The sequence below is a fragment of the Netta rufina genome, assembly GCF_964035555.1.
Source record: "Netta rufina genome assembly, chromosome: 5".
Lineage (NCBI taxonomy): Eukaryota > Metazoa > Chordata > Aves > Anseriformes > Anatidae > Netta > Netta rufina.
In genome coordinates this window covers 5179155-5249627 of record NC_140128.1, presented here as the reverse complement: position 1 = coordinate 5249627, position 70473 = coordinate 5179155, and the positions used below count along the sequence as shown (strand labels likewise).

At 41.3% G+C, this 70473-nt stretch overlaps 2 protein-coding genes across 3 annotated transcripts; both read left to right on the top strand.

The window, feature by feature from the left end:
• Positions 1 to 14824: 14824 nt before the first annotated feature.
• On the top strand, positions 14825 to 60604 carry PIK3C2A (phosphatidylinositol-4-phosphate 3-kinase catalytic subunit type 2 alpha). 2 transcript variants are annotated; one of them, XM_084288310.1, is made up of 33 exons: positions 14825 to 14935; positions 25576 to 26741; positions 31644 to 31744; positions 33042 to 33199; positions 34450 to 34570; positions 35217 to 35328; positions 35586 to 35665; positions 35780 to 35843; positions 38235 to 38378; positions 40466 to 40508; positions 40595 to 40808; positions 40910 to 41032; positions 42680 to 42847; positions 45051 to 45159; positions 45912 to 46054; positions 46672 to 46860; positions 47268 to 47361; positions 47627 to 47721; positions 48044 to 48224; positions 48841 to 48945; positions 49891 to 49983; positions 50158 to 50287; positions 51791 to 51927; positions 52037 to 52206; positions 52969 to 53125; positions 53536 to 53645; positions 54372 to 54579; positions 56130 to 56254; positions 56683 to 56800; positions 56897 to 56978; positions 57369 to 57478; positions 57720 to 57845; positions 58364 to 60604. In XM_084288310.1, exons 2-33 carry the CDS (start codon positions 25641 to 25643, stop codon positions 58544 to 58546), a joined length of 5094 nt encoding a protein of 1697 aa, XP_084144436.1. In that variant the 5' UTR covers positions 14825 to 14935; positions 25576 to 25640; the 3' UTR covers positions 58547 to 60604. The 2 variants fall into 2 exon arrangements, with proteins under 2 accessions (XP_084144436.1, XP_084144437.1); XM_084288311.1 differs by lacking the exon at positions 14825 to 14935 and adding an exon at positions 17308 to 17437.
• Positions 60605 to 60703: 99 nt separating this feature from the next.
• RPS13 (ribosomal protein S13) lies at positions 60704 to 64148 on the top strand. Its single transcript, XM_084287718.1, has 6 exons — positions 60704 to 60787; positions 60902 to 60950; positions 62028 to 62106; positions 62841 to 63010; positions 63269 to 63369; positions 64070 to 64148. Exons 1-6 carry the CDS (start codon positions 60765 to 60767, stop codon positions 64101 to 64103), a joined length of 456 nt encoding a protein of 151 aa, XP_084143844.1. The 5' UTR covers positions 60704 to 60764; the 3' UTR covers positions 64104 to 64148.
• The last annotated feature ends 6325 nt before the right edge of the window (positions 64149 to 70473 follow it).

The following is a 70473-nucleotide window of genomic DNA, read 5'->3' as shown; positions in this document are numbered from 1 at the left end:
GCCCATGCGTTTTCTTCCTGTGATAAACGTGTGCCTCGAATCTTTCCCAAGTTTGAACAAGTGCAGTTCATGTTCTCAGTGATTAATACTACCCAGGTTTATTTATATGTCTGCGCAGTTGGAAAGTCTGTGTCTAAATGTAGTTATTGGCTTAATTAGTCGATCAGTTTTGGCCATATCCTGGCTTTCTGGATGCTTGCTCCATTCCAGTTATATATTTTGTTGGGTGTTGGCCCCTGCTGTAACGAGGCTAGACTTTCTCTCAACAAAATCACTTCCTTACATTCAAGCTGTGGTAGGAGTTTCTGACTAATGTGGGTGTAGAGGACTTATGGATTTACGGAGGCGTTCAGCAGGATTCCTAGGTGAAAATTCAGTGACCTTCAGGCTGTTAGTGGGACCTCACGGCTCTAAAAGGGTGCAATTACCGGGCTGTGGGGTTTTGTTTGTAATTGCTCATTCTGTCTTCTCGTTTGGGAGAAATATTTGCCTCAAAGTGTGCCAGATCTTCTGTTTTTAACAGATATGTAAGTTGTCTTACCCTAGTAGTTGGTATATAGGTCTGATTTATTAATCCCTGTACAACTGAGGTGAATTTACTGGTGTAAGATACCTCTTTCTGCTGCAGAACTGCAGCAGCATGATATATTAATTTTGGCTACTACAAACCTCTAGAACCTAAAAACATCTAGAGCAAAAGGCTTTGGATAGAGCTAGCTCAAAAGTTGATAAAAGTTGCCCAAAAGTTGTTAAAAGTTGCCCAAAAGCCCACATCATGGCAGCTGTTCTGCACAAAGCTTGAGATCTCAGCTCTCAGTAGGAAAAAAAGCAGAAAGCTTTTGAGGTTCTAGAAACAACAAGATCTTTCTTTCTTTTTTCTTCTTGCAGGTCCCGTGTTGTTGGAAATCCTGCTGCTTGGAGTGGAGAAGACGTCCATCATAGGTTTGACTATTTCAGGGTAGTTTTCACGTTCGGTTTGACAAGGTGACAGGTACTTCAGCTTAGCTGTGCTGCTGCTTTTTCTTCACACACCGTGGCTGTTTCATTTCAGGCTGGAACCTGCTTTAACTCAGGGGTGGAGGGGTTTAACTGTAGGGTGTATCCTTGGTTTTCTGGGGCTGCCCCAATGCCCCCTCACACATCTGGCAGCACAACCACAGCCGTGGGCTGGGACGTGTGCCTGTCTTGTGACTGGGAGTGCCTGCAGTTTGGTCTCTTGGTGGGTCTGCTTCTGGTCATGTCCTGTGATTAACTGGAACAAAAAAACAGGTGGATTGTTTTGGTTAGCTATTAGATACCTCTTCAACCTGTTCTGGTGGTAGTTATAATTACATTACATATAACAAGAATGTATTTATTGCCTTGTTTGAGGAAAAATTCATTACGCTAGTTAATTTAGAGAGGTAGAAATGAAATTTATCTCCTCACACTGACCAAAATGAAATACAATTATAGAATAAAGAAGAGTTATCCTTATTACTGCTATTTATTTTGCAGTAATAGGAACTCTGGGACCTCTTTCTATTACGTGCTGAACAGTTCAGACACAGAACAACAAACCTCTGTCTGTGCAAGTTGTAAGTCCAAAGCTGTCCTGTCATCTTCTGCCTGGCCTTTCTTGGGCATGTATCTAGTTGGCCTTCTGCTGAAGATTTTGCTGAATGATGCGTTCATTGTTAGACTGATTATCTAAGGTTAAAAAGGTTTCTGTGTATTCTCAGGGAAAAGAAAAATGAAATACTGTGAATTTAGGGTTGAAAGGTGTGAGGATAAAGAAGTGCTTTCATAATATAAAATTTAATTTACTGATTATAATAAGATGGCTCCTCTAGAATAAAAATAATAATTTTTGACCTGATCAAAGAGGATTCTGTTGCAGTTGGATGTGTTTTATGGAGGTAAACATGCTTAACCAGATGCAGCTTTTAAATTCAACAACTCTTAAATCTAGCAGCCAAATAGCTTAATCTGAAAACAGGAATATATAGGTTACAGTGCAGCAAAACATTCAAGCATTTGTTTAGATCTAGGACTGCTTTTTTTTTAAATATATCTTTGTTTCTCTGAAACTTAAAATATATTTTTCAAAACAAGCAAGCCAGTGACTCAGAGCTTACAGTTAGAAATAGGGGGAGGAAGCCTTCTTGGGTAATTTTAGTTTTACATTGACAAAAACGGTTTTCTCTATGTAGAGGAAGCTTTACATGCATGTTTAACAAAATCTGGCAAAAATGCAGGGTATTCTAGAAACAAAGAAGGGAATGTGGTCAGAGAAACAGGTGCAATCTTGCCGCCTAAATATTTATAGCTGAGGCAAGAGCTATAATGTGTTCTCGAGGAAAGGACAGAGAGAGTTGAGGAAGATAGCTTAGTTTCAAGAAAAAGTTTCACTCTTTAAGGTGGAGGGAAAATCAAATGAATACTGGTACAGCGCATGAGGATAACTTGAGATTGCATCAACATGGGAATGTTGCAAAAAGATGAGGAATGATAGCTTGTTTAAGAAGGAGGTAAGACCTCTTAGCTTGTAAAAGCTCAAATGGGGGAGGCTTGGAAAGAACATAAATTGTAAGAGAAACAAGAAGTAAATGGCAGGGTACTGTGGTTGCAGGAACACGTGTGCTGCTTACACCACTTTATGGGGTTCTCATTTCCATCAAGGGATAGACTAAAAAGTAGAAGAAAGGGTTTGTGGTAAAGCATGCATCTCATAACAGTTTCATGTTGAGCAAGAAGTACTATGGTAACAGTCTCATTAAATGTCTCATTAAAAGAAAATCTACTTCTTTATTCATGATACAGTCTTTATTTTATTTCCCAGGTAAATCAGCATTTTATTATGTATTTTTCAAGTCACCTGAGGTTTATATATTGCCTTTCTAGTCATAATGAATATGAGTAACACCTGAAAATCAGGAAAAAGCTGGCATTATTCCAGATATTTATAAGATTGTGGCAGTCATTTAAAAAAAAAAAAAAAAAAAAAAAAAACTGTTATTTAAAATTGTATCTACTTTTTTTTCCTGTCGTAATTACATGCTTTTAATTATTGTTGTTATTGCAGGAAACATCAGGGCTAAATAGAGGGCTTTATGCTCGTGGTGTTTAGGTTTCTTGTTGTATTTACGTATTTTTAATAAACTTGAGCTTAAGGGAGTGCAGTCAGTTGTAGTGTTTCCCAGGAACTTTTATCAGGCTGCTCTGCTTCAATGTTATCATAGGCGATCCCAAAAAGGGTAGAAAATGATGTGAGAAAGCTTGCCAGTGAAAGGGAATTACTTGGTTATAAAATTGGAGGCTGACCTTTACTTCCAGAGCAGCAGAGGCTATCATGATACTCAGCTGGGTGAAAAGCAGCAAATAATGCATCAATAATGTAAATGATTTGCCTTGAGGAAAAGGCAGTCTTAATGGTTCATCCCAAACAGCAGGCTTCAGACCCTCTCTGCTATTCCTCCAGTTGTGGACGCGTAAAAAAAGAAAGTTCTGTGAAAATATCAATGCTCGGCGGTGGCCAAAATAGGAAGTAGCAGAACGGATGGAACTGCTAGGAAAATGAGAGCACAAAATGCCACGAGGATTGGTATGGTGCTGTGTAAAGCCCTTGTGTACCTGCATCTCAGAAAGGCCACCAGATAAACAGTGGGCTGGCAGGTTCAGCAGCGTGTGCTGAGCACGGCTGTCTGTGTTTTGCTGGCTTGGCGTGTTCCAAGCTGGCTCTTCTAGGAAATTATCCAACCTTACGGGCTGGGTTGCAAGTCAGAGTTAAAATATAAGCTTAACTGCTCTGTGGGGAGAGATGTGGTAGGATCTGATGGGTCCCAGAGTAAAGTTCAGCACACGCTTGTCACTTTCCTGTGTGTTGTGCAAAGTACAGGTCTGCTCCTACGGGTGAAAAGCGCTGTTACCTTGCACCATGAGTTGTACAAGCCAAAGGTCTTCGTTTCCTTTTAGGCTTTTCAATTAGCGGTGCTTAGTTCCCGATGAATTTAGTTACAGGCAAAATAATTAGTGCTATTAGCAAAACTTAGTGCTGAAAATACAAAAGGCATAGCTGATGAGTTACCAGCTCTGGTAAGAAAATCTCAAGAGGAGGGGGGGGGCACTTGTCAGTGCAAGGAGGTGCAGCTGTGTCAGGAGGTGTGTGAGTACACGAGAGTGTGTGTGACAGCAGGACTACGTGTGCGTGAGCAAACAGCCACGTGGGAGGTGTGTGTGAGGGTAGAGTCGTCAGTATGAGTGCGTACTTGTGAGTGTAAGCATGCACGGGTGTGAGCCAACACGCAGGTGGGTGTGTATTTTAATCATATTTATCAGGAAGTTGAAGATTTAAGTGAGAATTTATGACCTTTTCCTTTTTGTGCTTTGCAGCCGTGCTCGTGGAGAAGTAGCTGTCACTCCCCTGCATCCCCTGTGCATCCACAGTCTGTTTTTTCCCCTGCTACCATTCCACGGGGAGTGTGTGGAGACTGAGCCTTCTCATGAAACCATCACAAGAACATTTCTGGTTTGGAGACTGTTTCCCTGATCTTTCTCGACATTCCACGGTGTGAAGCAATCCCCCTTTTGTCCATGCTGCTTCTGGTTACTCTGGAGTGAAACATGCATATTTGTCAGCACTGCTCTACGGATGTCCACAGTATTTACAGGTTTGGAAGTCAGAAATAAAACAAAGGGATACATTGGTGTGCTCGTCAAAACAATCAGACGGGAGGTGTGTGTTTCCTCACACTGGAAAAAAGGAATGGCATTTAGCAAAAAGCCTTACTGGTGTCTTTGTTGGACCCCTATATTATCCTGTTCCTGAAAAACTTGCTGAGGAAATGTGAATGTTACAGTAAGGGGAGGATATGGCTTGTTCCATCCTGCATTGGTTTGGACCCTGGCCATCAGGAAACGTTTTGTCTACATCAGAGATGAAACACTTACTCTTTAGTAGCAGCATGAGCAAGAGGTGCAAATACTCTGGAGCAAGGGCACTTTATGACAGAACAGGAAACCATCCCAACTCTTCCTTTCTTTGAAGCTTTAAAAGGGGATTTCTGCAAGAGGTGTCAGAGGGAACTTGCACGTTTTGTATTGACCTGTATAAACCCCAGCTAAACATACAATAGTTTAGAAGTAGTTTCATGCTTTCTGTCACAGGTTGCACTTTATCAACCACAGTTCTTTATTCTTTGTCTTTTTTAATACCACACTGCAAATATCTTTCCGTACCTCAAAAGCAAAGAAATGTCACAAAAATCAGACTGGGTAAGAACATCTGAAAGAGCGTTGCCTGTAATTTGCTTGTCTCTGCCAAGGTGGGTGTTTAGAAAATGAAAATGCAGACTTGTACCTACTGCAGAGGAATAGACCTAAATCATAATTCAAGACTGTTCTAACGAAGTGAGCTGTCCTGGAGCAGGCCAGTTGCATAGCTTGAGCTTTATTTCAAAAGACAATCTGTACAGCCACGTGCTTTGATATCTAGCTGTTAATTTCATTGGATATCAGCTTTGGATGGGAAGTTGTAGTTGACCTAAATGGTCTGTTTCTTGAGATGCAAGAAATGTTGGGAGCAAGCACCATGCTGGAAACGAAAACCAGAAGCTTTCATTCTGAAATGGTTGGTACAGCTTGAAAGTGCAAAAACTGCACCGTGACCCACTGCCTTTGTGCTTCCTAGACTCGCTTAGCTGCAAGCTGCTTACCTTTCTGGTGTTTATGCTGGAATAAGAGGTACCTAATGCCACGTACCTCTGTGGGACTTGCTGCAGCTGCTGGAAATGTTTACAGAAAGGTGCAGGTGGGAGGGTTTGTCAGACAGGCTGACCTGTCTGACAAAAATAGATCAGGACAGCAACACTTCTGGGCTTTATTTCACTTTCTCTTGTTTCTCCTGACCTAACTTTCCCAGCATTGCCCTTCCGAATTCAAATGTTCCCCCAACAAAAATGTAAAACGCAACGTAGGAGATGTAAGAGCTTCTGTCAGCGTGTCTGAACGCTCTCCGCAGTTCTTCCTCGTCTCACGAAGCCGCGGTTAGATAATGCCCATTTGGCAGGCTGGTGAGCAGAAGCCAAGGCAAACTGGTTTGCCTAAGCAAACCCTGCCTGTTGTAACAGTGTTATCAAACTCTTTCGGCAAGCCTGCTGCTGCAAGGGTACAGCTTCATCTAGGAAATGGTTCAGGTTCAGTTGTCTCATTAGCAGAGGATGACAAGCCTTAAACAGCAACAATTCCTTTTCTTCTGTTCTTCTCTAGCTTGTCTGAGCCTTTCCTCAAAACTTCTCGTGCAAAGGGACATGTGCAGCCCCTGCCAGTCCCCCCCCGAGAGACATCCTTCCCCCGGCTACAGCAAAGGGCGTGGGTTCCATATATTGAGTGAAATTGCTGTTTTCCATGCATCAAAATGTTTTGACTTCTGTGTCGCTACGGGTTAGTAGTAACTGCCATCAGATTATTTAATTGTTTGAGGGTTTGCAAAGCCAGTAGAGATACCGGCGCCAGATTTGTGCAAATCCTCTTTCACAGCAATAGCCTAAAGCTTTTATTCCTAGTGCTTAATGATTACAGAGCAGCGTACAGCTTAAGCATGGGTTTCATAAAATAAAAAAGCTTTCAATATAAGCTCCACCTCTGTCGTTGCATCTGTCTGCCTTTTGCCATTAGGCAGGCACGGGGTTTGTCTGGCAAGCCCTCTATTTGCAAAGGTGCAAGCCATGCTCTAGCAGTGCTCTCAGGTTTCCATGTGTGGGCCATTCTGCGTGCACTTCGTTGAGAGCATGAGACAGCATTCGTTCTCTATTAATGAATTAAATGGTTCCCAATGAGTTGCAGAGTTTGCATTGTTACAAAAGTGCAGTTTGGCCCTTAATGACTTGGCCCAGGTCACTGGCTGCAATGTGAAGTGGTGAAATAACTGCATGCTTGTGTAAGGAGGGGGAAAAAAAGGAAAAGAAATACCACGGTGGAAAAATAGGTTTGGTGATTATGCTCAGAAAGGATACTGCCTTCTTAAAAGTAGGACATTTGAAATGAGATTCAAAGGTGATGAGGATTTCTGAAGTCATTTAGGGCTCAAGGGGAGTTTCTGGAAGAGCTGGTGGGGAGTTGGATGCCCGTGCTCTGGTCTCAGCCACATGCTGCCTACCGTGTGGTGTGCTTGTCAGAGGCTGGCTGAACTCTAGGGTTTGCTGCAAATCGCCTGTATGGAGGTGTGGGGTGAAGCCTTGTCAAACTGCATTACGATACGTGCTGTTACAGAAACAGCTTCAGCTTTTTGCTTTACGGTTCTTTACTTTTTTCCTATGAATCCAAGGTGATAGTAACTTCTGAGACCGCATGTAACTGACTCCAGACTTTCAGGGAATGTTTTAGTTATCTGTGAGATCAACCCTGTTAATTTTGGTGCAAAGAGAAAGTGAGGAAAGCTTAATTTCCATTAAAATCAGATTAAAGAAGAATTCTTTAAATGCTTTCGGCAAAAGCCCTCTGCAGCTGTCAGGCTACATTGCCATTTTCCTTTGAAAGCTGTGTGGTGACTGCAGAGTTTATGAATCTGGTATTTAAAATTCTTTTCTAAGTTATACAGTTGAGACCAGGATTAGGTCTGACTATTCCAAAATCTGCAATTTGTGATAGCAATAATTTTAGGAAAGGGAAAAAAAATAATCTTGGCCTTTTAGTGAAAGCTGTGAGAACTTACTGAATACATACTCAAAGGCATCCAAATAATTCTCTAAAAGCCTTGGAAGATGATAGCTGTTGTTTCCTGTATTTGGGGGGGAGGTGAAAAAAGTCCACTTCTGTCTTTTGAAGAAGCTATTAAAGTCTCTTAATCAAAGACAGAGATCAGTGATGATCAGTGCTGCATGTTCTTTGCTGCTTTAGGAAGTGTGGTAGTCAGGAACTACATTTATAATACTTCATTGCATGGCTGGCCATTTTATAAGACTAGAGTATTAACCTTTATGCAGGTTTTGAATTTCAGGATATATTTTTTAAAGAAAAAAAAATACTTTTCTCACTTGCACCTTGCAGAATTTAAAAGGCTTTTAATATCAGATAGGAGATAGGCATTTTACTTCAAAATCTAATGACCAAGTTAGGGTCAGATTTGTTTCTAATTATGTGAGACTAGGAAGGACAGGATGACCTTGGTACCAGAGTACAAACAAATACATAGCTGGAGGAGCTACTTTTTCATTAGTTTGGGATTTAAATAAGTAGTTTCCCACAGGTCAAAGATTCAGCTAGGTACCTCTGGGGGTTGCCAAAACGTTGCAGGTGGAATCATCCATCGATTTTAGTTGAACAAAGCAAAGATAATTTTGTTCTTAGGCTCTGCTTTAAATGAAAGCAGAGAAAAATAACAAATACAAAAATATTATATACAAAATTAAGATCAGGCTTAATGCTACTGTGATGTGATTCCTGACTTGGGTGAGGAATTTCTGCTCTTCCCAAGGGCTATGCACTATGCTAATGGAAGTAGTATTTATATATTTTTTTTTCCCTGAAATGTTTGGGATTTAGTTAAAATACGTAGCAAAAATTTTTTCCACTTTATAGTGGAAAACTTTTTTTTTTTTTTTTTCCACTTTCCAAGCTTTAGAAAGCTTTAAGGAGTCACTAGACCAGTCCGTACTTTCACCACACACAAGCATAAACTTAAATACTTGCTGCACTGTGTCACAGGTAGTGTGTCACCGGCAGAATTAGCCTTTGACACTCCACTGAAGTGCCAGGCTTTCACCCGTATGGTCTTCTGTATCTTTCAGCTACTCTACAGTGAGTTTCTCAAGCAAAGGCCTACTATTTCTTAATGTTACATTTATAGTTAGAAAAAAAGTAATTTTCTTAATGTTGATACTACGTGTGCAAATGCTTCAACACTGCTTGAGCGATGCTTTTAATTAGGGTGAGTGCTGTAATTCGTTATCACCTGATGTGTCACTGCTTCATCGCAGAGGAATGACTGTGGATCCTGAGAAGCTTTGCTGACCAGGCGATTCCTCTGGCACCTTGGAAGGTAAGTGGTGTTCATGATATATTCTGCATACACATGCTTGGGAGCATAAACCTGGCTCTGACAGAACTGCAGGTAGATTTGGTAGGATTCCTCTGGTGGGCGAGGAGTACCCGTGAAGACAGTGTTTGTAATGAGGCCAGAACTGCGTGGTGTACTCCTCCTTCAAGTTTCCCAGGAGGTGTGTGTGTGAACACGCTACTTCTCTCCTCCCACACACGCAGGAACTCTGTCTCCAGTTGTTCAGGTGCATTGCAACGTGTATTAATGACGTTAGCTTCTTCTTGTTGGGTGCTGACTGCTGCTGTCTTACCTGAAAAGTCTTCCACTGACCTCGGAGATCACTTTTATTAAAACGATATTCAGTTTTGTCCTCCAGATGTAAAACAATAAAGTAAATAATAAAATAATAAAGTAAATAATAAAATAATAAAGTAAATAATAAAATAATAAAGTAAATTGTGAAATAACAAAGTAAATAAGAAATGCAAGCAGTAAGTCCCTTCGAATAACGTGCCAGTACTCTGCTCTTACATAACTGTCGTTCCTAAGCCTGAGATCTTCATTTACCAACTAAAGCATCTTGGCAAGGATTTCAAGCATTTTAAATCAATTCTGCTGCTTCCAGAGCATCCATTAGTTAAAATCTTGAATTTGAATCGTTGACCCTTAACCAGTTTTTCTAATGTCCTCCAGGAAACACATTGTGTGCTTAACTTCCCTTCTGGAAACTACCAAAAAAAATTGTGTACCAGAATACAAGGATTAAGGGCCAAGCCATGATAGAAGTAGACTTGCACAGGGGCATGAAAACTGCCTCACTGAATGCATTTGGTTTGAGCATTGCTTCTCAGCATCGTGTACTGCGTGATTATGAACAAACGTATGACATAAGAAATTGTTCCTTTTTCTTCAGGGTGGAATATCTCCATCGATTTGCAACGCTTGGAGACCTGAGAAGTCACGTTACTGGTGAACCCGGGGTCACTACGAGACTACAGGAAGCCTCAGGCGGTTAGCTCATGCTGGAAAGGAATATCAGATTGTGCTGGCAAGGGCTGGGATTGTCCACAGGGCTGCAGGGTTTGGGGCAGCTGGGAGAAGTCCCTGTAGCCTTTTTCTCAACAACCTGATAAAGATCGCTGTGGAAGCCTCATACTGTATAGGATTGCTATGACTGTTTCTGGTTTTGTTTTCTTTTAATCCTTCAATAAAGGGCAATTCCGGTGAGCAGTCAATATGAAGATTTATCATCCTCTGTCTTTAGATGTCTGATTAAGCATGACTTGCTGTGATTGGGATTTCAAGCACCTAATTTGCCAGAAGTCTTCCCAATTACCTCAATTACCTTTACCCGAGGAATGATTGCTATTTCCAGGTACGCATCCTGTTGTCCACAGTTTCTCCCTCGGGTTTTTCTGGCATCGTTCTTACATTAATTGCCCTTACCAATGCATACTGTAGGCTATAAACTATCCCGTGGTGCCTCCCGAACATGTTGCAGCACTGACACACCTTCTGCTTGTGTTTTCTAACTTTTCCACTTCCACTCCATTTGAGTGGAAGCTTCTTTTTATTTAAAGCCTTCAAATGACAAAAATCGTGCATGTCTTAAGTTGAGCACAGTCATTCCTATCCAAAACCATTTCATACGATTTCCTCTCTACGCAAGCAATCTATAAAAAGTTATACGGAAAAGAAAAATTATCACAATATTTACAGTAAAACCAGTAGTAAAATATATTCAATTGTTTATGTTCTTAGGTTTCCTGGTCCAACAGCTCTTCTAGACATAATTTGCTTGAAGAAAATTGGGGTAAATATAAGAAGTTTTTTTATGAATTTCAAATGTGTGCCCTGTCATGCTATGCCATAGAGATGTTATTTAAATTGTGCAGGGAATACCTAATTCTCTGTGCCAAGATCTGTAATAGTGTTTTGGCTTTTAGTGCCTAAATTCTCGCTTACTGAAACAGGACCTGGGTCCTAAGAAATTAACCGAAGAGAAGATTTTACTTGCACTTGTACCTACTAGTGTTTTTTCTTTGTTTGTTGTTGGTTTTGGTTGTTGGCTTTTTTTTTTTTTTCCTCTTTTGGTTTGCAAAGGGGAACTTTCTTATGTTTGAGCTTAAATGTAACTCATACGTAGCTGAAACTATTGTGTAGATTTTAAGAGCTATATATAAACCTCACCCAGTGAAAACACATGATCTATTGCATAACAGTGAAACAATAAAAACAACCATGGCCCATTCATCTTTTTCATTCATTACCAACACTGCTATCCCATTTTTTCCTGAAAGAACTTCACAATGAATTATTAATAACAACATACTACTGAATAAACATCTGTAGATGTAAGCAGTAGGTATTTAAGCTTGAATAAACGGAGCAAGCAAAATGAGTATTAATAACAACATTCAAAATTAACAAGAAAAGGCATTGTGAGACTAATGGAGGAAGTTGTAGTGAAAATTCAACTCGGCATGTTTTTGAGGAAATAAGACTTTTGTTTTGGAGTCAAAAAGAACCTGTCTCCCTCTGGTGGTTTTAGGGGGAAAAAAAATGTGTAAAACAAAACAAAACAAAACGAAGAAAACAACAAAGATAAAACTAGCTAAAACTTTGATGCAAATTACCAAAACAACTTAAAACTGTTGCTTTTAAGTAAGTAATAGTCACCTCGAGAACATTAGATCTGTCTTGGTTACTGAAGACTGGTAGATTTGTGTAGCAGTCATTCTCTTAAACCTAATGGATTCTAAGTATATTTTAAAATTATAATTTAAGATTAATTTCAACTGTTCAGCTCCTAAGTCAAACATCACTGAATGCTATAGCATTCAGTGCTGAGCCCCAAGCACAGCTTGCCAGCTATAACAACTGCACGGGGCTTCCTTGAATTGCACAAGCCCTGTGATGTTGAGGCTGGCAGCTTTGGGATGGGTGCTGGGCACCAGCCCCAAATGCATCTGTGGGGTCCCACACTGCTCCAGCAGGCAGCAAGGAGCCCTGATGGAGTGAATTTCACGTTGCAGTCCCCACCCTGATGAACAAATGTTTGGGAATTTCCTCGGAATACATCTTTGGGGATTTCCTGCACAAAGTAAGCACCATATTCTGGTACTTGTCACCGTGTTTGCAAAGAGGTTTTTGTCCTTGGCGTAATGTGCTCCATCTTCCTATTTTCAGAGGAAACATATTTGTCCTGCTAAAATCCCCATGCTCTTACTAGCAATGTCTCATTCACAAAAAGGATGCTCTAACAATAGGCATCAAGTTTATTGCTTCCAATTAGTACAGGGCGAGTGGCAATTCCAGTAGTTAAATTAAGGCATTCATCTGTTAAATTTGGAAGGCTTACATAAAATGTGTTTCAGGCTGAGAGGAAAACTAAGGCATTTTTTCTTCTAAAAGGTTTTATTTTTATTTTTAACTTCCAGATCTTACCTTCACCAAAACACTTTTTTGTTGTTGCTTTTGGTTGGGTATAGCTGTGCTTTTAATCTGGGTCTACATCAAGCTTTCTTGTACCCTAAGTATTGTTTTAAAAGGCATCTGCCAGCTGCAGTTTATCAGATTGCCAGTTAATCCCAGTATTAGTATGGTTATTTACACAGGGTGATTTGTTTTTCTGCATGTGTTACGTTGGAATTATTTTGTGAAGTTTGAGTCTTAGCGGTACTGAGCACAGCACTTTGTCCAAACATTTAAACAAATTCTCTCATGTTTCTTCTGCCTCTAATTTACAATTTAAATGTCAGTAAAAACACGACTCCATAAAATTATATGGATTTCTCAGAGCTCATCCATCTGCAATACACTTTTTTTTTTTTTTTTTTTTTTTTTTTCCCCACGAGATGTATTTCTACAAGGTGTTTCCTGAGAACTCCTGGGGCAGCTGCGATGCTTGGTGGCTGTCCCAGCCACCACAGAGAGTAAGGAGGCGGCGAGGCTGCTGAGACACGCACCTCGCGCGCTGCTCTGACAGCAACACGTCAGTGACTTCCTGTGTAAGTCATACTTGGGAGCTGGCGTCATGCTTTCATGCGGTAATGTGTAACTTGTAATTACCCGTTCGTAAGGCAGTCTGCAGGCTATGTCATTGTTCCCTGTATTGACTCCGCTGGAGTCAGCGCCATTCTGCTCCGAAGCTGGGCTTTGATGCCGAGCAGTTCTCTCTCGAAGCAGAACCATTTTGGCTCCCCATTAGTAAAGGCTTGTTGGCATTGGGTATAGAGATGCTGTTTCCAAAAGCTGGGTGGTACTGCTTCTAGACCATACCTGATAATTGGTGTACGCTTAATGCAAATGTCACTGAGAAACTATGAAAGCAGAGGCAAGAATATTGTGTTGCAGTTGCTCTTCAGTGCAAGGGGTGAAAGCTAAGGAAGGAATAGCATATTCAGTTTGAATTTAGTGTGATAAAAGGAAACTGGCGCCTATTTAACATGAAGTATCTTAAGAATATTTTGCAAGAATGACATCACTAAAAAGGGTGGGCTTAAATTATTAAAATCCATGCTAAATAGCAGGAAAAATTCCTGGCAAGAAGGAAATAATTTCTAAGGGAAAGTCCCAGAAGGTTCTAGTTATCATGGGACTTGTAGGCAAGCATGAAAATGGCCTTCTACGATTGTGCATTAATCAGCAGAACGAACCAAATCATCCTTCCTTTCTCAGCTTCTGGTTCACATTTGATCCACTTGTGCTGTCACACATTGACCAATATTATGGTGGTAGTTGGTCAACCAAATAGTCATGGTCTCGTTGGAATTCGGGGGGATGATAGCTGCCTTTTATTCAAGCCAAGCAGATTAACACGCCTTTGTTTAGTGATGGGTGAAATATAGAAAAATGGTTGTCCCACAGGACTAAACCCCGTGGCCAGTGACTAGGAGGTGAAATCCAGGGCGGTTTCCTTTTTGGAGTAGCAAAGCAGCAAACACACCACAGGTTCTGCTGGCCCATCAGTAAGAAAGGCACTCATGCCCTAAAAAGTGACCTTCTAAATGTCATTTATTAGAGCCAACACTACACGGAAAGGGCGGATCGTATAATCTCACCTCCCTTTCGAAGGTGGAAAACCTCATTTGTGCAGCAGAATGAGCCCATGTGCAGCGTGCTGTGCAGACCCTCCTCATAGGAAAGGGTTTCCCATGTCAGTCTTTATAGGATTTTCCTACAAGAAAGCAACTTTTCAAGGACAGACCGCTGCCTAGCACGAAATCTGCACCTTGGGAGCCAAGCAGATGTCTCCTGTTGGTGGTTTGGTGTTCGCAAAGCGGGATTTTGTGCTCATGGATAGCAAATAGCGGTCTGCTATTAGAAAGCGTCGGTTTCTTTTCTCAAGAACCGACAGCCTGACACTTCCTCGATGGCTTAAATGGCAGTAAGAACTTCGTTAATCTGCCTAATTAAAGATTCACGGTATGATGCTCCTACAGGAACATCCTTTGAGTTAACACTTTCAAGTGCTGGCCTCACGAGGGCTTTGCTGGTGCCCGGTCAGGATTTCCCCTACAGCAGACGCTTGGATTTGGAAGCGACAGGGTTTAACTATAATCGCGTGGAAAATGGCAGTCGGGGACGTGCTTGTGACTCGGCCTCATCAATTCCTTTTCGGCTGCGCCTTCTGCTTTAGGCGCTGTTTGGGCACCGTCTGGGGCTCGTCCCCACAGGGGACGAAATGGCGGGGGGGGTGAAGGGAGGGAGGGAGGGAGGGAGGCGGCCCGGATGTGAGCGCATGGCGGGCGGGAGGGAAGGAGGGAGGAGCGGGGAATGGGGAGGGCCGCAGGGGAGGCAGGCAGGGAGCCGAGCAGGGAGGGAAGGAGCGGAGGAAGGAGCGGAGGGCGGCTGCGAGCCCGGCGGCGGGCGGCAGGAAGCGGAATGGCCGCGGCCGCGGGGCGGCGGCGCTGCGAGGTAGGCGCCGAGTGTGGGGACGGGGCGCAGGGCGCAGGGCGCCGCTCCGGGACGGGGCCCCGCGGGGGTCGCGGCTCCCACAGCCTCGGCCTCCGGGAACCCTCTGGGAACCCTCCGGGGAGCCTCCGGGAAGCCTCCGGGGAAGCCTCCCGGGGAGGTGAAGGCAACGCCGCGGTGCCTCGGGGGGCTGCCGGGGGGAGCCCCCCGCCTTCAGCCGAAAAGCCGAGGGAGACTCGGGCAAATCTGCTGAGAATATGTGGAAGGTGGGAGGGAGCTGTGGAGAGGGTAAAGCCACGGGGAGAAGGGGAATAAAGCCTTCGGAGGCAAGTGGCCTTGTGTTGGGAAGTCCATAAAGTAACCACAGCCTGTGCCTCTGCGGTGCTGCGCGCCCCTCGGTGAGCTTTCACCTGAAGGTGGCTGTTGGTCTAAAAAAATACACCTCCAAGGTCTCAAAAAGACTCGAAAACTTTCCTTCTTCCTGCTTGTTTATGTAAGTAAACTCCTCCTGCTTGAGCACGGTTGTAGTAATCCTGCTTTGAAGACTTGAAGTTCCTCTTTCCTTGGGGAGCATTGCGTGAGGCCAGCCAGGCTCCTCAGGACAGATGCAGGAGGACACGTTGGTGACGCCGATGCTCTTATTTGTCCCTGCTGTGTAGCTGGAGAGACTTGAATCAGAACTTTGCTGACAAACGTGAAAATGCTGAGATGGTGTTTTCTTGTTGCTGGTTTGTTTTGTTGTGTTAGGTTTTGGTATTGGACCAAACCAGGCTAGAATAGGGCTAGCTAGAAAAAAATAATCCCATGGAGAGCTTGAATTTGAGCAGAGCAGGGTTGCACGTTGTGTGTTTTAGAAGTCTTGATCAGTGTGAAGGGCATCCTGTGGAAGCTTTAAGAAAGGAAAATGAAATAGCATTGATTGGTAGGGCACTGTGAGGATAACATGAGTAAAATTCGTAACGTAGCATGTGTTTGGAGGTCAGCCTTGATGACGTTCAGATAGAGCTCTTCCACTTTTATTTTAAAGCATTGCATCTTAGTGTCTGCAGTTCGTGTAGAAATAACCGCGGGGTGGGTTTGTTTATTTTTTAGAGTAATGCAACAAATTGAAAAATGAATGAGAGCGGTACAAACATAAATCGCTTGGCTTCACAGCAACATAACTGTAAAAATGTTCCTGTGATGGGGATGTGACGTGTAGTTACTTACCAGAAGCAGAGTTCAGTTTTTATCGGCCATGGTCAATAACAGCAGTCATCTCACGGAGCATTCATCCAGCCCTTTGTGCATGGGGAGGCTGCTGGGGTGTCGGTTTCTGCAGAAGAATGCAGAAGCTGTTTCCAGACCGGGCAAGTAAGTGAAGGAGGAAATGTTTCTAAGCATGCCAGTAATGGTGAACCTCATTTATTCTATAAGTGATTTCGAATAAAATGCTTTCCTCAAAGCTCACATTTTTTTATTTTTTTTTTTTAAAGTTATGAGAAGTGCTGCTTTGATCTCTACTTTTCAGTAGAAATGCAGTCTGCAGTTGTTTAGAGTAAATTCAGTTTGTTCCAAGCCGTGGTCACTCAGGAATGCTTTCATTCAGAAATTGAAGTAGAGAGAGAGATGCCTGCGCATATTGTGTACCTCCTAGTTTTTAGGTGCTTGGTGTTAAAATCCTGACGCCCCTTTTGTTGATCCATTTAAAAAAAATTAAAAATGGGACACTCAGGTGGCGTTGAGACTGTCGCTTGTTCTGATCTACAGGTTGGTTAGCACAGGATAACCTGGAAGAAACAACTTTGTCTGCACAGAGGTTGCAGCTGGTAGGTCTCAGTGCTGCTGGTGATGTTAGGAGTTGTCAAAGATGCATCAAGAACAGGTTGGTGATAGCTGATCTGCTCTCCTGCTCAGGTTGATGACAGTGTTGAGTTACGAGGTAGGTGGTCCGAGCCCGACGTGCAGTTGGACAAATTCGTGGAGGAAGAACCCATCACGGTTGTTAAATATTAGACAAGTTAACTGAGGAATTCCTTCAGGAGAGTATTAGTGGAGACTGGAGGAGGATTTTGAGGAAACGTCATTGCTTGCTTGTCCTGGTTTAACTTTTTTTTCACCTATGCCCTTCTGAAACCACCCAGAGACAAGTTAAGGGCGAGGTGAACCTGTGGCCTGACCCAGTATAGCCGTCCTGTTACTTTTCTACTAGTGCACTTTAGTGGATTTTGTTTATTTCTTAAAAAGCTCTTTGCTTCAAATAACCTCATAAGCATTTTAATATGTAAAGCTAAGAGGTCCGTGTAAACAGTGCATTTGTTTTGTCAGTAATTAACAAGTGTTTAATACTTCCATGCATACCAGGTTGGTGACTGAGAAGCATCTGCTGGTTGTAACTGAAACCGTGCAAGTTTCCTGCCCAAGGGGAGACTTGTCTGCTGGAGCAAGTGGTAGAAATAATTCGGCTACTGCAGCAGAATTGCATTGGTTAGGCCAGCAGGTTGGTGCTCACACGGTGATGCAGAGGTAAGCCTAGGACAGAGCTGCGGTGACACGGGTTTCTCTCCATCTTTTGTTAATGGTTTTGGTATGTTAAAGGAATATCCTGTGCGCTGATGCAGAGCCAGCGAACAGAATAACAGGATAGGAACTTTGCAGGGGAGTTTTCGCCCTAAATAATAGCTACTGAACTTCGCATGGTGAACTTCCTGCATTTTGCTGCATTTTTGGATGTTTTGTGAAATTAGGAGGATATTTGGAGGGCTTACTTCAGGCATATAAATTAAGAAACTTTTTTTTTTTTTTTTTTAACTCTGTGTTGTAAAGCCGTACGTGGCTCTGTGGTGTTTGGGCATCTTTTTTCAAGTAATTGGATGGCACAAACATTTCTTTCCTCTTTTACCCTGTCCTTCCCACCCCTAGAGACTTTGTGTATTTTTGACGGAAGAGGATATTTGGCTTCTTCACATCGCTGCTACGAGGGTTAGTGGAAGTGCTTCTACAGGTGGATGCTGGGGATGGTTTGTCGTGCCCCACTGTGGGCAGGCCTGTGCTTTATGAATTTTTTATGAATTTAATTATGAATTAAACTTTGTGCTGTTGCTGTCTGGGTAGAGCCTGAGCACTCTTCTCATAACTGACCCTATTTGGAGCAGGAGGTTGAGGTAGGGACCATCTGAGGCCAACTGCAATCTGAATTGTTCTCTGCTGCTTTGAAAGTGCTGCTTTGAAGCAAAATTGCTTTGCAAATCGTGGATTACTGGGTGAATTATTCAGGTGGGGAATCCAAGTATTTGGGGCACTGGCATTGCTTAAAAGGAAGCCGTACCTTAAACCAGCAGCTCGTGCTGACTCTGTGTGGAGTATTTTGCATCATGGGTGGGTTTTCAGGTGTGCTTTGAAAAGAGAGACTGGGAAAAGCGTGTGAAAAATATGGGTGAACTGCAGAAAAAAAGTGCAACTTGGTTGAAAAGCAGAAGAGTCAGTAAGAAGTTTTTAAAAACAAACTTCTGAAAGAAGCAGAGGGAGTGGGTCTGAAAGCATTATTCTGCAAGGAGCAGCATTGCAACAGAACCAAAATTCTTAGCCTTTGTCAAACAATGCTGGTAATAGGCTTGGCTGTGAGGGATGGAAAAAATCTTGGCCAAGTGCATCGGAGTGAAATCGCCTGGGATGCCATCGGTTTCGTTACTGCTTTTTCTGGTATCTGCATTCAGCAAATGCTGCGCAGCAGGAGCGGGATTGCAGGTGTGGTGGTAGGGAGCTGGGAACGAAACAGGGCAAAATACGGAGGTGTAGGAGGTGGTTCTACAGCCAGTGAAAGCAACGTCATGTTTCTTGTTGATGTGTGCCTTCAGCTGGCTGGCTTTAAGGGCATCTCGAGGTGATTTGAGTATTTATAAAGATTCTTCTGGTGATAAATCTTCCACGTCCCGTATCATGAGCTCACGCTGCTGCTGTCTCTAGCCGCAGCACCCACTGTTGGCTGTGTTGGGTGGCACGTTTTTATGCACCTTATGCACAATAATTTAATTCTCTTTAAGGCCTGTAACTCTTTAACAGACAGATGAAATGGTTCTTGGGTTCAGGACTTGAAGGGAGGAGTGTGACAGCACAGACATTTACGGGAAGCTGGCAGATGTGCTGGGCCCAATCTGCAGGTACCTGCTGGTGGAGTGGGTTGCAGGGGCTGAGGGTGCAGGCCAGTGGTTTGAGAAGGGGAAGAAAAACTTTGTTTGGGCAGCAGGAAACCCATGCAGGTAGCTACAGCTGCCTGAAATTTGCTGAAATTTGGCTGGACCACTGTGCTGGACTCTTTCTTGGAGCGCTGTCTGGGAAAGTTGATCCAAGATCAAGATTCTGCATTTAGAAAGTTTGCCTTATCGAGAGCCTTTGCACGGCGGTGTGGATGAAAATAGTTTGAAGTTGTGGAGTTCCTAAGTGTTCCTATAAACACTGAAGCAGCTGAGGCTGGGGTTTTTGGGAAACTTGTTGCCAGTACCGAAAGTCCTTGGAGTATTCCTGGAAGTTTCTGGTTCTGGTATTAGAAACACCCTATTCTTATCCAGCTCTCAAAATCAGAAGCTTTGTGATGAAATTGTACTTCCTGGATGTAAATGAGTTTTTAAAATCTCAGCTAAGAGGCGCAGTTGTTGGTCTCAGCACAGCTGGTGAGGTGTTTAGAGGCTCTCCTGGACGACTTGAGTGAAATAGGAAAGTGCTGGGTCAGAGTTTGCACCCAATTAAAATTGTACCTTTATTTAAACTACTGGAAGTGGCTTCAAAAATTCTATAGATACGATCGGAACTGAGATGGATTTGACCTTTCAGTTAGCTGTTGATCTCATCCATGAGGAGGTATCTTCTCATTTGGCTACGAGTGTGTTAAAGAAGCTGTTGAGTGTCAATGGAGAGGTAGCAGGATAGAAGAGCAGCTGAAACACGAACCTTTCGCTGCTTGTGCACACGTTATTGAACAGCTCGCAATCTAAATCTAAAAGTATTTAAAAAGAAAAAAAGGACTTACTGTCTGAAAGGATTGTTGTAGAACTTGCGTGGCTGTCAGCAAATTCTTTACAATTTGTTTGCCATAATTTATTTGCATTTCTTAGCAGGTGTAGCTGCAGTCCATTAAGTTCTTCCAAACTGAAACAGAAAAGGTAAATGAGTGGATTGATGCTGGAAGTATTTTATGACAGCTGCTGTTATATATATATATATATATATAATTTATTTATTTATTCTGCAAGAAGATGGGTCTGATTATGTCCTTATTGCTTAGGTTATTTGACCTTTCTAACAAGCAACTTGTTCCCGTACTGTGTGGAGAGTGATGATGTAAAAGGAAGGAGTGTAAGCTCAGGACAGGAGTGATAAACCACGTAATAGCAACGTTGTGCTCGGTGCACAGTCCATCACGCAGCTGAAGCATCTGTTTATTTCCTAATTTACCAGGTACCTGGGAATAATTATTTTATTAGATGCATGGAGGGGTAAACAGTCATACCCCAGCTTAACGCATATTCCAGAATTAAAGTATCTGCTTCGTTGGTTGCTGCGTGAATGTGAATTAAAACAAAGCCTTTGTTCTCTCAAGCATTGCCGGGATGATTTCTCTGCTTCTTCTGTCTCTTCTGTTTTCACTTCATGCGTGGTGATGACATTGTCAGGATCTCTTCTCTGCTAACGTTTTGTCCTAGTTCCTTCCCAGCCTCTTTCTGCCCCCCTCCGAAATGCACACACTGCCTTGGCAAGCCTGTAAGTAACCCATCTGACTGACTCGACGAAGTATGGGTGCAGTTTTCTATCTTAGTAGCAAGCTGAATGCACCTGGCAGGGAGGCTTTTGAATGATCAAGTTCCTGTGTGTTTTTTTTTTTTCTTGCTAAGGAGTTTTCCTGCTGTGGCAAATGCCTGGCTATGAATTCCTTTCCAGCTGACTAGTACTTTCCGTAGTATGTTACTCCTGTCTTATTTTGCAGAAGTTTTTCCTGCTGTCCCACAAAACTGCTACTGTCTCTGGTATGCAGGCAAGATAGGTTAATTTTTAAGTTAGCTGTTATTCAGGATTAGGCAAATGCCTTACATTTATTTATTTATTTATTTTTTTAACAGGGAGTTACTGTGAAAATTGGGCTTGTTTGGAGGAAGCTCTGCCTACAATATGTGAAGGCTTTACTTTATAAGGAGTTTAGGAAATGGTCTGGCATGTTATCATTGCTTCTGTATTTAGTGCTGGAACTCCAGGGAGTTTTGGAACTGATTTGTGATGGCTATAAAGTGTCTCTTAAGGGTGAATTGCAAGTAGTATGAACTCTGTGCTTGTTTAGCACTAGAACAAATTACAAATAGCTTGCTAAAAACAAACAAACAAAGCTTGATTGGCTTTCATTTGCTTTTTTTTTGGTTTTGAGGAGAAAATCGTTGTGCAACTCAGCTGAAGTAGAAGAGAATGGCAATGTGGTCACGAGCAGATGGTGAGATTACCTCTGCTACAGGTGCTGGGATTTGTCTCTAATGAAGTGGTCCTTGCTTATTAAGGTAGGAAACTGAGTTAGACTTTCTGAGTCTCTCTCCTGGTGAAGTTGTGACATCCTCTATGTCATTCTCATCATTTTTCTTACCAAAAAATCTTTAAATTCCTCATTAGAAAGACCTGCTTCCTGGTTCATTTTTGTACGTGTGCTGGAGCGGTCCGCAGGTAAATGTTTTCTGTTTTTATGTAAGCCTCTGCAAGTGAGAATCTGCTCTAAAATTAATTTTCATCCCGTTCAGAGGCTTTGATATGAAGGAGATTGTCAGACGCCTGCTGCTTCTTGGCTCTTGTTTATGAAGGCTGCTGTACCCTTGATAAGCACCGTGCTGTTAAATAAGTTTGCATGGCAATAAACGGGTACATGGCTGAGCAAACGGACATTGCACTCTGAACACATGCACTCAAAACTGCGCCCGAGGAATTGTTGCTTTTAGGGAAGCTCAGCCTGACGCGAGCCAGAGAAAGGCCTGTGGATTTCTGCTTTCCTGCAGCTGGTGGAAAACTTCCAGCAAATACTGCTCCGAGGTGCCCTGTCTCGCTGCAAGAGAGGGATTTGCCTTCAGTCGGGAAGCCGTAAGAAGTCATAAATCAGCTGTTGAGGTTTTTAGACCTCCTTGTAAAGAGATGTTGGAGCAGGCAGTGTTGATCAGTGACCACTAGGGCCAGGCAGGCGTGGTGATGTTACACAAAGTACGGATGCATGTGTTCTGCTGCAAATTTTGGGAAAAGCAAGGCGTGGAGGGGATTGTTTTATTGCTTTCAACCTTCCACTGTAATCCCTCCAGGCGTTCCTAGGTTTTTGGTTTTGTTTTGGGAAGCGTTTGACCCGTTCCTTAAGGATTTTGAAAGAGCATTGTGCCTTTGAAGGTGAGAACCTCTTTTTGCTGAGAACCTCTTCTCTTACTGTGGCTCAAAATAGAGCGTGCAGTAGTTGAGCTGAGAACAATCTTGACTCTAAGGATTACTTCCAGGTTTTTCACTGCCTCCCAGTTGTTGCAAGCTCCCATGACTTCTCCCAGCGTGGCTCAGGGAGCCCTTTCCCACCTCTGGGATTTGAACCGAAACCTTCGGAGTGTCTGGGGAGGTCCTGCTGGTGGTGCGGGTGAAATTTGCCCTTCTCCTTTTAAGTGTTGGAGAAGTTTACATTTTGCTTTCCGTCTGCCTTTGAATTTACATGGCTGCAAATCCAGAAGTTCAAAGCGAAGCTCATCTTTTTATGGGAAAACGTTAACCAAGACGCCGTGTCATTAGCATTAAAAGTAGGCTTGCCTTTATTTTAATGATCCTCAAGTCTAGGGAGCTTTTCTTCTGATCTTTTATCAGGTGGTGAATTCACTGTTTAAAACCGGTGTGCAGGATCAGGTCTTGCTAAAACTCTTGCAGTGTTATCAGATGCTTTTAATTTTGAAGTGTTTGAAAGCTGCAGTCTGCTTATCAGGTGGGACAGAGATTTACACACTGGTCTGATTTAGAATTGTCCTGAGGACAAGGCTCGAATAAAGCGATCAAACTCGAGGCTGTACGTGGTGGCAGAGTCTGCCTTGAAAAAATAAAAGCCCGATTCAGATTTCCAGATAACAAGCGATGGTCCTCATCTTCAGATCAGCACTCCAGGTTTCTCCCGGTGCAAGCGTGCAACCGAACCGAGAGAAATGCAGCACCGCCGAGTGAGCTTGGAAAAGAAATGAGCAGCTACGGAGGGAGTGGGGTTCCCTGGGTGCAGGGCGGGTGTGCTGCAGTCGCTGTGCACCGTGTTTCCCAGCGCCGAGGAATGCGTGTCCGTCTGCAGGCCCGGCGCGCTCAAACACTGCCTTGTTGTGAGGGGGAGACGGCCTGGCGAGGAGGGAGATCAAAGCTGTCGAGTTCAGCAGAAAAAGAAGGTTTCCTCCTTCGTCAGGAGCCAAAGCTACTGTTCCTGGGTTTATATATAGCTGCTGTGAAGGCCGTATGGTCTCGGTGGTTTTTTTCTCCTTCAGAAAAACGACTTGCTGGTGCTGCTGTAGTTATCAGGCAGCACCAGAACGTGCTGATAATGTGCTGCCGAGTCGCTGCCCAAATAGTTCCCAGTAGTCCTACTGGCTGCAGAAACTGCGCTTCGTGCTCCTGCTTCTTGCAAAAGCCAGGTAGGAACAATTGGGGAAACTTCCTGAATTGGGAGGCGCAGGGTGGTCCTGCGTCTGGAAGTTGAGCAGAGTGGCTTTAACCCTCCACGAATTTCTTTCTGATGGCAGTCGTCGTGGCTTTGATGAACGTCAGGCTGTGCAGCCTCACGTCCCATAAGGGAATGGAGCTGCTGCCTGCTTCTGCGGTGGGCTTTGTCTGTGTTGGAAATCATTATTTCATGGAGTGGGCACACGAGTAGGCTCTTCGAGACTCTCTTCCCCAGGAGTTCAGTTGTGTAGCTCTCAGTTTTTACCTTTGCTGGCCTGTCACTGTTTCGGTGATTAGCATCTGTCTGAAATACACCCAAGAAAGCAGGAACTTGTCAGCACAGATGTTTATTTGACATATGCTGTACACGTTGGTCTTAACCATTTGTTCTGTTTGAGCCTTTCAGTGCTCAGCACCAAAATATTCCTCATTTCTAGGGGACATCGCAGTGCTTGACCTAGGAGCGTGTTGTAGGCATTACAAATCCAAATGTCTCTCTTGTGTTCGTCGCCTTTTTGGTACAGTTTATCTCTAGAGGGTGGTTAGAAATGGTTTTTGAGGGGTTTGGCCTGAATCAGGCGTCACTGAAATGCATGTAAGGCCTTTTGTGAAGGGGTCTGGCCTTCAGAGCACAAGCCACTGCAGTCAAGTAGATGAAACAAAAGCTTGGCCAGAGGCCTCAAGAATTTAAAGAATCTGTTAGAAATCTGCGAAGAATCTTGCTGTCTGTGCGGCGGGTCGGCAGCAGTGCAGCGTTGTGGTTGAAGCACGTATCTCTGGCCCGATTCAAGGAGAACAAACTTCTGATGGGTATGAACAGCAAGGGAGTACAAAGGCAGCTTTTATCTGTGTTTTCTGCAAATAATTTATTTGTCTTTTACTCTGTTTGATTTGCATGTTGCCCGCCTTAAAGCCGCGCTGATTTACATTGAGAGGGCACATCTAGTTCAGCGAAACTGTGTTTTACTGAGGATTGCTGCTTGTGTCAGCCTCCCAGCAGAAACTCATTATTCGTGATTTCTGTCTCGCTGCTTGATGTGCCTACGAGCTGTTGCTGGAAGACAGCTTACCTCGTGGAGGCAACGCTAAGCCCGCTGTGTGTGACAGCTGTAGGATGCAGCAGAAACAAGAAGGCAAGCGAACAAACTTCTTGTGATGATCTGTTGTAAGGTTGTTTTAATGCAGAGGCATAGATATTGTGGTGCATAGGGGGAGTAGTATCGTGGTACCAAGCACCAGGTTGGGCCTGGAGGAGTGTTAGATGGCGTTTTCTTGGAGCTGGCCTTGAGCAAAAGCACCCTTCCAGAGTTTCTTCCCTTATGTAAGTGAATGACTCTTCCTTCAAGGGGCCATTAAAGCAATTACTTAATGAGCAGCTGCACTTAAATAATTTATCTTGCTTGTCCAAGGAATAGCACTTCATAAGTGCTGTTTGCTGGTTGAGGGGGTAAAGTAGAACTCAGTTTTCCAAACGAAGTAAGGTCATCGAGCATCGTAACCACGAGCATTGTATTCGTGGTACAGTGACCAGTTTGCCAATTCTGTTGTTGTGGTACACTGAAATAAACTGGAAGTCCTCCAGATTGTGCTTTGTCACTACTAGCATCTCATCAACTCCTATTTTTTCCGGGATTGAAGCTGGCTAAGGGAACGGAATTGCTTCAAATCTGAAGTCTCTTAGGTACCTGAATACGTCTTTTCCTTGTCTGATGTTTAGTGGTGCGGAAAGAAACTAAGTAATTCTCTACCTACTGGGAAGAGCTAGTAAGAAAAACAGATGCGTCCTTCAAAATGCTAAGGCTGTGAGCTTAATTGTGTGGCCTCTCTTAACTTGGATCAAAAAATCTGTTCTCTTTCAAGATTTTCTGCTCTAGGTTTCTGAATTACATGTGCAACCTTGTAATTTGGTGGTGTATGGCTTAGTAGTTCTCTGCATATGATTTCTTGCATGGTTTTCTCATGTTTCATTTCCTTTACAGAGCTGCTGAATCTATTCCGAAGCCAAGGGTAGCCAAGCAGTACGAGGGAAGTGTTGCTTCTTTCGATGGACATCTGCTCTCGCGGTATGGCCCAGATATCCAGCAGCAATGGATTTAAGCAGCGCTCGTCACCTTCTTTGGCAACTGCAAGGTCAAAAGATGTGGACAAAGAGGAGGCGTTGCAGATGGAAGCTGAGGCATTAGCTAAGATGCAGAAGGAAAGAGGTAACAAGCAAACTTTTCATTCGGTAAGCAGCACCAGGCAAACAGCACAGACACACAACAAGCAGGACCACGATCTCATGGTGTTTCCAGAGTCTGATGCCAAGAGAATGGAAGATAAACTCAGTACCATCGACATAGAGAAGCTCACTCATGCAGAGCTAGAGAAACTGCTGCTGGATGACAGTTTTGAAGCTAGTAAAGCCCCCACGTTACCAGTAACTCCTATTTTGAGCCCATCGCTGTCTTCACAATTTTATCTTGGGCCTGCTGCTCAGCGAGGACAGTGGACGCCTGGGATACCAGCACCTGTGACATGCACTTTACCTCCTATTTACCCCTCAGCTTCTTACACAAAACAGACTGGTGTGTTTCAGAACGGATTCCATCCAAGTATGTCCTCCTATCACTCTAGAGAACCTCTTTATCTTGGTCTTCCAAGGCAGTCACAATACATTTCATATCCATTGGCAGCTACTACACCTTTCCATCCGCAAGGAAGCCTACCTATATATCCTCCAGTACTTACACCAGAAATGGCAAAAGTGTTTGACAAAATTGCAAGCACCTCGGAGTTTCTGAAAAATGGGAAGTCAAGCACGGACTTAGAAATGACTGCTATAAAGTCTGCAGTTTCCGACCTCCCAGCCTCGGAAAGCTGCAGGGACATCAGTAAATTTGACTGGTTAGATTTGGATCCCCTAAGTAAACCAAAAGTGGACAGTGTGGAGACTTTATATAAGGCAGAGGATGATGGAGAGATGGCTTCAAGTTTGACAGCTGAAGATCCGTGGGACGCTGTGTTGTTGGAAGAAAAGTTGTTAGTAACGTGTCATCTGGAAAGAAAAATTAATGGGAAATCTGCTGGAGCAACAGTTACAAGGAGCCAGTCCTTAAACATGCGAACGACTCAGCTTGCAAAGTTACAGGGCCAAACATCACAGGTGAGCGAATCAGTGTTTTTAGGTAGTGGTATGGTGTTAAATATTAATCACAGTACTTGAAGACACCTTAAGTTCTGTTGTTAAGTATTACTGGGCTTGTGTGTCCAAATAATGTGATGTTACTGACATATGCATACGGATACTCAGAAAATTGAACGTTCCTACTGAACTAAATCCAAAAATAACTGGGATTGTGTGTAATCTTTCCAAATTTACCAGGGAAACTGCTGGTATTCAGCACACTACAGAAAAGAAATAGCCCGTAGAGCAAAGAAGTATTTAAATTACATAAATTCTTAAATTCACGAGTGAATCAGGCAAGGCTACAAAATAAAGACAGTGAGCTATATGTTGAGAGCTTTCATCTTGAGCAGGGTTTATCTTCATGTTTGAGTAGCAGGTTTTCCACCTTATATTTGAAGCTGTGGGTTTTTTGTTTGTTTGTTTTGTTTTGTTTTGTTTTTTGCTGTTGTTAGCTTTGACTATACCGCCTTTGTTTTAAAACAGTTCTCTGCTCTCCCACTATGACCTGCAATCTTTCGCAGGACCGGTGTAATTCTCTTTTGTAGGCGTAAATCTTTCCTTTCGTGCAGGAATGCTGGAGAGATGGTAACCAAGCCTTTTGGATGTGCTGTTGTTGAAGGTGGGATGCCTGATGGGGGCTGTCGGGTCACAAACCCTGTAGCTCTGTGCTGGAAGAGGGAAGGCCTTCTTGGCGTCAGGTTGTTTGCCTTAAGCAGGGCAAAAAGGTCATCTCCGCTCTAGAATCGCAGTCATTTGCATTAAAATTTCAAGATAAAAATGTCAACGCTACCTTTGGTTGTAGCACTCTTCTTTTTTGGACAATGAGCACGTGCAGTTTCTATTTAAATTATATAGCAGTGATAAACAGTCCAGCGATCATAACTTTGTAGGTTGTCTCTTCTGCTAATTTGTGCCCTCAAAAGTACGTCCTACCCTATCCCAGTAAGAGTCCGGTCAGTGGCTGCAGATTACTTCATTTTTCTACATTTTTAAATTCCTGTTTTTGCGATAATTCCACCATAAAATAGGACGTAGCTTTATAAAATATTAGTCACCTCACTAGAAAGTGAGTATGAATACTTGTGGGCATTTTTATTATTTTTTTTGGTAGAGAGAGTGCAGAGGCAGAAGGAGAAGTCTTCAGTGGAAAAGTCTACACCCTGGCAAGGGTGGTGGTGGCAGGAAAAATCCCGTTTGGAGAAACTGGCTGAAAGTGGGGGTGGGAGTAAAAGGTTTGTTTGCCTGGGAGATTTAGGCTTGCAGCTGTTTTGAATCTTACATATTGTCTTTCTAAGTGTTTTTAGGAGACTGAGGGCAAGCTGGAAAACCAACTGCTGCCAGTCAAGGTCGTTTTCCAAATTGCTCCTTTTATTTCCCACCCCTCCCACCCCAAACTGGGCCATTTCTTCCCCCCAGGAAAAGGAATATCCACCGGGCTGGAGCTTCATGTCTGAATTTCCATTGAGGTGAAATTGCTGGCTGCTGACTTGGAGTATTTCCTGTTTTTCTGGGCTAGCTGTCAGGGTTCTGGCAGAAGTCTAAGACAGCCAGTGGAGAAAGACAAAAAAAAAAATAAAAATAAAAATAAACCTTTACTTTTTGTTTTTCTTTCACATTTTTAAAATGATGTGTGTGAAGATCTCAGGTCTAAGTTTGTTTTGTAACTTCTGCCCAGATCGGTGCTTCTGAGGCACTGTCTGTAGGAGGTAATATCGGAGTGATGGTTGCTGAATGAAATCTTTTTTTCTACCCATTCCATTTCCCATAAATTCTTTCAAGAGTGTAGGATTTAAAAGGGTCTTCCCTGTTCATCAGGTCCAGTCCCATGCTGTTTACAAACATTATCCAGCTCATCAAATTCTCAAAAATGTTTTATTTTCCTGCTGCTACTTCTGATTTAAAGGCTGTTCCAAGCCCTCACTGCTTTTTAGTCATCTGATTTTCATCAGAAAGACGTTTATAACTAGTTCCTAGCAAATTTTCTTCTTAACAGGGTGGAACAGCAGCAACTTGAGATGAAGATCCATTTTGGTGTCAAATCAATTGATTTGCCCCTCAATGTGTTATAAGAAATTTCTGACAGCTTTCAATGCAATCTCCTGTGTGGTAGCTTCTTTCCTGTTTTTTCCTTTTTGAAGATGGTTTGTGGGAATTTTAATTGTGTGTGTGTACCTTAATGCCTTGTACGGTGGCATGAATAAATTCATCACTGGGAGAAGCATCCTGCTTCATATATTTATTGTGTTTGCTTTATTCATGATGGCATCACATGAGCATACATTGATCCTGTGGTCAGCTAATGTACCTGAATCTTGTTAAGCCAATGTTACGGTATAATATGCCAGTTCTAGTCTGTATTATAATGTTGGCTGGCAAACAAAGCTATAAATTACCAGCAGGGCTGTGTCTGTCTCATGTTTAATGCCAAGCCCCTCAACCTGATCTCTTTCCACCTAACCTGTTGCTTTAGCTTGGCCTGTGCATCCTCACTTTTTCCAGTTTAAATAACTTTCCTTCTGATGTAGTATGAAGCTGAGCTCTCTAGATAGCCCCTGTTTTTGGCAATTCTCTTGTATTTTAACCCATTTCCTCCAGATACATATTTCCTTCAAAGTACTTTTTGAAGTCTTGTATCCTAACTGAATCCCTTTTTTCTTGCATCACCTGATAGTTTCAGTGCTCCTTTAACCAAATCTACTAGTCAAAATTTCTAGTCATATATTTTGATTCCATTTTGTACTTAATGTCCTAAACCAATAGAAGGATTTGAGTTTTGCTTCGTATTTGATAAAGTATCAATGTGTTTGGTATTTGCCCTTTAAATACTTCAGTGCTCATCTCTCTCCTTGCTGAAAGCAGAGGTGTTTTGTCCTAGTGTAGATGTTGTCTTCTCTACCATTCCTCTCCACAGAGCCTTTAAGCTTTATATACTTGGGGGACCTAACTTAATTTGACTTTTGGTCATTTACTGAATGGTGGGATTTCTTTTGAATGCTAAGGGAAATTGTATTTGCAGAGCACTTCTATTTTTGCAGGCTGTGCTGATAAGAGGCCTCTGTGTCAGGTAGCTATTTGTTTAGCTTGGCCTGAAGTCCTACCTTAGGAGTTATTTCCTGGCTGACTGATAGCTTTTGCACCTCTGAAATTTGCTCGTCTGGAACGTAAAGAAATTCACATCCTGCTGGTAGCCCGAGAACCTAGTCACCCACCTCGGGACTTCAGTGGGCTTTAACAAATTTTGTAGTTTACCAAAGCTTGTGTTCCTGACACTATTTTCCAAGAAAATGATCAAAATCGAGTATTGAAATTTAACTAAAGAAGCAAGTGGGTATTTAATGTTCTTAAAGGTAAGTAGGAGGCCATTCCCAACAAAGCCTGTCTGTGATAACTTCAGATCTTTCTCCTCACCCAGATGTGCCCCTGAGGTGAACTATGGATAACCAAATGAACTTTTTTTTTTTTTTTTTTCCTTTGCTCATTATGTGTGAATTTCCTTTTTTTAAGGAATCTCTTCGTGTGGTGCTTTTGTACTCTGCTGTTGGGTTGTCAGGTGCTCTGGGTGCTTCCTTGGTATCGCTGAACTTCTCACAGAAAATCTAACGTTTGTAACAGAAAATGCACTGCTTGTATAGCAGCTGCTGGGTTTGGACCTGGGGAGCTTTGTGCTAAGTTCTGCCCAGCAGTTCCCTGGCTCTTTATCGAGGGTGTTTACCTTTGGCTTGGTGTGTTGGCTTCCTGTTTCCTTGTGGGGCTTTTTGTTGTTCTTGTGCGATTGCATAAAGGATACGTGTGCTGGAAACAATAGCACAGGTTTGTCAGCGGTCTTACGCAGTTGGCCAGGAGTTATTTTTGTGTGCTACAACTTATCCATGATGTTAGGACGAAGCTTTCGAAACTTCAGGCCTGCTCCTGAATCTCTTTCCAGGCTTTGTAGCTTTCCCGCTCTTGTCACTTGCCACAGTCCGACTAATGCCCGCTCACGCAGGATTGATCCTTTTGCTCATAAACCCAACATTTCAGCTGGAATAACAAGATGGAAATGCAATTCAGATGACGTATTGGTTGTGTATATTGTCCTGTTTAAGTGAATGCTGTAATACATAAACGTGAAGTTGTTGAGCAAAACCCAGTCTACGGGTGGCCCAGGCGTGAGGCCTTAGTGAGGCCTTACCTCAGCCTGCCATGACTCCGTCAGGTGCCTGGTACTGTCTAATGAAATGAGATGCTAAGCTCATGGTGTCAGCTTGTAATAAACAACCCATGTACTGGTTAAGTAGTTTTTCACTATTTCAACTAGTTAATTCCCTCCTAGATGCGTGCTAGTTTGCACCTTTGGGAGCTGCTGGTGGCTCGTGGGGCGTAAGGGATTAAAACAGCGCTAATTCGATACCCCTGGATGAGCCCTCAGTTTGTGTTCTGCGTGCTGCTTCCCTCCAGGGTATGATTTATCTTTTCCTGCTTTGTAGGAGAAGGCGGTAGTAGTCAGAGCTGGTGTGTAATGGTGCTTTGTGGGGCTCCTTGCTGAAGGCTGAATGGCAGAAGTGCAGGAAAAACGTTTGCCTTCCTCATCACGTCCAGCAAAGTGCGGCCAAGTGCCTGTTGTAATTGCTCACTGCTGAGAGCTCAGGAGCTGTTTTGCTTGCAACTTACTCTTAACTAGTATTGATACTGTCACATAAATCAATTTCTTTAAGGAACTCTTTAGTTCAGTGAATGTTTACTTTTCAAGTTGATAACGATGCATTTTTTTCACTATGTAAATAGACAAAACTAATAATAAACCCCAGGTATCTGAAATTCTGTCTGCTACATGTGACTTTGTAGGCTCTAGGAATATGTTAGCAGTTATTTAAACACTGTATTTTCTTTGACTTGCAGAAAGACAATGGGACCACTGGTTTGCTGACAGAAAATGCACTTCTCCAAGAAATTGAAGGGCAGAATCAAGAACTGTCAGCTTTTTCTCAAACAGTTACAAAGTAAGAAATTGCTGAAATTAAATTAACTTTCAGAAGAAGAAAAAGAAGTTAAATAAATCATTATTACTTTTGTGTTGGAAAAATCAAATTCAGTCAGAAGTTTTCAGTTTGACAGGGTCAGTACCAGGTTTTGGGGTTATTTTTGCTTGATGAGGCAGGTTTTTGGTATGTGTTTTGTTTTTTTTTTCCCTTTGCTTGTTCCAGTTTCTCCGGTTTTTGTCATGGTTTTCAAAAATGCAACAAAATTCTTAAGGTTTTCAGTAGTATGAAGTTTTCTTGAGTGATCCTGTCTCCTTTTTATTCTTTTGGTCCTGTTACCTTCTACAGTTGTAGATTTTCCTCTCATTTTTTTCCTTGTTTTTATAATACTTCTTATTTTTACTCTCAAAATATATATATATTTTTTGTATCTGCATAAATCTTTATATCCTTCTATATTACTGTTTTTCAATATAAGTTATTTGGAAAGAACTCTGTCTTTTTCTTTACTGATACACCTCCGCAAATCCTACAACTCAAACGGCTTTCTAAATCTTAAATACCCATTTTTGATTATTTTTTTTTCTGTTTGGTTGGTTGGTTTGTTTTTTTTGTTTGGTTGGTTTTTTTTGCTTCCACAAGTGAAGCTCTGTAAGAAAAATCTGACAAAAACAAATACGAATCCTAAACATGTTCCTGCTTTGATGGGGTAGTGGAATGTCTTAAATAAGATACCAAGGAAGATAAAAAGCAGTTATCACAGTACTGTCTATTCATTACTAGGTGAACATGTTTTATGTTGTTTGTGTCCTAAAGAACAGCCTTTCCCCTAATTTAAGCCTCTTTATCAAATTCTACGGTTTAATCTGAACTTCTGAGTAGTATTTAGACTTCCACAAATTTAACATGTAAAGAGTTCTTGTGGTCTTTTGTACATGAAAGAAATTAGCCTTTTTTTTTTTTTTTTTTTTTTTTAAACTCAGTTTTAGGCAAAAGTTGTAGATTAGCTTTTTCAAAACTGTTTTAGAGTTAAGCTTCTACAGAATCTGGGTATGTCCTGTAAGTGTTGACCTATTAAGTATTTTAAGCTATATGAAAACCCTGCCTAATTAAAAACTATTTTTTTCCCCTCTAACCACTGACACATAATTATTGTGGGCAGTGTTCTGTTGGGAGTAGAAAAATTAAATGTTTTTGTATATACAGTTTAGGTAAGAGCAATAGGCATTCTTTACTGCTTTGGTTTGAGGTTATTATAATGTTCTTTTGCTTTAGTCATAAACCATTGCAATGCTTTATAAACTTTTTCTATTTACAGATTGAGGACCAAGTTTCCATATGCTGATCAGCAAACAAATCCAGGCTTTGTGCTGAGTCCAATCATGCTGCAAAGAAATATAAGTGGGGAGAGTGCCAGTATCAAGGTTTCTATAGAAATCCAAGGATTCCAGCAACCAGTAACTTTTACATGCGATGGTACGTTTCTACTTTCTGAACTGGAACTTGCTTGTAAGGCTCAGAATGGTGGGCTGAGACTGCACGCCCAGTCTAGGCTTTCAGTTTTTATAATCCCTAGGTCTCAGGTGCGTGGATTGTTTGTGGGGAATGTAAAAAAGGTAATTGAAGAAAGAACCTACATGTGGGTCACTGCTTCCATCCATCAGAAGATATTTAGAAGCTGACAAAACGAAACGTTTTTTTTTTTAAAAAAGTAAAACAGCCAAACAGGAGCCCAGTTCTATCCAAAACGAGGAATATTAAGACCAGATTTTCTAGGGTTTGACCTAACAAACCAAATTACCGACTTCATGGTAATTTGGGGGGCGGGCAGAGGGGAAATGAGCTGTTAAGTTTCATCAAGTTTGATTGAAATGTATGCTGGAATAAAGCTATGTCAGGTTATCTGGAAATTCAGACGAATGGCTGTTGGGAAATGAGAATAAACACTGAAATTATACTAGCTACCATGCGAGTTCAGTATGTACTTATGAACATAAATACTAAAGTAATACTAGCCTGTTGTGCTGCAACTAGCTGGCCAAGTTCCTGGGTAACCAGGCATATTATCTTGGAATGGAACTTGTAGGTTTGCCTTGTAGAAAAATTCACATTCTCTGTGCAGTCAACACTGCACGGCCTGTCTGTATTAAGGCTGTAACTCTGGATGCCATCAGCTTCAGGTAGCTCTTGGTGATAACTGATACTGCTAAACAACAACAAAAAAAACCACTGAGGATCCTGCTGAAAAAATAAAATGCCTCCATATAGTGTTTTTAGGGAATATCGAAGCATTTAATATTGTTGGCAGATGATTTAAAGATGATCAGAAAGTAGGTAGGGAAGTGTAGGGAGCATTGTGCACTTAAACCTTCTGTGTTAAAACATACAACTTGATGAATAAGGCCATCTTATTAATAACACACTTTTCTCGTGTAAAAACTGCAAAGCATGTTGCAAATTAGCTGGTTTTGTACTTTTAGTCAAGTGACTACGCTGTATCATAAGAGGATTGATTCATTTCTGGCAGGCTTTAGAATATACCTTTGTTTGCAGTAAAACGTGAAGATTTCAAATGATGAAATTTAGGAGATTATAAAAGCATAAGTCTTCTATGAGTATAAAAATAAATTTAAATAACGAACAGCTACAACTTGTTGGTGAACTATGCTTAAATTCATTTGCAGTACACCTATATTTAACTTGTAGATGTAATTTCTTTTGAACAGTGAGTTCCCCTGTTGAGCTTATAATAATGCAGGCACTTTGCTGGGTGCACGATGACTTGAGTGAAGTGGACATTGGCAGCTATATCCTGAAAGTCTGTGGCCAAGAAGAAGTCTTACAGAAGTAAGCAAACCCTTTTTCATTAATGTTTAACTTCGTACTTTTTCATGGCACAGTTATTGGCGAGTATATTTTTAATGATTAAATGTGTGAGAGCAGAAATCTTCAAAATGTTTTGCGCAAAGATCAGAAGTCCTTAGAGTTGCTGTGGTATACAGCAAATTAGGTTCTTAACATCTTCCTAGAAGTCTATTCTAATCTGCCATCTGTTGTGTTGAACACAGTTGTTTTTTTTTTCAGATGCAGATTTCTAGATCTTTTCTATAGATGAATGTTACAGTTTTCAGCTGCTCTTTAAATCCCAACAGTCAGGGGGGAAAAAAAATCTGCTGGCAATTTCTAATCTGAAATAATCTGAATTCTTTCAAAACTAATGGCTTGCAAATCCCCATTGGTTTTCTGGATTTGAATATTTGCTTTCAATGTTAACCACAGTAGTTAAGACCTTTAGCAAAAATGTAGCTATCTGTAATGGTATTCTAGAACTTCCACAGAAGTGAAAAACTCTATGAAGAAGTACGATGTGGAGACTGATTTACCATTTTCTTATTGTGAGCCCAACAGGTGGCCTTAAATATTCCACGTCAGATCCCTGAGAAACAGTGAATATTTTTGGTGTAAATAACTATTGCTTTCATTTGTTTAACAGTAAGCACTGTGTAGGAAGCCATGAATATATTCAGAACTGTCGGAAATGGGATACAGAAATTAAACTGCAGCTCGTGACTCACAGCGTAATATGCAGGGGTCTGGCACGAACAGTAAGTACCTCCTAAAATGCAGCAGCAGTATAAACCTTGAAGAGTATGGGAGTTTGTGTCAGAGTTGATGGATCCAGTTTCCCCCTGTGTCAATGTGTACACCTTTCTTAGGCTACCAGCTAGTTATTTCTTTTTGTCTTTGAGAGACCACTTTGCATCCTTCCCCTGCCGCAGGTATTAGCAATGAGATTTCTAAAACAGTGTTAGGAATTATAGGAAGTTGGGAACTGGACTGAACATCTAATATCTTACTGCAGGAAGAAGATGACAGAACACCCATACACCTAACCAAACACCTTTACAAAGTAGAAAAGCCTTTCAGAGAACCTATTATAAGGTAATAATATTATGTGTTTGTTTTTTTTTTCATTACCAAGCGCACTGCTGAATTTCTGTCTTGAGGTTATGTTACACTCTTGCAGTGGTGTTCAACGATTATTATTTCTTGCAGGTGTTCTCTTGAAGAGCTTCTTGAAGTCTATCATAACCAAACTGAAATAGCTCTTAAAAATGAGGTAAGTTCGTTTTAAATTATTGCTGAACCTAAGGTAGCGTGAGAACACTTACAGATAAGATAGTTGGAGGAAACAGACTTTCTTGCCTTGGGGAAACTATAGACCTGAACAAGCTGTCAGAAATTTGGAATCATGGGTTTTTGCATTGCTTTTCAGTTTTCTTTCTAGCTTTTCTTGCAAAGTAATCATTACCTAATCATCGCGACTATCAATGTGTCTCCCAAGTTCTGGAATGCAAAACCTTTTCCTCAAAAATGTTGGAAGAGATTAATTTAGGGAAAAAGGTCTGAATCTTGACTATCAGTTGTTATTCGTGAAGGGTATATTGGTATCATAAAAATTTACACAAGTTAGCAGTAATGCTTGTGCACAATGGGAGTTAGAGGTGAAGCTTGTTTGGAACAGCGAAGTTGGTTATGCTTCACATAAGACTATTGAGTTCATTTAAAATACAATGTCAAAATCAGTGGCTATTTCACTCTATCACAAGTAACCTAAAGCAAGTCGATGTGCAATAATTTGGAGTAATTTCCCAAATGCAAAAGGAAAGATGATGACCTACTTTGCTCATTTCTGGAAGGACTGTCTCTGTTTAACTCCTGAGAGTAATGTAAATCGGAGACTGAAACCTCAGATAGCTTCTATAAGAAGTATGTTTCTTAAACGGTTTCTGTAAGGAAGAGTCTTAAAATGAGTGCCTTGGTGGAAATGAAAAACATCGTGAGCAAGTCTGTTTTATTGCCTTTCCAGGAGTGCAGGTCTCAACAAGCTTTTTTTCTGCTTTTTTTTTTTTTGTCTGCTATTTACATATCCCCTTAATACCATTCAGTCATAGGATTTTCTAATGCCTTTGGTGATTCACCACATTTTCAGGGGCAGTTCTGAACACAGTTTTGTTGTAGAATAATGAGATATTAGTGCTCCTTGAGATGGTGGTGTTTTTGTTGCTTTGCTCTTGCAGCTGCCTCAGCTTGGTTGTTTAACTGCAATTTCACAGGCTGAGATGAGGAATGCAAAACATCACGATTCAGACTTAGTTTCTACTCTAACCACGAGGTAGTTCCGAAGGTGGGAGATGGATCTTGTAGGTGATGACTAGGTCCAGATACCAGCAGTTACTGCATTTGATTTTAATACTTCCTGAAGTGAATTTATGTACGTACTCAGTAGCTGAAGCTTGCGAATCAAAGAGAAGCAGGGTAAAAGTGATCTGCAAATCACTTGTATTTAGCCTTTGATTTCATGTCTATGGACATATTAAAAGCTAGCTGCTGCATTTTTATGAATTTGAGATCCTGTGAGGAAGATAACAGTGGAGACTTCGCTTTTCATATGCCAAACAGCCATTATCTTCAAAGTGTTAGTTTTCAAAGTAGGCTTAAATATTTGCATTGTTTTCCAACTTTCATGGTTATTTTCAAACCAGGACGAAGTTAATTGTTGCCAGGTAACTGCCAGTCCCATTTTTTAATTCAAATGGCTGCTTTGTTATCCATTTGCAGGAATGTTGGAGGAGAAAGTGTGTGGGTGTAAGGAACCAGTTTACGTCTTAAGAAGAGAATATTATACTAACTGCTCAAAAGTGATTGTGGAAGGTCCCTATACCTTAAGCCTTTTAAAAGTAAAGAGATTTCATTCTGAAGACTTTGCTTATATTAAAAGAAAATCTAAGGTTCTTTGGATTTAAATTAGGCATTTTTTATTCTCTCTGAAGAAGAGGAGGAAGGCGATATATTAGGAGATTCCAGATAAGTGTACAGTCGTGTACAATCTGCCTTCCTTTCCTTCTCCAGGATGGCAGTTTGCCATTGCTTCACCTGTAAGAACTATTTAAGCTTTGTGATATGCAAGGCAACAGTTGGAACAAACATTTTTCAAACAATGTGTTAAAGTGAAGTCAAAAAGAGAAATGTTCCATTATGGAAGTTATACTGTAGCGTATGTATCTTGAATCTACCTGTTTAAGAGGGCTGAAATTGAAAAGCTGCTGCTTTAGCATGATTCCTTCCTCACACTAATTGAGTATTTTTAAACTATGCTTTTTTTAAACATCATGTGGGAATTTGAGCTTAGTATCTCATTAGACAATACTTACCTGCTTAGAACTTAATGGAAAAATGATTGGAAACCACATGTTTCTAGGGACACCATGCTGGAATCTGTACTAGCCCTGGTTTTATGGCACTGGTAACGGAGCTACAAGAAAATTCTCAGTACTGAGACTTCTTGTTTAACCACATTGTTACATCGTTTTATTTAATTGAGAAGTGGGTCTCATAATAAAATTGTCTTGGCAATTCATTCTAAAAAATAAAAAAAAAAAGTTTAAAGAAACACTGGGTTGAATGATTGTGATCAGCTCAGTCTGTTCTTTCATACGTTCCTTATTAGAACCAGCATAAAGCAGTGGATCAATTAATTAAGACTGTCAGAAAAATCTGTTCCACATTGGATGGCGTAGAGACTCCTGCAATAACGGAATCGGTAAAGAAGCTAAGGAGGGCTGTTAATCTTCCAAGGACTAAAAACACCGAGGTAAACTTTAACACTATAAATTGTGTTCTGAGGTATGCTTTCTAACAGCAATGAGTATTATTTCATAATCTCCAGTAGCTGCAAATATTGACAACAGTTCAGTCAGGGTTATGTTTTTGTTTGTGTTTTTTATTTATTTTATTTGATGACATCAATTTATTTTAACAATTTGCTATTAATGCATTAATCACCTGGTCTTGGAATCCCTTCTTGTTCCAAACAGCAACTTTAACCTAGTTTTAAAGTCACAGCAGATGCTGTTAAATCTGACCAGGGAAACTGACAGCTAGCTCATGCTCTCTGAAATCAATGCAGTTACACTTAGATGAGGAATTCACATGTTGTATTTTTTGTGCAGTATTTATGTGAATAGTAACAACGTTTTAAAACTCTAGCAGTCCATGTTCCTGCATTCCTGAGCATGTGGGCAAAAATAAAATTTCTCCAGTAGTGCAGAATGTGATAAAACTGGCTTACCACAAGCAGGTGATTTGAGCAGAATTGGCCTCACATCACTTTGTCATAAAGTCACTAAAGCAAAAAGTATGCAAATAAAAAAGCTAAGTAGTCTTGTAATGCCATTTCTGCTCTCTTGCTGTCATATTAGAGAGAGTGGTGATTCCTGTGCTGTTGTTGTTGCTTTTTTTGGCTTCATCAGTGTAGTGATATATTTGGAATACTGAGCTGGAGTTTTGCAAAATGCAGTCTGAATAAATATAGCTGTCACCAGCACTAAAATTCTTGCAGACGAATACATGAAATTGGTGTAAAAGCCTAGGGAAATACAACATGTATTTCTCCAGTGTTTGTTTTTTTGATAGGAGAAAACTGTACAAATAATTGGACTGCATTGTAAAAATAACTTCCACAAGAGATGCTATCCCAGCAGAATTTGAAACAAGTACCTCTTTATCAGTAAAAACCTTCAGTTTTCTTGTGATGAAAACTGGCTTGAATGGCAATGTGTATGAAGGATTACTTTCAGAAACCTATCAAAACCTTTTGTAAGATACTGTTTGTGTGTGCTTTTTCTTTAGTAATTGGTTTGTGGGTCAATGTAGTGGCCAAAAATGTAAAAGAAAATAGTAGATTCCCAAGTAGAAAATGACATCTGTAGCGCTGTGCCACCAGTGTTGGGCACCTTGCCATCCAAAGGACTTGGATTACCTCAAGTGTGGTGGAGACACAGCAGTTCTTCTGATGGGGGGGGAAAAGATGTGATCCCCTTACCTCACACCTCTAGGTTTATTTTTGTTTATTTTAGCAGAATTTTTTGCCAGTTGAAACTTAGTGTTGAGAAGGTGCTCAGTTAAAGCATGGAAGGTGTAAGGAGAGCTTTCATTCTGCAAGTCAAGGAATTCATTACGTTTTGCTTTTCAATCACCAGCTTAGTTTTCATTAAAAGTTTCAGTTGTATCAAAGTTGGGTTTGGCATGAAATCCTTTCTTATTTGAAGGGAGTAAGTTCCCATAATTGGTTTGTCAGCTGTAGACTGCAGTAGTGTCCTTGCTGAGACTAGACATTGCTGTGATACCGTATCGTGTTTAGACTTCCATTTGAGCAGACCAAGAAGCAAACACGGCAGATAGGGGCAGTACTGACTCCTCGATTTCCTCAGGTTAACTTTCTTTTTAATTCAGAAAACTTACGGTAACTATGCCTACAAAGATGCCTTAACAAATGCCACAAAACAGCTGTTAGACTTAAATTGTTGGTACTGGAGCTACCAGCTTCTGCTTTCATCTGCAACAGCCCTGAGTTTCCTCTTTACTCGGGGAAGAGAGAGTATCCGGAGCAATATTCCAACGTAGCTTGTTTTTTTTAAAGTTCATGAGGGATGTCAGGATAGTTGTGACTTGACAAAACGTTTGCTTTTGAACTTAGTGTGTGGTTACTACATGACAGGGAAATTTTGACACTGCCTGTTAGCTCTTGAGGAACTGTAATTAAATAAAAGGTATGGTGCATAAACCCAGATATGGCCCTAATTTAGATGTTTTGTAATTTCTGGAGAAGACAGATTTAAGGGCAATGGCAAATGAGCATAGGCTTCTTGTTACTGAAGTTTACTCTAATTTACTGTGTAGGTATCCTTAAAATGTGGCGATGACCCTAGCAAGACTTCATCTGGTGAGTAAAGTTCTTTAATTTTATTTAAAATTGCTCTAAGGTGGCTATTTTAGGCAGATACACATTAACGGTAACTTATAAATTAGGTTCACTACAGCCTGAAAGCCCTCTGAAAGTGAGTATAGACCAGTTAACAAGAGCAGTTGAGGCCCTTCTGCAACTCCACATGAATTTGTGTAGCAGCAGTTCAGCCGCAATTTCTCCAAAAGATAAGAGTACGAAGGAAGCATGGACTGCCACGGAGCATCTCCAGTTCACAGTGTTTGCTGCACATGGGATTTTTCCTGGTTGGGTAGCAAAGTAAGTAATTAATTAGTTGTAAAATTCATCCTTTTTTATTTTTTTTATTTTGTGGAGTTACTTTTTGTTTACTTTTTGTTTATTTTCTTTTCCTTGTTCAGTTATGAAAAATACTACTTGATTTGTTCTCTGACACACAATGGAAAAGATCTGTTCAAACCTGTTCAGTCCAAGAAGGTTGGCACATACAAGAACTTCTTCTACTTGATTAAATGGGATGAACTGTAAGTGATTTTAGAATGCTAACCACCACTCCCTCCACAAAATACTTTGTTTTAGGTAATACCTACCTAGCTGGCTGCAGAGTATGCTAATTGAATCAGCTCTTGCTTCCAAAGTGTTGAAAGAACTGTGTGTGAGACTTGAGAGCGAAATCAGAAATATTATTCTGAATGGTATTTTGCCCTGCATTTTAAAACTGGGAATGGAAATTCTGGACAGGCGCCCTGTGCTAATTTATTTATAGTATACAACTATAATGAGTTGGGAAGGTCATAGCATTCTTTGTAATGGGAACAGCTTGCACTGCTTAAAGAAGGATGAATAAAGCTTGCTTTTAAGCAGTGCTCAGATTATCTAAATGGGGAGGGAAAGCAGCTGACTTTTATTGACATTAATGCTGAATAGTTTTTTGTTCCAAATATGTCACAACAACTTCGTATCTAATTAATAAATCTAATTGAGGATTGTTTCTATAAAGAGATCAGATGCATAAGTACTTAGAGTATCTGTCTATAGCTTATGAGAATGTCTGGTTCGAGCTGCTAAAGTTAGGGCTCTTTTTATGGGGCAGGGGAAAAGGGTAGGAAAGAAGGAAGCAGGAGCATGCAGAGAAAGAGGATGGCAGGTGATATCTGAGAGGGGAAAACACTTTTCATTATCTACACACAAGTTACTCTTTTTGACTTCATAGTTACCAGGCAGTCTGCATAACTGAGGTGTCAGATGAGCTCCCGTGTTTCCTTATTTCTCTTTCCCTGACTATTTTTAAAGGTCAGAGATGGACTCCAAGGAATACTCCAGAAGTCTACCGTGACAAATTATTTCAGGCCAGGAATGAAAGTTTCAGGTTCTGGAATACATGCCTCCAGAGAGTACTCTGGCCACTTTTTTTTTTTTTTTTCTGATATTGCAATGAATTAATTGTCAGGTCTTTTGCTGACAAGTGACAGTGTAGTACAGGGAAAGATGTTAAACAGGCTGCTTACAAGGTGCTTAGTACAATTGTGATCTTTTATATTGTAACTGGCTTAGTAGTGTGCTCTGATACCGCGCCAAAATACAATTCAAAAAATTACAGAAAATTACAGAAGGCTTTAAGCAGTGAAAACCCTGTAAACAAAACTCAAGTTGTCCAGTGGGGTGTGTGATCTTCAGCTGCTTTCGATGGGATTGCTGGGTTTGTTCTGGTGAATTTAAATTTCAGTAGTTCTTAAGAGGTTAATACGTTGGGATGGGAAACTGTTGTCAGCTGCCTCTTCAGTAAGATCTGAGAGATGAGGAGGCAGCTAACCTGGAATTGTGTGTCCTGGTAGTGAGTAGAGTGGGAAGACTGGTTATGCTGGACTGTGCAGTTCTGAGCAAGGAATGTGATCTAAGAGACGAAGATTAAAGAGGGTTGTTCTACTGCCAATTAAAAAGGGTTGTTCTAAATCTATCTCCAGTGCAGAATTGTAACTTAGTTTTTATAAACTATCGGTGTGGGAGATAGTGGAGTGAAATATAATTGCACGGAAGCATTTGTCCTTCCATGTTAATTGCCTTTTTGAAAGCCAAAGGCAGCAACAGATTATATGGATGACAAGCCTGTAATTTACTAATAATTGTTTTTCCTTCTATGTCTGACTTACTTTAATACTTTTATTTTATAGAATAATTTTCCCCATCCAGATTTCACAACTGCCTTTGGAATCAGTCTTGTGTCTGACTTTGTTTGGAATTCTGAATCAAAGCAGTGGAAGTTCGCCTGATTCAAATAAGCAGAGAAAGGGCCCAGAAATGTTGGGTCAGGTTTCTCTACCTCTTTTTGATTTTAGGCGGTAAGTATCCAAAATACGGGTAAGTTTGTTAATGTGATTTATTCTATATAAAGTTTAGGACACCTAACTACAGAAACTGCTTCTCTGCTGCTGAATGTAGCAGGAAGTAACAAAGGTAAGAATCTTCAACGGTATTGTTATGGAAATCATGCCTTCAATTAAATTCATGGGGATGGCCCATGGTAGTGTAGGCCAAAAGAGATCAAGGGAGCGGCAACAGTTTGTAAGTATGCAGCAGCTGAGGATGTAAGCGCAACACCACCACAAGTGGCCCTTTGAGGAATTAATTCACTGACATTTAGATCTGGATCTGTTGCTGCATAAGTCAGATGCAGTTAAAGTATCTGCAGGTGTCACCATCTGCTGAACTGAAAGCCTCCCTTCTGCACTTGAGAGAGCCTGGTCTTGATGGGTGGCATTGCAAGAGTTCTGAAAGTGTCTCATGTTGGCTAGAGATAGCTCAGTTGGCATTCGTGCATATTTTAGCACATGAAGTGCAGACAGCCACTTCTCAGCCAATTCATGAGCTATGGTGATAGAGAATGCAATTTTCAAAAGAAAGAATTTGCAGCAAGTGATGGATTCAGCGGGAACAGTGTCTAGTGCAATACAGAAGAGAACGGAATCCTGACAGCAGGTGAATAATGTACTATCCTTCCATGTCACTAGGTAAGGGGGCCTTTTATCTTAACACTGTATTAAGATAGGAAAGAATAACTCTTCATCCCATTCTTTTTGTAGACCTAAATATGGCAATGGCTCTATCTTGTAACTAAAACACCTTTAATTCAAAGTTTGCAGTATTTCTAAGTACTATTATTCTTTAGAGGCATCTTTGCCTTGGCTGTAAAATAATCAGTGCTGTGTGTTTCTTTAAGTTTACATATACAGCAGCAAAACTGGAGAATTAAATTTGATTAAATATCTTACCTTTTGCATAGATTGATTTTCTTTAATACTCTTAAATTTCTAAGCCCATTAATAGGGTGACAATAAATAAGCCAGCAAGAGAATGGAAATAGTGTTCTAAAACGCATGTATCTTTTAAAATACATGTGTAGTTTCTTAGCAGAAATGGCTCATTTTGCCTATTAACCTGTATGAGTAATAGAGATCACAGGATACTCTGAAGTATCCTTTTGATTCAAAGCTGGGTTTCTTTAAAAAATAAAAATTAAAAATTCTGTTTAATTCTGTTACGCTTCTGGAGTACTTCTAGTTTCAATTGATCTTTCTTCAAATACAGTTGCTGGATCCTGTTAAACTTCTTATATGACTAAGAATGAAAAGCCTACTGTAATGTTCCTCAAATAATGTTCCTGCATTTTCCTGCTCCTTGAAACTTTTATCACTAGGTGATGAGTATTCCAAAATGCTAATCATTCTGATGATGTGTGTTTGGAATGGCTTAAAATATCTTTGCTTGTGGATGAGACAGGAGGCTATAGCAAGTATATTAAACTGGGAGACTATTGAAAAGAACAAGCTGTTCAGTTACACTTTGTGGCATGATCTAGTAATTTTTATTGGCACTGCAAACTCCTAGTTAATCAATATTGACACAAATGAAGAACTGTTCTTTAAAACGTATGAATACTAAACCATTTCTTGAAATACACTGAAAGCTTGGCCGTTGAGCAGTCTTTTGAGAGATGTCATTTTCATTTTTAAAGGTGGACAAAAGTCTGCTGTGCTTAGGATTACAATGCTTCTTGCTTTATGAAATACCTTAGTTGTGCCTCATTACAGTTGGAAACTACTAACATTGGGAATAAATGGGCAAATACCAATATCACATGATATGCCCTAGCAGAACCTAGTACTGGGGAAAGTCCAGGCAAGTGATAATTTCTATAATATTCATATGCCTCTATCTTTCTTCTGAGAGGGTAAGGAGGTTCTTGTGTTTGGTTTATTCCTCAGAGGCAGAGGTATTTGTTTTTTCTTTGAGAAGTTGGGAACGCTTAATTTAGCTGGGTCAGCCATGTCGGCACCGGATTTTTCCTCTGCCTTTTTCAATAACAGCTGTATGCAGGCATACTGAGGGATTTTAAATATAAAACATGTCCAGTGAAAGTTAAAAATGGAAGTGACACTTGATGGACGCAATCCCCTTTTTTAAGCTGATGTTATTTTAATAACTAATACTCTGTTGAAGTAAACAGATGGTGACACTAACACCTGTACATGCTTTTTCTCTCAGATTGCTAACTTGTGGGACAAAGCTCTTGCAACTCTGGACCTCATCGCATCCAAATCATGCATCAGGGACGGCCAGTAAGAAGGGAAATATGGAAAGAATAGTATTGCAGGTTATATATATGCTTCTGACTTAACCTGACTACATTTTGTGTGAATGTTGTGACTAACTCATACAAGAGTGGTAGTAGATTGTTTTAGGGAGAGTGTAAATCTTTTCATATATGAAAGCCAGCATAGAAAAGCAATTACTATGCTTTAAGGGCAAAGGATGGAAAGCTGTGTTAAATATATTAAACTCAGATACAGAATCACTGTGTTGAAATTGCAGACATTGGAAATGCCTTAATAATAGATGCTATCAGTACTGGGAGAGAAGGCCTTTGAAAAGCAATCTGTAGAAACGTGTGCTGAAAGGGGAGTTGTCTAGACCCAAGTGATAGCAATTCCAGTTTCTTCACAGAACATGAGTGCCTCTCATTCTCAATTCAGTGTCCAAATTTTGGTCCCAAGGGGAGGTACTTTGTTAGGCATGGCTTAGAAGTCAGAAAATATGGTTAGAGTTGATGGTTTGGTTGATACCACTGGATATGTTTTTTGAATAGTTCCGTGTTTAGGCTAAGCTCTAAGCATCCTCATTTCACTTCAAAGGAGTACTCCAACTACTGCTTTGTACGTCACCACAGTTGTCCTACGGTTAAGGACCACAATTCTGTGGAATAATTGAGATGGGGCGGGCAATATTCTGGAAGCAATGCCTGAAAAGCGTTACGTGTATAGAACTGAAGAGTTTAGATGCCTGAACACTTGATGCTGCTGGAAAGGGGAGCCTCCTGCACAGTTCTTAAGACCTTTTTTTTTTTAGGTTGACTTTCCATCCCATGCTTTTGATATTGAATATAAAATTCCTCAGGCTGCAAAGACTACTGTGCAACATTCCATAGAAACATTAGAGAAACCAATGAGAGAACGTCTCCTCGCCATTCTCTCTAAGGATAACACCATTGGGTATGTTCACCTCTTTGTAGCTATGATCTCTTTGTGCATGACAATTTCGCAGCTAGGGTGTGGAATGTTAATTTATGCTTAAGCTTCTTGAATGTGCTTCTAGTGTATTTTGAAGACCTGTGGAGTTCTAGACGAGATTGAATGAAACCTGCAAAATAATGGTGCTGACTTCATGAATTCACTTGTGTTTTCTGTAGCCAGTGTCATAATATTCTCCTGTTAGAAAATTGCTACTCCGCCTGGCTGTTGGATATGCCTATTCCTGCTTGATATTTCTTCAGTTACAAGGAGCAGTGGCTGTTTATATGCCATGAAAGCATTTCTGGCAGGCAATCCTAGTCATCTGCACCAAACTAGCATGAACATTTTGGTTTATTTCAGATTGCACTAAAACCTATTCTTGTCCTCTTAAATTTATAACTTTGAACAACTGTTTCCATAACATATGAGTCTTGTTTTGCACCTGGTTTAGATTTTTATGGAGGAAATAGCCATTTTACATGTCATTCTATTTTGTGTGCAAGGTTATCTGTACATATACTATGACCAATAGCACTGGGGATATGTGGGTGATGTTCTATAACTTGCATTATGACCTAAAATGCTTTTGTCTGCAGGCTGTCAAAAGAAGATAAAGAATTTTTGTGGGAGAAGAGACATTATTGTCATACTCATACTAATAGCTTACCAAAAATACTGGCTAGTGCCCCTCACTGGGACTGGGCAAGTCTTCCAGAAATATATTCGTTACTTCAGCAGTGGCCTCCTTTATCACCCTTAGCTGCACTGGAACTACTTGATTCAAAGTAAGAAAACAAAATAAAGCTTTGTGTGTGTCACACAAATGACTTTTCTTCAGTAGAAGATAAGCTAAATAAAATTTCTCATACCTAACTTTATTCCGATAGGCTTAACCAAGTCATGTAGTCAAGACTAGCAGTTACGGTTAGGATTCTGAAATCTAATTTGTAACAGAAAGCAAGGTATACAGCAAAGCTGTCGAGACTGAAGTTTTGAGAAGTTGGTATGCTTGTCTTAAACACACCTGTTTGTATCTTACGTAATGCCTTTGAAGCATCTGAAACTTGTAGGCCCTTTATCGAGCTGTTACAGACTTTTTATTGATTCTTTTCTATCTAGCTAATCTTAAAAAAGGAAGTTAAGTCCTACACAAGCAGAACAAACTTGATATGGATTTGTGATGACTTTCTAGGTTTGCTGATCAGGAAGTGCGAAATACAGCCATGAATTGGATAGAGACATTAAGTGATGATGAATTAACAGACTTCCTCCCTCAATTTGTGCAGGTAAGATTTACTGTTTACGCTGAAGTTAGAATTTTTTGCTCTTGAAAATTTGAAGGAGTCCCTGACTACTTGTCATGGAAATGCAACTGCCTACCTCTATACTTAATAACCTTAATTATTGCATTGGGTGGAAAACAGATGAAGTAGGTAGCTGCTCTGTGACTGTCCTCTGGATTTGTAGTGGTTCTATCAGTGTGCCAGCCATAAAATGTCTTCATCTAGAAGTAAATCTATATCCCATTTATTTCATTTTCTTTGTATTTAGGCACTGAAGTATGAAACTTACCTGGACAGTGCTCTTGTCCAATTTCTTTTGGCACGGGCATTGGGAAGTATCCGAATAGCACACTACCTTTACTGGTAAGATGTTCTCTGTTCCATTGTTCACATATGCTAATTATAAGATTACTATTTCCAGAAAAAATGCTGTCTTAATAGCACAGTTCATAACGGTGTTACATCAGATGAAGAGGAGACTAAATCTACGTCCTGCTTTTTTTCTATGAAGAAACACAGTGCTTCTATGAGGCGCCAATTTCTTGCCTTTTAAAGCAAGATACTGATTATACGTATATATTATGTACATAAAAAGCATCTGTTCACTAAAATATTTCTATGTTTGACTATTGCACTGTTCACAGTATTTCCTTGATGAAAATTGAATTTAAATCTGTTATTTCAGGCTTCTTAAGGATACGCTCTATGATTCAAAGTTTGGTGTAAGATATGAGCAAATTCTTGGAGCCTTTTTTTCCGTCTGTGGAAAAGGGCTGAGGGAAGAGCTGGAGAAGCAGACCAGACTGGTTCAGCTTTTTGGAATGGTAGCAGAAAAAGTCAAGCAAACAAGTGTATCAGGTCGACAGGTGTGTAGATTAAATTTTTAATATGCTTTAAGAAGTTTACTTTCAAAACAGTCCGCTCAATTACCTTTTTAGTCTAAGTTCAATCAAATGATATACATATAGGAAGACTATGAATCTGTTGCTCTGCATTGTAGCAAGCTAATGACTTAAAGAAATCAATGTCTTTGTCAAATTTGTTGTCAACTGCAGCATGGCTTTGTGTGAGGTGATAAGGTAAGGAAGAGGGATGCTGTCTGTGTACAGTAAGCTTAGATTTAAATTTAGTTTTAAAGCTATTACTGCTGAAGAGTGATCCCCTTCTGCAAAAGAATGGGATATCTATGTGATAAGAATGTAAGAGTTTACAGATAAGAGTGGGATGCTATTATCTGATTCAGTTAGAAAATTTTAACAAAAAGCGATATTAGTATCGTACTGCTACGTATATGCAATTTTTTTAGTAGCCAAAACAATTGTTGGAACTTATATTTGGTATTCCTTTGACACTGGGGAGTTAAAGCAGTGGCTATGGTATATTTTGGGATAACTTGGTCCAGAATTTTCCTGTAGATGCTCCAGTTAGGAGAATTTCAGATGAACTTTTTTTCTCTCTCTCTCTCTCTCTCTCTCTCTGCAGGCTGCTTTACAAAGTGGTATGGAACGTGTGCAGTCATTTTTCTTGAAGAACAAGTGCCGTTTGCCTCTCAATCCCAGTCTTGTGGCAAAAGAACTAAATATTAAGGTACAGCACATTCATAGTTTCAGAGTCTTTTTGTCACAATGACACATAGGCAAAGCTTTTAAAAATAGGAAAATCAAGTTCTTGAAAGCTCTTTGCACTAGGTGGGGAGGGTTTTATTAAAAATATAGATTGAAGGAGGGAGTAAAATTAGCTAAGAAAAGGTTAAGGTTATCCTTGTATAAAACCAAGTGAAGGAACTTTTATTTAAAAAGGAAAAAGTAGTAGTTTATTACTACTTCAGACCCTGTCTGCTTTGAGACCAGCAATTCTGGCTGCAGTAAAGTAGAGAAATACTCGAAGTACACGAAAAAAATCTTGTTTGCAGTGGTAATCAAAACAGAAAAGCGAACAATGCTATAAGGTTAAATCAATGAGTAACCAAAGTGAAATCAGTGCAGCTACCTTTTACTGGTTATGTCCAAGAGATATATTAAATCAAGGAAGGCAAACAAGCTTTATTTCATTATGAAGATCCAATGAATGATAGTGTAGGAGAAGCATTGTGCATGAGTAGGAACCTAAACGTCTCTATCGCTGGATTTATTCCTATGTAGAGAGTTCCTTTGCTTTCCTTCTCTATTATATCTATTAATTAAATCAGAAGTATGAACTTGAAAGCAGATAACTGAGAATATAGCAAGAGGTGCAAATAACCACTTTTTATAATTCAAATTTAAAATACGATAAAATATTTATTCATATTTTACTCGCTTTTCAAAATGTATAAAGCATTACTGTTTTGCACTGTCAGCTTTCATACAAGAACTAAACAAATATCAGCCGAAGAGGTCTTTATTCAAAAGAAGCGCGTATTCCCCACAATCGCAACGTTAGAAATCTGAATTTTCACACTGTGTGTCATTTGTGCTTGTTGTCAGAATGTCCTGTTTTTCTGTGCTTGTGGGAGTAGTCCTTTTCGAGTATTAACACTAAATCTACTTGTAGGCGTGTTCTTTCTTCAGCTCCAATGCAGTACCACTGAAAGTTGCACTGATAAATGCAGACCCTCTGGGAGAAGAAATTAATGTGATGTTCAAGGTAGGCCTTACGTGTGTGGTGGAGAGAAAAATGTTAATTGATAACTGATACCACTGAAACAGTGATTAATGCATAATGCATTCCTTACTAGAAATGTAAAGCAATTAAAATCTGAAACTTAGTTTTGCTGAAAGCATTTTATGTCTCCACTTAACATTTATATTTCCATTCAAGGTTGGAGAAGATCTGCGACAAGATATGTTGGCTTTACAAATGATTAAGATTATGGATAAGATCTGGCTGCAGGAGGGACTGGATCTACGGATGGTTATCTTCAAATGTCTCTCAACTGGAAAAGATCGAGGTGCAAAACCAGATGCTGTTTATAATCTATAATCCAGTTGTGTCTTCCCTCCTGCCTCCCTCTCCCCCCCACACACAACTTTTTGTCATGCTCATAGAGAAAATTTCTACTCAAAGGCAGACTCAAGAAACGGTGGAAAGCCAAAAGCCTTCTTTACAGGGAACTCCCATACTCAAAAGTAGAGAAGGTTGAATTGTTAGGAATTTCCTGGTGGCTGAGTTGCATTTCAATTTGTTTCTTCTCTTGAGTCCTGAGGCTTATACATTCTGCTATTGATGAACTGTGATACAAATGCATAAATGTAACAATAAAAGCTTAATGCTTCTGGTGTTCCTACTGCAACACAGGAAACTAATGGTGCCTTGGCAGTCCTGATTCTGGAAGTTAGTTATGGTGAAAGAATGTATTCAAGTCCAAACTGACATTATAAGGTATTTGGAGTCTGCTGAAGTTGAGTCAAGGAGTATTGAAACATGCAAAAAGTAGAAAAATTAAACACTGCATTCATCTTCTAACCCTCCTGGAATTATTGTGATATGCTTCTCCAAGTTCCTTGGGAATATGAGGCCTTTAGGTTTGAAACTTAAATCACAGACCTTTAAGATTGCCTTGCACCCTGAACGTGCCTTTTGCTAGTTTAGTTGCTAATTCTCTAGAGGTAGTCAGTAGGAAACATATCTTTAGGAGTATGTGTAGAAACATATTTTTTCAGCCAGACCCTAGAACAACATGATGAAAACTCCCACATAAAGAAAATAGAAATTCAGGTTTGCAAAACTAAGCAAGAAAGTTCAATTTTTGTAAGACTTTGCTTTTTTTCTCAAGAAACAGATGACATTTCTTCCTACTTTAAGCAATGACTTGATGGCATAGCATGTTACATTTTTGTTGCTGCTCATATTAGTATTCTTAAAGCACGTGAAGGATTAAAGTGAAAAATAAAAAAGATGTAAGTTGCAGATTTCCCTGTAGTAGCTCTCACCAGGATAGAAATAAAATTACTTTAATCACGTCAGTGTTTTCCTTTTATGATCTAGCTATACAAATATTTTTAGTAAATGGTGTCTCCAAAATAAGGCCTTATGTAAATCCCACTCTGCCTTATTTCTGAAGCAATAGTCTGGTCTATTTTGACACTCAACAGCCATTAAAAGTTGTTAGATTGTGTCTGAGAAATGTCAGTATCAAAATATTTTACAGTTACAGACCAATACTAGTTTATGTAGTAGAAAGTAAATTACACAGTAATGCTTTCAGTCAGAAAATAATTTATGTGCATTGTAGCATCTGAAGCTAGTTGTAGTAAAGCAAGGCTAATTTGGATCTCTACACGTGCTTCATGGCATGCCTTGTAAGAAGTCCTTTTTAATTAGAAGTCAGTTTTGAAAGAAGCAAATCTGAACTTATAAAATTCATCACTGTTAAGAGACTTTCTACTAAATCGTGAAAACACGATACAATGTAAGGAGATAAAAAATATATTCTGTTCTATTTCATGTGAAGGCATGGTAGAACTCGTTCCTGCTTCAGAAACTCTTAGGAAAATTCAAGTGGAATATGGAGTGACGGGTTCTTTTAAAGACAAACCTCTGGCAGAATGGTTGCGGAAATATAATCCTACCGAGGAAGAATATGAAAAGGTAACTTTTTCAGTGTTCTTCTGAAGATCTTTTAAAAGGGATGTATGAATGCTGTTTTCCCATTAATACTTGTTCTCAATTGACTTTTTTTTTCTTCTCTCCTTCCCAGGCTTCAGAAAACTTCATTTATTCTTGTGCAGGATGCTGTGTAGCTACTTACGTGTTGGGAATTTGTGACCGCCACAATGATAACATAATGCTTCGAAACACAGGGCATATGTTTCACATCGACTTCGGAAAATTTTTGGGTCACGCACAAATGTTTGGTAGCTTTAAAAGGTATTTTCTGTGGCTAAGCAATGTAGAGAATGAAGTGATTTTTTATAGTATATTTTTATAGGCTTTATAAGCATTAACACTTAAATTCCTGATGAGTGATGTTCTCAGTTAGAAGCCAGTATCTTCCACTTTAACCCCTAAGTTTCCAGAATGCATTCAAACTTGCTTGTATAGAATGAATTCTGTGAAGTCTCCAGCTTTTTATTTCCATGTTCTACCTCTGGAACTGTTTTAAGCCAAAGCACATAGGTGTATCTTTCAAATAAAATGCTTACTATGTAAATTTTATCAATGAATGAATAATGGAGTGCCAGAAATGTTACATAATCCAAATACCTCTGAGTGTGGAATGAATGGAAACAGACACTGGCTTCTAAAACAGTAGCAAATGCCAACATTAGAGACAAGAGCGAGCAGCAAGTTTGTCTTTACTACTCCTCTGCATAGGGGAAGATGATTTATATCATCAGTTCAGGTGTATTCATTGCGTTTTTATCAGTGTGTTATGGTTTCTAGAAATGAGGGACAAAGGGCACCGTAAGGTAACCTGGCTTCCAAGTATTGCTCTGGGCAATCTGCCAGTCCGGTACCGTGTTAATGTGCTGGGAATCAAAGGTGGCAGGAAGCAGCTGATTCCCAAACCAGAAGAGTAATGTGGTATTAATGGGTTATTTGATACCGAATACCTGGGGGTGGAGGGAAGCAGGAGACAAAGTGAATGGACCTTATAATCAACATGGAAATCCTGTGCTTTTCGGACAGGGATCGGGCTCCTTTTGTGCTAACGTCAGATATGGCTTATGTCATTAACGGTGGTGAAAAACCGACTATTCGCTTCCAGTTGTTTGTGGATCTCTGTTGTCAAGCTTACAATTCGATAAGGAAACATGCAAACCTCTTCCTTAACCTACTTTCCCTGGTAAGCACTGTATCAAATTCAACTGAAACGTGATAGATCTATGATGTTGGCTCATGCTACATTCTAAGCTTTTCATGGTGCCAGAACTCTTGCACGTCTTTAGAAACCAGAAATATCAGATGTACTTCTTGGGCAGGTTTTATGTGGTGAATTTCTTCAGGCTCCTTTTTAACTACTTACCTATTTCCTGAGAATTTAAAACTTCAGAAATACCAAGCTCTGCTAGGTGCTTTTAACTTAGCAGAGGTAAGACAAGGGAGTAAATGCTGATTGGAAGCAATTGTTTGGCTATATCTGTTAGCATTTAGCAATTTATTGCAGCTTCACTGAAGTTTGAAGGTCTAAGAGTTTTCATTATTTCCACATGAAATTGTTTACTATATTAAAACTGCAAATGGAATTTCCTACAGATGCTTTCTTCTGGATTACCAGAACTAAGTAGTATTCAGGACTTGAAGTATGTCCAGGATGCTCTCCAGCCCCAAACAACAGATGCAGAAGCCACGATTTTCTTTACAAGGTACTGGATAAGTGAAAGAAGTGAAATAACCACCAGCATCATCCTTCTGATGGGAGCTTCCTGCTCTGGTGAAAATTTATTGAGGATGTTCACAAGCATGTCTGTAGAAGTTGAGTTAGTTGCATCGTACAATCGCAGGATGCCGATCAGTGGACCAGTGAACTGCATAAATAAGACCAGTTTCATACATGATTAATGCTTGTGCTAAAATACTTGGCATTTATGAGTAACCTCGTCCAAAAGAATGGTTTGGAAGAGTGAGAGCAAGCAATTCTGTTCTGCTGCTTGAGACTTGCATTTTGAACGCATCCAAGTTCCTTAATAGCAGCGTGTGTGTTGGGATCCTTGAAACGCGTGCAGTGTAAAGAAGCTTTCCAAAAAGTGCTTCTGTGTGCTGGGGAGGGAAGGATGACACTGCAATATAGCAAGTGGGTGCGTGCATGTAGCGTAACTGAGTTGTTGTTATGTGTTACAAAATGTGTTATTGGAATGTGTTTTAAATACAGGGGGGGGAGAGGGGAACAGACTGCAGTAGTATGCACATATTTTTTGTATTTTTTTTAGCTCGTCGGTCAATTTGAATTTAAAAACTCTGTTTCCCTGTCATTAAGAACTTGCTTTTTTATTTTTCTTAAAGACTTAAAATTTGTCTGATTCATCGACAGATCAATTTTGGTGTGTTCTGACATGCGGCTGAGTATTTGAAGCTGGTTTTTTCTTCTGTAGGTTGATTGAATCCAGTCTAGGAAGTGTTGCCACAAAGTTTAATTTTTTCATTCACAACCTGGCTCAGCTGCGTTTCTCAGGCCTGCCATCCAATGATGAACCCATCCTCTCATTTTCTGCAAAGACATACTCTCTGAAACAAGACGGCCGGATCAAACAAGTGTCTGTGTTTACGTACCAGAAGAGGTATAATCCAGATAAACATTATGTAAGTATGTAGAATCCCTGTGTAGAACATAAAGTTAACTTTCCTTGCTTCACGGGAGCCCATCTGGTGCTGTTTTGGATTTATGGCCCTTGTTTTGGCTGTTGCTGAACAGCACTTGCCCAGTGTCAAGGCTTTCTCTTTTTTACCCTGTCCCGCAGCTGCCTCCTGCAGGGAGTGGGCTTTAGGTGGGCGAGGAGCTGGGAGGGGACACAGCAGCTGCCTGGAGCTGACCAGAGATGTTCCATACCCTGGAATATCGTGCTTAGCTTAAAAAACAAAAGGGGAGAAGAGGGGCTGGGGGGTGGGAGAAGAAGTGGGTGGGAAATCATCTTCCAAGGAGGCTGTTGCTTGGAGACTGGCTGGGTGTGGGTCTGCATATGGGAGGTGGTGAGAAACTGCATTTGCATCACCTCCTGCCTTTCCACCCCGGGGACTGTCTTTTTGTCTCAACCCGTGAGCCTTCGTACTTCGCTTTTATTCTCTCCCCTGTTCCCACAGTTGGAGTGTGGGAGTCAGCAAGCAGCGGTGGGACTGCTTAGCTGCTGGCCAGGCTAAACCCACAGCTTGGTTGCTAGAGTAGAGATCGGTATTTTTGACATCAAAGAATATTCTTCAAAATGAAGGCACGCCTTGAAAAGCATCCAGAAAAAAGCATAAAGGGCAGAAGTAACAGCAAACAATACAGTTCAGGATTTTGATAGACCTGGGTTACACTTCGAGACTTTTATTGGTAATCATACCCCTATGGAGATGTGCAACAATGTTGTTTCCTTCCTTATTATCGTTATTTCACTGTGGCTGTTTGCTGGCCTAGACTAGTTTAGCCCAAATTACTTTTTTCTCAAATTGATTTTAAAAGTGCCGTGCTAATACGGTTACCTGTATCTGTTTCCAAGTTGCCATTCCAAGCTGTGAATGACTTAATCTCCTAGACACCACCTAGGTAAGTTAGAGTAAAGATAAATAATTCAGAGATGAAGAAAAGCTTTGCAGTGAATCACTGTATTACAAATGCATATGAATACTCCTGATCTAAGCCAAGGTAGCCTTTTATTTTCCAGGAAATTGCTAAGGTGATGTAATCTGCTTCTGTTAAAAACAAACAAACAAACAAAAACTCCTTTGAATTGGAGGCAGAAGTCGTTAGGTTCCTCCATAGTCTGTACCTGTAAATTTTCACAGCAGTTCTGGCTGCATAGGTATATGGCTAGATAAAACCTTGCACTGATCTGTTAAAAAGTTCGTTCACCTGCTGTACGGTATGAACTTAGAATGAGGCTTCAAAGGGAGAATGCTGACAGCTGAGCTTTAACTACTTTTATCCCACTGTCAGATGTGGACCTACATTATGGGAAAATCACGCGATGTTACTTTGCCTTAGAGTAGGGCTATTAATGCTTCTAACTTTAAAATTCAAACGGTGTTACTGGGAAATGCGTGCAGGAGAAAGATGACCATAGTTGGAGGAGTTAATTGTTAAAATACAATCACACAAAGTCAGTTCTGTAACATTACTCCTACTGTCTCTTTTTTTTCTGTGTTTCTGACAGGTATATGTAGTGAGAGTTTTGAGAGAAGGGCAAGCTGAGCCAACGTTTGTTTTCCGAACATTTGATGAGTTCCAGGAGCTCCACAACAAACTTGGCATTCTCTTTCCTCTCTGGAAGTTACCAGGGTATGTTCCTCACTCACTCATCGCTGTTAGAATGAGCAAAGTATAATGCACTGTTTAATATCATACAATGCAGCAAAAAATGATTCCAACTGGGTGGAGGTAAAGATCGCTTCTCAGCAGTTTTGCCTCCGTTTCAAGCTAAGTAGACCTCAGAGATGGCAATTAAGGGAGAAAATTGTCATCTTGAAGTTTTATGGAGGAGAGCCAGAGGACCAACACGGAATCTGTAGTTTGTGATGTATCATTGGTAACAGTTACCTATAAATGTTTCTCTGCCTTTTTAAAACATCATTACCTATAAGCATGCCATGCTTCCACTCACTGTAAAAAGGGATGTTAATGCTTCAGGATGGAAACTGCAATGACATTTTTACTGTACTAACCTCAAGGAAATTAACTAAAACCTTTATGTTGTTCTTCCCGTACAGCTTTCCTAACAAGATGGTCCTGGGAAGAACGCACATAAAAGATGTAGCTGCTAAAAGAAAAGTCGAGCTCAACAGCTACATCCAGAGTCTGATGAACAGTTCTTCAGAGGTGTCAGAAGTGAGTTCAAGTAACTTGAGCAAATCCAATGAAAGCTTTCAAATTTTAGTGCTCATTACCATTTAATCTAATATGTAACATTTCTTCCAAATCTAGTGTGATCTTGTCTATACGTTTTTCCATCCACTGCTTCGTGATGACAAAGTGGAAGGAATAGACGGAATCGCCAGATCTACAGGTAGGTACTATTTTCAGGGCAGGAGGTGTGATGTTTATAAATTGGGTGACGGTAGTATGACACCTTCTTCATGTGGTTTATAAGGAATCTTTTACAATTACCTGCAGTTTTGACTCCTTGAGAATTTTGTAGAGTTTTCAGACGTGCTTGCGTACAGTTTCTAGGAAATGAGAAAGCATACCAAAAATTGCAACAGTATGTGTCATCACTTAGGCTTGCTTGTGGCTTGAATAAATTATTCAAGTTCTTACTCTAAACTTCCAGGTTGGTTCTTACAAGAGAATGCAAAAATCTTTAAAATAATTGGTAAATAATTAGTGTAAATAATTCATGTAGTACCGATAATGATATGCAAATATTACAGAGGGAATAATTATATATTTTTTTCAGATGCAAGTCCATCAAGTCCTACCTCAGGCAAAGTGGGAGGAGAAGTGAAGCTATCCATATCATACAGAAACAGCACTCTGTTCATCATGGTGATGCATATTAAAGATCTGGTAAGTAAGAGGAGATCAGCTCCCTGCCAAAAACTATTCTATTTATTTTTTGTCAGTTACCTTCTTGAATTGGATTGATGTAGAGATGATGGAAGTGTATCTCTTCCTACAAATTCTCCAACTGCTAGCCTAAATCAGCTGCTGGTTTTGGCTAGGTTGATGGCTAAGACTAGCAATTTGAAAGTAATCAAATGGGCACGCGCTACTTAGTTTTCTAACTTGACTTGGTTTTGGATTGTAGGTTACAGAAGATGGTGCAGATCCAAATCCCTATGTAAAAACTTACTTATTGCCAGACACGCACAAAACATCCAAACGCAAAACCAAAATTTCCCGGAAGACGAGAAACCCAACTTTCAACGAAATGGCAAGTTAAGATTTATGTAACATCTCCCTGTAGTTACAGTCTTCTATTCCAAGCAGTAATTAAAATAACGTCTAAATAAATTTGTGAAGATATATAAATTTGAAAGGAACTTGTTTCAAAAACTTCACCCTGTTTAAAAAATAAAATAAATCAGAATAGGTAAATGTACTGTTAAAAATGAAATTTCTGACTCTGACTTTGAGGAGTGATGGAGAGAAGTAAAGGAATCTTAAACGTTGTCTCCCACCCCTGATTCATTGATTCAGGATGAGGAAAAGAATCAGTTCAGAACTTTTGGCATGTAAAAAGTACTTGCATCTGAAAACACCGGTCCTCTTAAACGCTTCAGAGCACAAAATAGAATATGCGTGTGCTTCAGCCTAGTCTCTGAGAAACAGACGAACTGCATGGTCATAACGTGCAGTTAAAATATCAGTGGCTAGGCAGTCAGAGAAAAGGGAGTAATGAGTGTAATTTCATTTGGATAACCAAAACCTTCTTGACTTCTTACCTTCTAGCTTGTGTACAGTGGATATAGCATGGAGACTCTGAAACAGAGAGAACTTCAGTTAAGTGTGCTCAGCGCGGAATCGTTACGAGAGAACTTCTTCCTGGGTGGAATTACACTCTCTCTAAAGAACTTCAACTTGAGCAAGGAGACTGTTAACTGGTATCGACTAACTGCTGTACCCTATCTATGAACTTTTTCCAGCACCCGAGTAAGAACAGAACAGATGTATTCACTTGTGCTTTGTGCATCTTCCTACTTGAAAACGACTTGTACATCTTAAAACAAGAAACTCTGCATTTCAACAGACATGTTGGACCAACCTTCATGAAGCCTAATTTGAAGGATTTCTAGAAATCCATTGCTGGAATATTCTTATGCAATGTTATCAAAGCATTATCACAAGTCTTTCTTAAGAGCTGCAGGTAAAGGAAGGTGTTTTTAAACCATCCACAACAGTAAGATGAACAGTTTGACCATGCTGGCTGGTTAAACCATAACTTAATCGATAGGCTTGGGGATATAATGCATTTTTGCTTTATAATTTTTTTTTGTAATCCGTTTTATGTCATTCACGGCATAATGCTGGAGGATATCAAAGAAACTATGTACGTTTAGGATTACACTCATGCTATTAACTAAACATCACAGAAGCAGTGACGGGTAAAATTTCTGTGGCTTCACACATGCCTGTAGAAATTAAGGTTGAAGGGCTGGAAAAATTCTTTAGCAATGCATTTATTTCCAGATGCGTGCTTCTCAAAGATTTATTGGAGCGAGTGCCAATAATGGAAGTTGTAAATAATGGTGCCTTATAATTCAAATGCTTCTCTTTTACCTCATTCCTGGTATTTAAATATGTATACACGTTAACTTTCTGCTCCTTAAAGAGGGGTGATGTTCTCATATTTGATAACTTGCAGATTCTAGTAGAAGTCTTTTCCTGAGATGTGTTAATTACAGATAAAATCACTTATACTGATCTTCATAATTAGTGCCACCTAAAATGTTGTACCCCATCTTCTAGCCATGATCTCCAAAGCCAGTGAAGACTGGCGGAAGATGATGCTGTAGGAAATGCATCCAGCTTCTCAGTGTTTTACAATACTGCAAAATTTCTAGAACTTAAACACAGCAGTGATTAAACGTTTAACAGATTCGGACACTCAATCAAAGTGGCACTTGCACCTACGTTACTTACCTGTACCTCCATGTAAATGATGGCCTCTAGGTAAAAAGCACAATGGCTGGATATTTGCAGGCCAGAAATAAGCGGCATTAACAGAACTTCTTGAGAGGAATTTGGATGCACTTTTTTCTCTTTCCATTTGACGGCAACAGTGATTCTCATCCCTGGTAAGAATTCCACTAAAAAATATATATATATATATATAATTTCAAGCAGCCTTAGATTTGAAATATACTGTGATAGCAGAGTATAAATACGACTTACTGTCTCCTGTTAATACCACTGGTTATTGAATTAGGTAGTTTCTGCACTACAGCTATAGGGTTCTTGCTCACCTTACTCGGTGTTTAGGGTGATTGTTCTGTCTAGACAAAGCGGTAGAGTAAAGTTGCACACTTGAATGGTAAATGTTGAAGCGTGTTTGAGAAAGGGTGACAGGCTCTCAGCGCTGAGTAGGACTGGAATAAAACTTACGATGATGAATGAAGACTCGATGCAGGACACAGGACACTAAAAAGCTTGTTCAGAATCGGATTTTACTCCCCTGCTACTGACCAATCTCCCTCCAGTACAGAAGCAAGAAGTAAACTTGAATCTCTTGGTGCCTAAAATAGTCATGGTCCAATCTCCTAGGAGTTATTACAATTAAGAAACTAAGAATATCTTGAATGTTAGAAACTGGGTTGATGCTAATGGACACTAACACCTCCCAACTCCCAGTTTTGTTAAGTATCTTCTGCGTATCCTTCATTTAGTACATAGCCTGTAAATAGTATTCTGTGTAACTGACTAGGTATATTATTTCCTGCTCACTTGATGCTTTTGAGACTTACTCCATTCCATCACTAGAATCACGAGTCACTTAAAAAAAAAAAACAAAAAAACAAAAAAACACAGGAAAGTAGACTACTGTTTTTGTGAAACGTTCCCTTGTGAAATACGCCGACAGCAATACGTACTGCCTTTTTCGCAGTGGGCTCCCGAAGAAGAAAATAAAAATAAAATAATAAATAAAAAAAAGCACAGCGTCTTAACAGCACAAAACACGAATAAACCGTAATTTTAAAACGCTTTTTTTTAATCGTCGTGTGCTCTCTGGGGGAGGAGCGGGGTGGGGGGGGGGGTGGCCATGACGGGCGGGCGCTGAGGCGGCTTCCGGCGGCCATCGGGCGGGAAGCGCCGCCCCCCCCGCGCCTCTCCCTTCTCTTCCGCCGCCGCCATCATGGGTCGCATGCACGCTCCCGGGTGCGGGGCCGGGGTGGCGCTGAGGGGGGACACGGAGGGGCCGTGAGGGGGCCGGGGAGGGCCGGTGGGGGGCTGCCGGGTGGTGCTGAGCCTGTGCTGTGCTTCCTCCCGCAGGAAGGGCCTGTCCCAGTCGGCGCTGCCCTACCGCCGCAGCGTGCCCACGGTAAGGAGCCCGCGGCTGAGGCGAGGTGGAGGGGGCCCGGCCCGCCTGGTGCTTGGCTGAGGGGATTTCGCGTGAAATTCAGGCGTATTAGCGCGCTGAAATAAAGCAGCGTGAACTTAACTCGGCTCCGAGACGGGGGTGGGGGACAGAAGGGTCGGTCTGTGGGGTGTGGAGGGAGCCACGCGCTGAAAAACAGCTCAAAATAGCTCGTCAGGACCGTGAGGCTAGAGCACAGGGAGATAACCGAAAATAAAACACCGTGAAACTGCCTGAAGCGACCTAAAGCTGCTTTTAAAGCGTTTGGGTAACGATTGGGATGCTCAGATGCTACATTGGCGAAGAACCCTGTGGGCTTTATTTATTTTCTGAGCTGTAATCAACGGCGTTTCCAAACCCATCTTTTCACCGTTTCTGCTTTATAACTTCACGATGTTAAAAAGGCAGGGGGGTGGAAGAGAAACTCCTGGGAGCTGTTGTAGCTTGTGGAAGGAGCCGGGATTGCCCAGCTCATGGGTGTTTTTCCTCTAATAACCAGAGAGCAGTGGCTCCATTAGCACAATTTAATGCATAAAAGAATAGAAAAGACAGAGTTTTACCTGGGTAGAGATCAAGTTCTTTCATGTTCAATTAATTTGTGTACCTCGAGTCTGACTTCCACTGCTCTCTGTAGGTAGCATGGCAGGGAATGGATGGCTGAAGGGTCCTCAGCTTTGCCTTTCTGCCAAAGGCCCAGTTAAAGAATTCCTTCTTTAACTGGCAGCGATTTTCTCTATAAATTCGTATTTATGGGTCAAATCTGGCAGCTAATGATAAAGCTGCTGTTTGGAGGCAGCATGGGGTATTTTAAACAGTCTTCCTTTGTTCACCTCTGTCTTTCTCCACCATTTTGACTAGCTATGGACTCACAGAATCTAAGTAAGTTTCTGTGTCATTAAAAATATAATTTCTCAGCTGTTTTCTCAAACATTACAAAACGGTTATTTCCATCACACATCATAGGCGTTCATAGATAGCCTGTGCCTCTGTGTTAATCAGCGTTCATCAGGTGTTGTTCGTTTTTTTCCTAATTTTCTTTAGTGGCTGAAACTTACTTCTGATGACGTGAAGGAGCAGATCTACAAGCTTGCAAAGAAAGGCCTGACTCCCTCACAAATTGGTAAGGTTCATGAATAGCCACTAAATGTAGGCAAAACACATCTTTCTGACCGTGAAAATGTAATGATTACCTCAACGTGGGTTAAATGTATTAAGAAAACACAGGTTTTCTTTGGTGTGTATGTATTCACTGTGTGGATACCTCTGGAAGTATGCAGCGTGTCTCTTTCTTGGAAGAAGCATATTTGATGAAGCAGCTATTTCTTCAGTCAGAAACTGTGAGGTATCTTTTTAATTCTAGAACCTCTTTAAGAATATTGGTGCGTGCTGTTGGGAAGCTTAGTTTCTGCAGTTTACCAGTTTCTGTTTTGACTTTACTGTTAACTTTTAGCTTAGAGCTCCTGAGCAGAACGTTCTAATAGAACACGCTTCCTGGCCTCCAGAGGTTTAATTCCAAAGTAGTCCCTGAAATCTTTGTTAACCCCAGAGCATACCTTGCTTTTACAAGTTCTGCTGAAGATCTCCATGCAGTATTGTAGCACTTACTGTATTACCTGCCTGTGTGTGATGTGTGGATCAGTTGCCTGTTACGTGCTCTCCGATAGCATTTCAGCTTCTGTGAGTAGGATTTTGCTCACTTTCTGTCTACTGCTGTTCGTGGTTTCTACCAGAAAGGTTTAACCGATATTTAGAGAGAATGTTTTTTTGGATGTCTGGTGAAATGGACCTTAAAGTAATAACATCCATTTGGGTAAGGTTTTTCTCTTCAGTGCAGTATGTAAATGTTTGTTTCAGGTGTGATCCTGAGGGATTCTCACGGCGTTGCCCAGGTTCGCTTTGTTACTGGCAACAAAATTTTGAGAATCCTTAAATCAAAGGGACTGGCCCCAGACCTCCCAGAGGATCTTTATCACTTGATCAAGAAGGCTGTTGCTGTTCGCAAGCATCTTGAGAGAAACAGAAAGGTGAGTGCTAATCAAAATAGGAACTCTACTTGTGTTTTTTTTTTTGTTTTTTTTTTTTTCAAATAATACAGGAGTTCCCTTATCACTTCTTAGAATAGATTCTAAAACTTTATGCAGCCGATCCTAGGCACCTGGGGAGAACCCCTCCGCTGTCCTATACCTTGGTGTGGATCACTTTCAACTCTCACGTTTTCTGATTTTTCAGTATCATGTTAAGCAGGGGTTTATGAATTTACCACACGTGATTTTGTTTTCTAGGATAAAGATGCCAAGTTCCGCCTGATTCTGATTGAAAGCAGAATCCATCGTCTGGCTCGCTACTACAAGACGAAGAGGGTGCTGCCACCCAACTGGAAGTAGTAAGTCCTCTATTTTATGTTACTGTTTTCACTGCAGTCTTCTAGGTCTAGTAAGCAATGTGCTGGGTCTGTTATTGAAAGGATCAAGTGCATTGTAGTCTGACATGCAGGTAAATCAGCCTGCAAAGAACAGGGGTTTGCATATTTAATAACTGATAAACTCATGGAACTCATTGCTGGGTAAAACAACTGCCACAACACTTGGAAAAAGAGAATTGTCTCAACAAGCGAAGCCTCTGTGTACTAGACAACTTTTCTAACACTTTACACAAAGTGCACTCTGTTCTTAGAGAGATACTTTTATAGTTCGTGTTAGTCTGAAAATCTGTTGAGAAATGGCTCCGTAGCTGTGGCAACAAGTGATAGTCATTTGTAGTTGTCGTTTCTCTAGGAAAAAATAGCCAACGTTGCAGAATTCCTGTAGAAGCCTTAGGTAAACTTTTCTTTCTGACGAGGCTGAAGTGCAGCTAGCCAGGTTATTGAAAATGGGGTTTAGTTCTGTTGTCCTATTTGTATTTTAAGAGGAAGGGCAAAGTCTGTCTTTATCCTATACAGAATTTTAAAAGAAGTTGTGATTAAGCTCAGGGCTGGTAGTTAAAGCTTTGAACTGAAGTAGTGGTTTTTGGCGACTGGTTTGTAATAATTGTCCCTGCAATTAATATTTCTCTCTCTCTCTCCTCCTCTTTTTCTCTCTTTTTAGTGAATCATCGACAGCTTCTGCCCTGGTCGCATAAGAGCTGGCTATGACTTACTGAAAGAATAAATTCCCATTGACTACGTTTGTGCTGTCTCTAAGTGGTTGGTGTCTTACAAACATGGGGCAGTTTCAGGAAGCTGGAAGTAAACGGGCAGTGCTCAGACTGAAGCACAAGTGTGGTGGTGGTTTCCATGGTGCTGTCCTACATTTGCAAATCTGGGTAGTGGCTGTTGCTGGTCTGGATTCGCCGCAGAGTTTGTGACTGCTAGAACTTGATTTTGGATCTGGTAGATTCAAGTGAGACAAGTAACCTAGCCATTTTCTTGATATGGTGCCATTCCTGTGTGTGCCCTGCAGGAAGAACTGGGGAAGGAACCAAAGACAGGAGGAAAAATTGGGAACTTAAAGGTGGAGAGGAAAGAATTGGGGTGATGGAGGGAAACAAAACTGGAAAGGTAGATGGGATCATCATAGGTTAATGTGGATGCATTCCTCTTGAATAATGGGTGCAGAAAGCTTAAACAGATGTGAAACAGTTCCTGACAGCTGGGGGAAAGAGCGTGCCTCTGTGTGTGTGTCTGCAGAGCTGCACAAACCCTTTCAGGGCTCCTTGCCCCGTGGATGCCAGCAGGAACTCCTTTGTGGAATGCAGCTCCCTGGTCCTGGGGCTCCTGGTGCTTCCCTCTGTAGCAGCACTTGCAATAGTTCAGATGTTCTGGGTAACTGCTGGTGTCATTTGTAAGTGATTTTAAGAATCATCTTTGAGGTTTGGGTACATAGAACCATTTAGCACTCCTCAGAGGTCATGGCTTTGCTGAGGCAGTTCCCCTAAACCCAAAGGGCAGCGGCTGCTCTACAGTCACTCTTTCTGGAGTTGTGCCTCCAGGTTCGAGGTAGTTGTGACCCAAGGAGTCAGCTCGCTGCTAAAATGGAGAGGCCAGGCTTTTGTCTTTCATAGGAGAAAATGTTAAATGGAGGTTTTACTGAGCTGTTGTGACGGGTACTTCTTAAGTATTGGTGCACTACTTAACTTTTGCCATATTAAAAAGCATTTAAGTGAATTTAAAATAGACATAACATTTTTTTTAGGTGTAGTAACTACTTGCTAAGCTGTAAAAAATGGGGCCCAGTGCCTTTTTGATGCAGTTTCGCAGAATGACAGCTTTCCTGTACTCTGATCATGAAGCTAAGCTTAATCCCATAGCATTTGGGATTAAGACAGTTTTAAAAGAAGAGCACTGCACTCCAGCTGAACTCTATGAAGCACTGCTGTCTGGTCCATCTTCAAGTTAGATTGCCAGCGTCCATGCTCTGTCAAGGTAGCTGCTGTTCTTTCTGCGTAACTCGAAATTGGTGAGCTGAAGAAGAGATCTCTCTGTTTGCAGCTGACATGGCAATACGGGTCAATCTTCTCCTTGCTGTTCATCAGTGGTAACGGCCAGCATTTAAAAAAAGTCCGTAAGCTTTCAGTCAGGTGTTTACAAGTGTGAATTTTTGCTTCAGTATTGTTTTAGAAATGAAAGAGGAGGCAGAGCTGGCAGCACACAGAGCGTCATTTTTCACTACAAGGCAGCACAAGGGCAGCTCTCGCAGAGCTTGAAAGCAGGCAGCCTTCCACGAGTCCGAGTATAAACGGCTGTCAGATCCTATTAGTGTAGCAACAGCTTTTCCTAAGAGCCTTTGCTGGGGGTTTTCCTTCAGCGCTCCTGGTGTCTGCCTGCCAGGCGCTTGTAATTATCTCTTAAGTGTTCTGGGATGTAGTTGCAATAAACTATGAGAATAGCAAAAAAAACCCCAAGTGCTGCGGGTCTTTGGGGTTGAGGTACAGCTAACTCCGTCTGCAGTCACTTCCAGTGCTCGTGACTGAACCAGCTCTGTGCAAATAGCTGGAGTACCGGCAGGTGGCACTTGGAAGCACCAGTTTTGCAAAGTTTGGTGTTACAAACAGTGCCACCTAGAGATGCGGCGTGAAGGCCAGCAGTCCGCTCGCACCGGTGAGCAGGTTGTGTTTCATGGTGCAAATACACACGGTGCCAGGCGACATCGTGGCCTTGAGGGAATGGCAGGGGGGGCTTGCGGTGGTGGGTTGTGCCTCCCAGCAGCAGAGGAGAGGGGGAGTACTGTGTAAATGCTGTGCTGGAACATCAGGAGCGAAGTTATAGAGGGACAGATCCTGGTCCTGCAGGAAGATCAAATCCAGGTGTCCAGAATTTGGCATGGGGAGGAGGCCGTCCTGCAGCGTGCCTCTGGAGAGAGGAGCCTGGTGCTGTGGAAACACGAGGTGAGTTTTGAGCTGGGGGCAGGACTGCGCCTGGGTGATGGTGAAACTCGTCCAGGTAGTGTCCTGCCACCCAGCCACACAGCGGGGCTGTCCCAGGACTTGTGCTCCAGCTGCCAACGTGTCACACGGGTCATGGCTGCGGGGGAGGATGGTGGAGTCTCTCCTGCCCCTCTGGGTGAAGGTGCTGTCGTTTCCCTGGGCTGGAGGGATGTAATAGCAGGAATAAACGCAGGTGAAATGCAACGAGCCACCTCTGTCCCGTGGTTAGCTCCAGGCACCTCTCTGGCCCACTCCTAGGCAGCAGTCTGGGGTGTTCTGTGGGCTCTGGGCCACGCTGCGTTCTTGCTTCCTCTTGTCAAAAAAATTGTCAAAAAACCTGCGTGGTTTATTTTGGCTTGGCCTGAGTTTCACAAGCTGCGTTTGTTTCAGCCTCGTACCTGGCAGCTTTGCTGAATCTTCACCCGTCTTTGTCTCCTGCTGCCTTTTTGCTCTCCCAGCCAGTAGAAATCTGAGCAATTACGGTCATCTTCCCTATCCCAGAGTCATTTTTTTCCTGTGTTGTGGCAGCACTTGCCTCAGAAAGGAGCGCTCTGTTCTCGTGGGCCTTGGCACACGGCTTGCCCAGCTGCCTTTGCCTCTCCAGTGCTGCGAGGCCTGTCCTCAGGAGAAACAGCTTGCCGGGCCGTGGGGCTTGTGGCAGAGGCTGCTTTGCTTTGGCTCGTAAGCAACCGCTTTTGAAGCTTGGCTGCTAAGGCCCCCTGCCCTCTTCCAGAGCTGCTGGTAACTGGCATTATTCGACATTCCCATGAAGGAAAATGAATGGTTTTCCTTCTGAAGCAATCTGTTTCTTCTAGGGGGCATGAAGCTCTTCCCTCTGTCGCCTTTCTTTGGCCTCAGCCTTTGCCTTTCTTTCAGTTGTTCCAAGTTTCCGTGCATCCTCTGTGTTCACCCTGATAATTCTATAGTTTGTCCTGAAATGGTAAGTCCAGAAAGGTGAGTCTTTATTCCTAGTCTTAAAATAATGTGTGGTTGCCACACACAAATTCTACATTTGTTTTTAGAGAGAGATTGGGAGGTAACTCTTAAGGATGGGGAAGGGTTAACCCTGACAGGAGCTTAAGGGAAAGCTTTGATTTGGCCACATCCAGAGGAGTCACTCCGAGCTAATTACTTGTTCCTCATTGCGGATTTTGTGACTAGTTTCCTTGTGGATGCAAAAAAATAATAATAAAAATGTCTTACCTCTGTCACTTTTTCTAATCAATAGTTCTGTTTACAAGTGTGAAAACTAGGCAGCTCTTCTTGTAATAATTTGTTTCAAGTAAGGAAAATTAAATACCAGTTATTCTGGTAAGTCATTACCCCTGCTGGAAATAGATTTCTGAACCTGAAAAGGGGAAAAAAAAATAGTATCATCCAATACAATCACTACAAGAAAAAAATGTAAACGTATGGCTGCACGTATATGTTCTACTTTTTCTGGAAAACAGCTTTTCAAGTGTTCGAGTTTCTGCCTGGGAGATTTTTACAGCTTTCAACCCAAAATCACAGCGTGTGAGTTAATCCCAAATAGCCCGGTGTGGGTGAAACGTATGTTCTGATGCTTCTGTGCGAAGGGCTGTGCGTTAACTTTCTGCCACTGTTTTCAGTGTGGCTTAAGTTCATGACAAACAATGTAGTTAAAAAGCAGTGCACGCATTTCTCCAAGCTCAGGGGCCTGTTTCTCTCCGTGTTCCCATTGAAATAACGAGCAGCAGGGCCCACTGAATTCCCCAAAGGCAGGTTCGGTGCTCCCCCAGCTCTGGGGTAGCTGGTGGTTCTGGTTGAAACCAGTGTTGCTCCGTGTTCACGCGGTTGTTTTGTTTCCTTTTCAATGCTAGGATCAAGCTGGTGAAAAAATGTGCTCTGTTGCTGGGAAGTCCCTTCAATGCCCGCACCATTTGCATGACAATCGTCGAGCTCCTACCGTGGCAACAGGAAAGGGCTCAGCACTGGTCGCTGCACAAATGGGACGTCTGTGAATGTCCCTGCCTTGCCTCCCCAGGATTTCTAGACATGCTTGCAGCTGGATAAATGGCTTCCCTCAGTCCTCTCCACCGTCTCCTGCTTTTAGGATAAATTTTCCTTCTGGTTAGAAACCCGTAAGCCTTAATATGATGGGTGTTGCTGACTAGCACAAGTTCCTTCCTGCCACCACGGTGTGTAGTGAAGACATTGATTTAATAACCAGGGCTGCATCGTTCCCAGGGTTAATGTGAGCAGCACAGCAGCGTGTTCTGGGTGTGAGGGTGAGTGGTAGTGCTGTCCTGCAGGATGTGGTCGCGAGGTACAGGCTGTTTCATCAACCTGCGAGCTGGAGCTAGTGTGGCAAGTAATTGCGTTGGCTGTGCCTGAGGCAAGTGGTGTTCCTACATTAAAAGATCACCTGAGTTTTCTAGCGAGTGCTGGTTTTACAGGCTGATATTTTATTCCCTTTGAGGCTGCTCGCTCAAGACCCCTTTTCAGGTCAGAATTCTCCTTCTTCAGAGCCAAGAAGGGGCTTTCAAGTTTAGTGCAGCTGTCAGGGATCAATCTCTCGTACAGCTCCTTCAAGTTCTTTCTGATGCAGATGAATAATTTCTGCAGATCCTGAGCCCTGCGTTATGCCAGAGCGGGAAGAGGGTGGCTGGCGTTTTGAACTGCAGAAGCTGCTGAGTGACTGGGTGAAGTAACCAGTGACAGCCATTAAAAATTGATCAGGTTAAATGAACTTGGGAAGGATCCAAGTCCCAGAGCATCAGTTCAGATGGTGAAGGCGTTTGAGATTTGCAGGGAAGAGGATGGAAACACATCTCTCAGTGTAACGTACGCTGTTGGATGCCAGGACACACCACGTTCCTTGTGGTATTTCTTGTGGTTTTAGTTTTTTGTTTTGTTTTGTTTTGTTTTTTTTTAACAATGGAAGAATTGTAGCATCTTTTTCCTTGAAATCAAGCCCACCCCACCTTGCTCAGCTCTGACGTTCTTGGAAAAACTAGGGCTCTGAATCAGTGACTCTTCAGATACTGCTAATATAGCAGCACTTATTTTCTGTGTTGGGTATTCCATTTAAAACTCAAACTCTTCCTACAGATAAGTCCTTAGGCTTTGCTTCGGTAGTGATTCCTGATAACTTTCTTCAGCAATGAAGTCAGATCTGGGTTCTCCTTGTTCTGGTATTTTGCCATTCAAATCCTTTGTATTCGGAAAGCACGATGAGACTAATATCTGAAATTTGGCTTTTGGTAGCTCCTGTCAACCATGGATCTCCAAAACCCGTATAATTACCAAATACAGCTGACATCCTGGGATGCAGAGGGAGGTAACTCTGAGTGGTACCAAGTACTATGCTTACCCTTGATCGTGTTGTGTAACGTCCAGGACAGCTTTTGGAGGAAGCGTTTGGTTTTCTGCAGCTCACCAGATGTGAGTGCAGCCTCAGTGCTGCTCTAACACCATTTTACCAGTGCCTTGCTCTTGCACCGTGCTCTGTGGTCGTCCTCTGTTATCTTGTCTTCGTATGCATGACAGTTTCAGGCATCACAGAGGAGGATATACAAGGCAGGAGAAGTTAGGACTTCAGTCCTGCTGTACAGCTCTCTCTTAGCAAACCTCTTAGCAAACATCAGTACCTTCTGCAGCTGTGTAATAAAAATCTGAGGGCTGCAAACTGGTCTAGTGAGAGGCTCTATTTCAGGTAAGGGTACCCATCAGCCTTGCTTCTGATCCAAAGATCAAACTTAACAGGACTGAATGCCCTCTCTGCCAGAAGGCAGCAGGGACAGCGGTGAGCATCAGACAAAACACCACCAATGAAGCAGAAGAGCTGGGGGGTTTCACAGACTTCACGTGGCTGGATTTGATTCAGCTGCTGGACTCGGCATGGGAACTTTCACAAGAGCTGCTTCGTGGATTGCAGAGTGCTCAGAAACAGCAGTGCCTGGCTCTGCAGCACCTATCCCCAGAGGGCACGAAGATGGCCTGTCTGGTTGCTGTTCACACGGACCCCTGCATCAGGCACGCAGGCAGCATCCCGTTCAAACGCAGTTTCCCTCGCTGCAGTCCTTTTAACACTCAAGCCAAGAGTCAGCTTACACAGAAGCCTTCT

Bases quoted from the DNA above. Each gene is read 5' to 3' on its own strand.
- RPS13 (XM_084287718.1), top strand. From the start codon at position 60,765: ATGGGTCGCATGCACGCTCCCGG. The intron at 60,951-62,027 runs GTAAGGAGCCCG...AATTTTCTTTAG, and splicing joins ACCGCCGCAGCGTGCCCACG to TGGCTGAAACTTACTTCTGA. The intron at 63,011-63,268 runs GTGAGTGCTAAT...TTTGTTTTCTAG, and splicing joins ATCTTGAGAGAAACAGAAAG to GATAAAGATGCCAAGTTCCG.
- PIK3C2A (XM_084288310.1), top strand. From the start codon at position 25,641: ATGGACATCTGCTCTCGCGGTATGGCCCAGATATCCAGCAGCAATGGA. The intron at 42,848-45,050 runs GTAAGTATCCAA...TTTTTCTCTCAG, and splicing joins CCTCTTTTTGATTTTAGGCG to ATTGCTAACTTGTGGGACAA. The intron at 48,225-48,840 runs GTGTGTAGATTA...CTCTCTCTGCAG, and splicing joins CAAGTGTATCAGGTCGACAG to GCTGCTTTACAAAGTGGTAT.